General features: G+C 41.7%; 2 protein-coding genes across 2 annotated transcripts in view; both read right to left on the bottom strand.

Moving 5' to 3' along the window:
- Positions 1 to 20,718: 20,718 nt before the first annotated feature.
- Positions 20,719 to 44,936, bottom strand: LOC115124898 (adhesion G protein-coupled receptor E2-like). Its single transcript, XM_065001031.1, has 6 exons — positions 44,643 to 44,936; positions 28,241 to 28,489; positions 27,828 to 27,953; positions 27,475 to 27,606; positions 25,584 to 25,705; positions 20,719 to 21,032 (listed from the first exon to the last, which is right to left on the bottom strand). The coding sequence occupies exons 1-6, from the start codon at positions 44,671 to 44,673 to the stop codon at positions 21,027 to 21,029; spliced, it is 666 nt and encodes a 221-aa protein (XP_064857103.1). The 5' UTR covers positions 44,674 to 44,936; the 3' UTR covers positions 20,719 to 21,026.
- Positions 44,937 to 54,185: 9,249 nt separating this feature from the next.
- Positions 54,186 to 60,000, bottom strand: part of LOC135560329 (adhesion G protein-coupled receptor E5-like) — a 114,477-nt gene continuing 108,662 nt past the window's right edge. The window contains exons 10-14 of the mRNA XM_065002197.1: positions 57,771 to 57,965; positions 57,054 to 57,175; positions 56,216 to 56,311; positions 55,609 to 55,767; positions 54,186 to 54,246 (exon numbers count right to left, since the gene is read on the bottom strand). Of these exons, the coding sequence (XP_064858269.1) occupies positions 54,186 to 54,246; positions 55,609 to 55,767; positions 56,216 to 56,311; positions 57,054 to 57,175; positions 57,771 to 57,965 (633 nt within the window). The remainder of the gene's footprint in view (positions 54,247 to 55,608; positions 55,768 to 56,215; positions 56,312 to 57,053; positions 57,176 to 57,770; positions 57,966 to 60,000) is intronic.

Below are 60,000 nucleotides of genomic sequence, written 5' to 3'. Positions count from 1 at the left end.
CTAGGTAATTGAGGTAGGTAGAGTTATTAAAGTGACTATGCATAGATAATAAAAGAGAGTAGCAGCAGTGTAAAGGAGGAGGGGGGCAATGCAAATAGTCTGGGCAGCCATTGGATTAGATGTTCAGGAGTCTTACGGCTTGGGGGTAGAAGCTGTTTAGAAGCCTCTTGGACCTAGACTTGGTGCTCTGGTACCGTAGCAGAGAGAACATGAACTATAACCACGCTGCGTTTTGGTCCAACCTCTCCTTCCCAGGAAGAAAGCCGTTACAACACTCTGTAGTGCCTTGTGGTCGGAGGCCGAGCAGTTGACATACTTTTGAGTGAAGCCAGTGGGTCTATGCATGAGGATGACACAACACTATATATGTCAACTACTATATGATCTGATGTTACCTAGCTTACGTCATTTCCGGTCACAACTTGCAGGCTTGTTTTCGAGTTGCTGTGCGTTTTGTTGCCAACCTATTTTGCTACCTGACAACTTTACGGTTTTCACTTTTTAATTACCGTTCATATATTTATTTATTTTTTCCTCAACTTTTTCACTCCGGACGCTTTATCTGGACACGATTCGTCAGGACCTCCAACAGCCGAAGCTAAGTAGTAACATTAACACGATGCCTTCTAATTGCAGCCGCTGTACTCGCCTTACGGCGAGGATAGCTGTACTGCAAGCCCAGCTTCAGACGCAATCGTTAGGCAAGGGTAATTTCAGTGTAGGAAAGGATGAAACAGCGTCTGTGCCACCAGTAAGTACAGATAGTAGTATAAATCCCCTGGCACAGTCCCCGCAGCCGGACAACTTTCTCACGGTTTCTGGAAGGAAATGCTGTAGGAATGCTCAACCGGTGTCGCTCATTCAGCCGACAGAAACTTTCAACCGGTTTTCCCCATTAAGCAGCGGGTCGGTGTCAGAGGCCGAGTCTTCTCTGGTCTCTACTCCTCCCGTTACGGGGTCTGAGACGCCGAAGCTTCCCACCATTAGCTCTGACAAATTGAAAACTCTAGTCATTGGCGACTCCATTACCCGCAGTATTAGACTTAAAGCGAATCATCCAGCGATCATACACTGTTTACCGGGGCAGGGCTACCGACGTTAAGGCTAATCTGAAGATGGTGCTGGCTAAAGCTAAAACTGGCGAGTGTAGAGAGTATAGAGATATTGTTATCCACGTTGGCACCAACGATGTTAGGATGAAACAGTCAGAGATCACTAAGCGCAACATAGCTTCTGCGTGCATATCAGCTAGAAAGATGTGTCGGCATCGAGTAATTGTCTCTGGCCCCCTCCCAGTTAGGGAGTGATGAGCTCTACAGCAGAGTCTCACAACTCAATCGCTGGTTGAAAACTGTTTTCTGCCCCTCCCAAAAGATAGAATTTGTAGATAATTGGCCCTCTTTCTGGGACTCACCCACAAACAGGACCAAGCCTGACCTGCTGAGGAGTGACGGACTCCATCCTAGCTGGAGGGGGTGCTCTCATCTTATCTACCAACATAGACAGGGCTCTAACTCCTCTAGCTCCACAATGAAATAGGGTGCAGGCCAGGCAGCAGGCTGTTAGCCAGCCTGCCAGCATAGTGGAGTCTGCCACTAGCACAGTCAGTGTAGTCAGCTCAGCTATCACCATTGAGACCGTGTCTGTGCCTCGACCTAGGTTGGGCAAAACTAAACATGGCGGTGTTCGCCTTAGCAATCTCATTAGGATAAAGACCACCTCCATTCCTGTCATTACTGAAAGAGATCATGATACCTCACATCTCAAAATAGGGCTACTTAATGTTAGATCCCTTACTTCAAAGGCAATTATAGTCAATGAACTAATCACTGATCATAATCTTGATGTGATTGGCCTGACTGAAACATGGCTTAAGCCTGATGAATTTACTGTTTTAAATGAGGCCTCACCTCCTGGCTACACTAGTGACCATATCCCCCGTGCATCCCGCAAAGGCGGAGGTGTTGCTAACATTTACGATAGCAAACTTCAATTTACAGAAAAAAAAATGACGTTTTCGTCTTTTGAGCTTCTAGTCATGAAATCTATGCAGCCTACTCAATCACTTTTTATAGCTACTGTTTACAGGCCTCCTGGGCCATATACAACGTTTCTCACTGAGTTCCCTGAATTCCTATCGGACCTTGTAGTCATAGCAGATAATATTCTAATCTTTGGTGACTTTAATATTCACATGGAAAAGTCCACAGACCCACTCCAAAAGGCTTTCGGAGCCATCATCGACTCAGTGGGTTTTGTCCAACATGTCTCTGGACCCACTCACTGTCACAGTCATACGCTGGACCTAGTTTTGTCCCATGGAATGAATGTTGTGGATCTTCTTTTTCCTCATAATCCTGGACTATCGGACCACCATTTTATTACGTTTGCAATTGCAACAAATAATCTGCTCAGACCCCAACCAAGGAACATCAAAAGTCGTGCTATAAATTCACAGACAACACAAAGATTCCTTGATGCCCTTCCAGACTCCCTCTGCCCACCCAAGGACGCCAGAGGACAAAAATCAGTTAACCACCTAACTGAGGATCTCAATTTAACCTTGCGCAATACCCTAGATGCAGTTGCACCCCTAAAAACTAAAAAAAAAAAATCTCATAAGAAACTAGCTCCCTGGTACACAGAAAATACCCGAGCTCTGAAGCAAGCTTCCAGAAAATTGGAACGGAAATGGCGCCACACCAAACTGGAAGTCTTCCGACTAGCTTGGAAGGACGGTACCGTGCAGTACCGAAGAGCCCTTACTGCTGCTCGATCATCCTATTTTTCTAACTTAAGTGAGGAAAATAAGAACAATCCGAAATTCCTTTTTGATACTGCCGCAAAGCTAACTAAAAAGCAGCATTCCCCAAGAGAGGATGACTTTCACTTTAGCAGTGATAAATTCATGAACTTCTTTGAGGAAAAGATTATGATTATTAGAAAGCAAATTACGGACTCCTCTTTAACCTCTTACCTCTACCTGGGACGCTTGCGTCCCAACTAGAGCTCTGGAAATGCAAATGCGCTACGCTAAATGCTAATAGTATTAGTTAAAACTCAAAAGTTCATTAAAATACACATGCAGGGTATCAAATTAAAGCTACACTCGTTGTGAATCCAGGCAACAAGTCAGATTTTTAAAATGCTTTTCGGCGACAGCATGAGAAGCTATTATCTGATAGCATGCACCAATACACTACAACAGAAAAGCACAGCAGGGGACGTAAACAAAATAATTAGCATTTCGGCGTTACACAAACCGCACAATAAAATAGAAAACAGTCATTACCTTTCACCATCTTCTTTGTTGGCACTCCTAGATGTCCCATAAACACTATTGGGTCTTTATTTAGATTAAATCGGGCCATATAAAGCCAAGATATCGTTATATGTAGACTGTGTGATAAACGAAAAAAACAGCGATTTCACAACGTAACGTCATTTTTAAAATTCAAAAAGTAGACGATAAACTTTCACAAAACACTTGAAATACGTTTGTAATGCTACTTTAGGTATTAGTAAACGTTAATAAGCGATAAAAATCATCCTTAGGCGATGTACATATCATTAGCTGTCGTCTTGGAAAAAATTTCAGGAGAGAGCTCTTCCGGAATGATCTGGGCGGAGACCGGAGGTACGTCGTGCCCCTCTTTCGGTTCAACCAAGAATCAAAGAGGATTAAATTCACAAGATACTCGACTGCATGGGGATGCTGTGGGAGTTGAATGCTCGGTCTTATCTAATTCGGCTCACTGTTAACAATTGCTGGAAGTGGCGCAAGGATATTTATTTCCATTTTCTGTGATCAGGTTTTCCTGCGCTTTCCGATGTAACGCACGTTATGTAATAGCCACAGTCGTGATTTAACCAGTTTTAAAAACGTCCGAGGGTTTCCTATACACACATTCTAACCATATGAACGTACTATATTCCTGGCATGAGTAGCAGGGCGCTGAAATGTTGCGCGATTTTTAACAAAATGTTCAAAAAAGTAGAGGGTAGGAGCAACTAGTTAAACATGTGTATTCCTCCAAACCTCAGTTGTCCTGAGTCTGCACAACTCTGCCAGGACCTAGGATCAAGAGAGACGCTCAAGTGTTTTAGTACTATATCTCTTGACACAATGATGAAAATAATCATGGCCTCTAAACCTTCAAGCTGCATACTGGACCCTATTCCAACTAAACTACTGAAAGAGCTGCTTCCTGTGCTTGGCCCTCCTATGTTGAACATAATAAACGGCTCTCTATCCACTGGATGTGTACCAAACTCACTAAAAGTGGCAGTAATAAAGCCTCTCTTGAAAAAGCCAAACCTTGACCCAGAAAATATAAAAAACTATCGGCCTATATCGAATCTTCCATTCCTCTCAAAAATTTTAGAGAGGGCTGTTGCGCAGCAACTCACTGCCTTCCTGAAGACAAACAATGTATACGAAATGCTTCAGTCTGGTTTTAGACCCCATCATAGCACTGAGACGGCACTTGTGAAGGTGGTAAATGACATTTAATGGCATCGGACCGAGCTCTGCATCTGTCCTCGTGCTCCTAGACCTTAGTGCTGCTTTTGATACCATCGATCACCACATTCTTTTGGAGAGATTGGAAACCCAAATTGGTCTACACGGACATGTTCTGGCCTGGTTTAGATCTTATCTGTCGGAAAGATATCAGTTTGTCTCTGTGAATGGTTTGCCCTCTGACAAATCAACTGTAAATTTCAGTGTTCCTCAAGGTTCCGTTTTAGGACCACTATTGTTTTCACTATATATTTTACCTCTTGGGGATGTTATTCGAAAACATAATGTAAATTTTCACTGCTATGCGGATGACACACAGCTGTACATTTCAATGAAACATGGTGAAGCCCCAAAATTGCCCTCGCTAGAAGCATGTGTTTCAGACATAAAGAAGTGGATGGCTGCAAACTTTCTACTATTAAACTCGGACAAAACAGAGATGCTTGTTCTAGGTCCCAAGAAACAAAGAGATCTTCTGTTGAATCTGACAATTAATCTTAATGGTTGTACAGTCGTCTCAAATAAAACTGTGAAGGACCTCGGCGATACTCTGGACCCTGATCTCTCTTTTGAAGAAGATATCAAGACCATTTCGAGGACAGCTTTTTTCCATCTACGTAACATTGCAAAAATCAGAAACTTTCTGTCCAAAAATGATGCAGAAAAATTCATCCATGCTTTTGTCACTTCTAGGTTAGACTACTGCAATGCTCTATTTTCCGGCTACCCGGATAAAGCACTAAATAAACTTCAGTTAGTGCTAAATACGGCTGCTAGAATCCTGACTAGAACCAAAAAATGTGATCATATTACTCCAGTGCTAGCCTCTCTACACTGGCTTCCTTTCAAAGCAAGGGCTGATTTCAAGGTTTTACTGCTAACCTACAAAGCATTACATGGGCTTGCTCCTACCTATCTCTCTGATTTGGTCCTGCCGTACATACCTACACGTACGCTACGGTCACAAGACGCAGGCCTCCTAATTGTCCCTAGAATTTCTAAGCAAACAGCTGGAGGCAGGGCTTTCTCCTATAGAGCTCCATTTTTATGGAACGGTCTGCCTACCCATGTCAGAGACGCAAACTCGGTCTCAACCTTTAAGTCTTTACTGAAGACTCATCTCTTCAGTGGGTCATATGATTGAGTGTAGTCTGGCCCAGGAGTGGGAAGGTGAACGGAAAGGCTCTGGAGCAACGAACCGCCCTTGCTGTCTCTGCCTGGCCGGTTCCCCTCTTTCCACTGCGATTCTCTGCCTCTAACCCTATTACAGGGGCTGAGTCACTGGCTTACTGGGGCTCTCTCATGCCGTCCCTGGAGGGTGCGTCACCTGAGTGGGTTGATTCACTGTTGTGGCCATCCTGTCGGGGTTGGCCCCCCCTTGGGTTGTGCCGTGGCGGAGATCTTTGTGGGCTATACTCAGCCTTGTCTCAGGATGGTAAGTTGGTGGTTGAAGATATCCCTCTAGTGGTGTGGGGGCTGTGCTTTGGCAAAGTGGGTGGGGTTATATCCTTCCTGTTTGGCCCTGTCCGGGGTGTCCTCGGATGGGGCCACAGTGTCTCTTGACCCCTCCTGTCTCAGCCTCCAGTATTTATGCTGCAGTAGTTTATGTGTCGGGGGGCTGGGGTCAGTTTGTTATATCTGGAACTTCTCCTGTCCTATTCGGTGTCCTGTGTGAATCTAAGTGTGCGTTCTCTAATTCTCTCCTTCTCTCTTTCTTTCTCTCTCTCGGAGGACCTGAGCCCTAGGACCATGCCCCAGGACTACCTGACATGATGACTCCTTGCTGTCCCCAGTCCACCTGGCCATGCTGCTGTTCCAGTTTCAACTGACCTGAGCCCTAGGACCATGCCCCAGGACTACCTGACATGATGACTCCTTGCTGTCCCCAGTCCACCTGGCCATGCTGCTGCTCCAGTTTCAACTTCCACCTGACTGTGCTGCTGCTCCAGTTTCAACTGTTCTGCCTTATTATTATTCGACCATGCTGGTCATTTATGAACATTTGAACATCTTGGCCATGTTCTGTTATAATCTCCACCCGGCATAGCCAGAAGAGGACTGGCCACCCCACATAGCCTGGTTCCTCTCTAGGTTTCTTCCTAGGTTTTGGCCTTTCTAGGGAGTTTTTCCTAGCCACCGTGCTTCTACACCTGCATTGCTTGCTGTTTGGGGTTTTAGGCTGGGTTTCTGTACAGCACTTTGAGATATCAGCTGATGTACGAAGGGCTATATAAATAAATTTGATTTGATTTGATTTGAACTACTACAGAGCCTGAAATGACTGCAACACTTAACAAAGAGCTGCAGTTACTTTCAAAATGGGGGGCAAGGAACCATTTAGTCCTAAATATTTCAAACACTAAAAGCATTATATTTGGGACAAATCATTCACCCAACCCTAAACTTCAAATAAATCTTCAAATGCATAATGTAGAAATAAAGCAAGTGAAGGTGACTAACCTGCATGGAGTAACCCTGGATCGTAAACTGTCCTGGTCAAAACATATTGATACAACAGTAGCTACGATGGGGAGAAGTCTGTCCATAATAAAGTGTTGCTCTGCCTTCTTAACAGCACTGTCAACAAGGCAGGTCCTACAGGACCTAGTTTCTACCTTCTTAACAGCTCTGTCAACAAGGCAGGTCCTACAGGACCTAGTTTCTACCTTCTTAACAACAGTGTCAACAAGGCAGGTTTTACAGGCCCTAGTTTCTACCTTCTTAACAGCACTGTCAACAAGGCAGGTTTTACAGGCCCTAGTTTCTACCTTCTTAACAACACTGTCAACAAGGCAGGTTTTACAGGCCCTAATTTTGACGCAGCTTAACTACTGTTCAGTCGTGTGGTCAGGTGCCATAAAGAGGGACTTACTGGAGCAAAAGTGCAATTGGGTGAGAACAGGGCAGCACGGCTGGCCTTCTGTTGTACACAGAGAGCTAACACTAATAATATGTGCGTCAAACTTTCCTGGCTCTAAGTGAAGGAGAGATCAACTTCCTCATTACTTGTATTTATGAGATGACTGGCCATTTTGAAAGCACCAAGCTGTCTGTTTGAACTACTGGCACAATGCTCAGACAGCCATACATACCCCCCAAGACATGCCACCAGAGGTCTCTTCGCAGTCCCCAAGTCCAGAACAGACTATGGGAGGCGCACAGTACTACATAGAGCCATGACTACATGGAACTCTATTCCACAGTACTACATAGAGCCATGACTACATGGAACTCTATTCCACAGTACTACATAGAGCCATGACTACATGGAACTCTATTCCACAGTACCACATAGAGCCATGACTACATGGAACTCTATTCCACAGTACTACATAGAGCCATGACTACATGGAACTCTATTCCACAGTACTACATAGAGCCATGACTACATGGAACTCTATTCCACAGTACTACATAGAGCCATGACTACATGGAACTCTATTCCACAGTACTACATTCTGTTGTGAATGTTTTGTAATGTTTTTAAACTGCTTCAATGTTGCTGGACCCCAGGAAGAGTAGCTGCTGCCTTGACTGGAACTAATGGGGATCCTTAATAAATACAAATACAACACACACCACACCACAATACAACAACACTACACACCACAACACACACCACAACACACCACAACAACACAACACACAAATGAAAACTGTCACATCCTTATCATGCTCATAGTAGATCCAAGTTGTTGCCATGGGCAACCAAGTTTACCATCAGATTCCAACTAACTAAGATATAAATGAAGACATGAGACAGAGAGGAAGTCGAGGTGGAGATTAAAAGACCCAGAAACCCACAGCACACCAGTGATGAAAATGTTACCATGGTAACCATCCTAGCATGCATCCCAAATGACAACCTATTATATAGTGCTCTATGGGCCCTGGTCTAATGTAATGCACTATATAGGGAATAGGGCCCTGGTCTAATGTAGTGCACTATACAGGGAATAGAGCGTCATTTGGGTCTCAACACTACAAAGAGGAAGCTGCCAGTGGAATAACGGTATCTACAGCAACAGAGGAAAGTCCCTACTGTAATATAAGCACCACACTCAGATCAGTTTACATGGTCCCTTACTGATCATCATTATCCAGGCTTACACAGTAACTGAACCTAGACCTGTCCTTATGGGGCGGTTTGCAGTGGCACAACAGTAACCTCTGTTTGAGGAAGTAGCATTGAGATCAGTGAGGGTAGTGACCTCTCTAACAGTCTAGTTCAGGGGGGTCAAACTCATTTTGCCAAGTGGGCCGCATTTGATCTTCAACCTGGTCCGGAGGACTGCACTTAAAATGTCATATTATTTCCTCTGCATCGTTTTCTCTGAGATATCCATCGCTGTTTGACTGTCTAAATATAAGACACAATATTACACTTTATATACATAACATTACCATGAACCATGTCAGTTTCATTCCAATATTACACTTTATATCACATTAGAGTATATATATATAATATAACACATATAACATATATATCACATTAGAGTGTATTATAACAACAACGTTTAAAATAGAAACACTGGATTTTCAGCATTAAAAAATTATAAAAAGTTGCTTAATTATGAAATTATTACAAATATTAAGAAACATTCCACTCGAGGACACTTCTCCCTCCTTTCCTCTGAAGTGTACACTTGTTCACTACTTCAAAACTAAAAGCATTGGATTGGTGGAGGCATGCTAGTGTGAGTTCAGTGAAGGAAAGTGAACAAGTGTACACTTCACGAGACAGGAGGGATTATTGGGACGCACCCCGAGTCTTAGTTCTGCCGCATGCAAGACGATGTGTTGGGGTCATAGTTCAAACTGGTTTAGGGTACGGGGTCACGTTCCAGTCCAACTACAATGCAGTCGTTGCATTGCTTCAACCAATGGCTGTGTGCTACGTAGTTGTAGTTGTATTTATTCTGGATCCCCATTAGTTCCTGTCAAGGCAGCAGCTACTCTTCCTCTTCCAGCAAAATTAAGGTTGTTTGAAAAACATTACAGTACATTCATAACAGATTTCACAACATATTAAGTGTGTGCCCTCAGGCCTCTACTCTTCTACCACTTATCTACAACACATTATCCTTGTGTACATGAGTGTATACTGTGTATTTTATCTTGTGTTTATATGCACTTGTCTATGTTTGTGTTGCTTCACAGTCCCCGCTGTTCCATAAGGTGTATTTCTTGTTTAATCAAACTTTACTGTTGGCGTGAGTTACTTAATGTGGAATAGAGTTCCATGTAGTCATGGCTCTATGTAGTACTGTGCTCCTCCCACAGTCTGTGCTGGACTTACAGCTCAGTCAGGCATCAGATTGCTGCTATATCACGTGATGGGTACAGCTGTGAGTTCAGGCAGACGTCTGGATTGGAATGTGGCCAAAGGATAGGGGTCATGGGGTTAGAGGTCAGGGCAGGTTCAGGGGTCAAGGCTACCATGGCCTCATCTGTGCCGGGCGCAGTGTTGTTACTGTTGTTACTAAGCCCTGACAGACAGGTGTATCGACCAGGTGTGTTTGCGCACCGAGGGAACCCACACACACTCATCCTCATCTGTAGTGGACACACACACACACAAGCTAAGCTGAGATACTCGCATCAACACACACACACACACACACACACACACACACACACACACACACACACACACACACACACACACACACACACGGATGCACAAATACACAAATACACACACACATCCTGATCTTTATTGGACACACACAAAGCATTTTGAGCCCTTGCCACACACACAGCCACACAAACACACACACACGGACACACAAACATGCTGTTCTCACCTATCAATCACACTTGCTCAAACCAAACAGGGTATCCATTACAACCATTGCCGTGCTGATGTGACAACATAATATTATTTGCGTTGTCGTGGAAATTACTTAAATTACTTACAAACTTAAATTAATCATTCTTTATCATCAGCAAGCTGGAGAGGTTCCAACACACTTCATGCATAGTACACATCGGTCAGGAGCTCTGCCGGGACAGTCCCGTTAGTTCTCTAATATACGGCTATCCAAACAATTCATATAAGCATGATTTACATTATTCAATATTCATCATCAACGTTGGTTCCTGCAAGTGACTGACTGACTGATAACTAACAAGGTTTCTTCTCTCAAATCTGGGACCTTAAAACTGAGATACTCCTTTTGGTTCCCAGAACAATGTTCTGGGCGTACTGTCAATTGGTCTGCGGAGGAGGTCACAGTCACCTGCACGAACCAAGATAGAGTGAGAGGAGATGCTGTGTACAATTCAATGCTACCTCTTCAGACAGCAACATTTTCCCTCACTTTCCCTCCTTGTATTACACTGTGATAACTATTGTTAAAATATTTAAAATTGTTAAAATGGCTTTTAACACGTCGTTTTTCAAAATAAAAGCCTGAAACCAGACAAACAATTTACTGTATGACAAATTATTACCACCAATATTCTTAATAGAAATGTCTAAGACAAATGTCAAATAGAATAACAACACACTGTTAAAACCATTTTTTCAAATGGGCTTATACTCCCTGTAACATTGACGACCTCACTGCAGAGTTACAGGGTCAGGTTTGGTAGAGGGCTAAACCTTAGGGAGAAATCCCGACAGCAGAACCAATCTGGAGAGATTTTTTTTTTAAGCAAGACAAAAATAAAACAAACAAAACAACATACAACAAACAAAACAAAAACGCACAATACAAACAACAACCAAGAACAACAACCACAATACACCTCTTCCCTTTTGACAAATGACTCACATCGTGTTTTATGCGTCCAAAACAACAACAACACTGCCGGTTAAGTAAAAAATAAAAACAGAGCCCCAGGACCAGCTTGCTTAGGGGACTCTTCTCCAGGTTCATCTCTCTGTAGGTGATGGCTTTGTTATGGAAGGTTTGTGAATCGCTTCCTTTTAGGTGGTTGTAGAATTTAACGGCTCTTTTCTGGATTTTGATAATTAGTGGGTATCGGCCTAATTCTGCTCTGCATGCATTATTTGGTGTTCTACGTTGTACATGGAGGATATTTTTGCAGAATTCTGCGTGCAGAGTCTCAATTTGGTGTTTGTCCCATTTTGTGAAGTCTAGGTTGGTGAGCGGACCCCAGACCTCACAACCATAAAGGGCAATGGGCTCTATGACTGATTCAAGTATTTTTTGCCAAATCCTAATTGGTATGTTGAAATTTATGTTTCTTTTGATGGCATAGAATGCCCTTCTTGCCTTGTCTCTCAGATCGTTCACAGCTTTGTGGAAGTTACCTGTGGCGCTGATGTTTAGGCCAAGGTATGTATAGTTTTTTGTGTGCTCTAGGGCAACAGTGTCTAGATGGAATTTGTATTTGTGGTCCTGGTGACTGGACCTTTTTTGGAACACCATTATTTTGGTCTTACTGAGATTTACTGTCAGGGCCCAGGTCTGACAGAATCTGTGCATACGATCTAGGTGCTGCTGTAGGCCCTCCTTGGATGGTGACAGAAGCACCAGATCATCAGCAAACAGCAGACATTTGACTTCGGATTATAGCAGGGGGAGGCCGGGTGCTGCGGACTTTTCTAGTGCCCGTGCCAATTCGTTGATATATATGTTGAAGAGGGTGGGGCTTAAGCTGCATCCCTGTCTAACCCCACGACCCTGTGTGAAGAAATGTGTGTGTTTTTTGCCAATTTTAACCACACACTTGTTGTTTGTGTACATGGATTTTATAATGTCGTATGTTTTACCCCCAACACCACTTTCAATCAGTTTGTATAGCAGACCCTCATGCCAGATTGAGTCAAAGGCTTTTTTGAAATCAACAAAGCATGAGAAGACTTTGCCTTTGTTTTGGTTTGTTTGGTTGTCAATTAGGGTGTGCAGGGTGAATACATGGTCTGTTGTACGGTAATTTGGTAAAAAGCCAATTTGACATTTGCTCAGTACATTGTTTTCATTGAGGAAATGTACGAGTCTGCTGTTAATAATAATGCAGAGGATTTTCCCAAGGTTACTGTTGACACATATTCCACGGTAGTTATTGGGGTCAAATTTGTCTCCACTTTTGTGGATTGGGGTGATCAGTCCTTGGTTCCAAATATTGGGGAAGATACCAGAGCTAAGTATGATGTTAAAGAGTTTTAGTATAGCCAATTGGAATTTGTTGTCTGTATATTTGATCATTTCATTGAGGATACCATCAACACCACAGGCCTTTTTGGGTTGGAGGTTTTTTATTTTGTCCTGTAACTCATTCAATGTAATTGGAGAATCCAGTGGGTTCTGGTAGTCTTTAATAGTTTATTCTAAGATCTGTGTTTGATCATGTATATGTTTTTGCTCTTTATTCTTTGTTATAGAGCCAAAAAGATTGGAGAAGTGGTTTACCCATACATCTCCATTTTGGATAGATAATTCTTCGTGTTGTTGTTTGTTTAGTGTTTTCCAATTTTCCCAGAAGTGGTTAGAGTCTATGGATTCTTCAATTGCATTGAGCTGATTTCTGACATGCTGTTCCTTCTTTTTCCGTAGTGTATTTCTGTATTGTTTTAGTGATTCACCATAGTGAAGGCGTAGACTCAGGTTTTCCGGGTCTCTATGTTTTTGGTTGGACAGGTTTCTCAATTTATTTCTTAGATTTTTGCATTCTTCATCAAACCATTTGTCATTATTGTTAATTTTCTTCGGTTTTCTATTTGAGATTTTTAGATTTGATAGGGAAGCTGAGAGGTCAAATATACTGTTAAGATGTTCTACTGCCAAGTTTACACCTTCACTATTACAGTGGAATGTTTTACCCAGGAAATTGTCTAAAAGGTATTGAATTTGTTGTTGCCTAATTGTTTTTTGGTAGGTTTCCAAACTGCATTCTTTCCATCTATAGCATTTCTTAATGTTACTCAGTTCCTTTGGCTTTGATGCCTCATGATTAAGTATTGCTCTGTTTAAGTAGACTGTGATTTTGCTGTGGTCTGATAGGGGTGTCAGTGGGCTGACTGTGAACGCTCTGAGAGACTCTGGGTTGAGGTCAGTGATAAAGTAGTCTACAGTACTACTGCCAAGAGATGAGCTATAGGTGTACCTACCATAGGAGTCCCCTCGAAGCCTACCGTTGACTATGTACATACCCAGCGTGCGACAGAGCTGCAGGAGTTGTGACCCGTTTTTGTTGGTTATGTTGTCATAGTTGTGCCTAGGCGGGCATATGTGGGAGGGAATGCTGTCACCTCCAGGCAGGTGTTTGTCCCCCTGTGTGCTGAGGGTGTCAGGTTCTTGTCCGGTTCTGGCATTTAGGTCGCCACAGACTAGTACATGTCCCTTGGCCTGGAAATGATTGATTTCCCCCTCCAGGATGGAGAAGCTGTCTTCATTAAAATATGGGGATTCTAGTGGGGGGATATAGGTAGCACACAGGAGGACATTTTTCTCTGTTAGGATCATTTCCTTTTGAATTTCTAGCCAAATGTAGAATGTTCCTGTTTTGATTAATTTAATGGAGTGAGTTAGCTCTGCTCTATACCAAATTAGCATACCCCCTGAGTCCATTCCCTGTTTCACACCTGGTAGTTTGGTGGATGGGACTAACTGTTCGCTGCTCTGGCCCCCCAATGGTGGAACAAACTCCCTCACGACGCCAGGACAGCGGAGTCAATCACCACCTTCCGGAGACACCTGAAACCCCACCTCTTTAAGGAATACCTAGGATAAGATAAAGTAATCCCTCTCACCCCCCCCCCCCCCTTAAAATATTTAGATGCACTACTGTTCCACTGGATGTCATAAGGTGAATGCACCAATTTGTAAGTCGCTCTGGATAAGAGCGTCTGCTAAATGACTTAAATGTAAATGTAAATGTACCAGCTCTCTGTAACCTAGAGGGCAACCAGTGGGTCCGTCTCCTCTATACCAGGTTTCTTGCAGGATGACAATGTCTGTATTACCGATTTCTTTGGTGAAGTCCGGGTTTCTGCTCTTTAGGCCAAAGGCAGATGACCTCAGGCCTTGGATATTCCAGGATAATATAGTGAAGGCTTTTGTTCCATAGAGTGTCCAATGTTGTTGGTCGTGGTTTGGCCTCAGGCCAGTAAGTGTGAGCAGAGCCTGCTGAGCATCTGGTACATGCCATTGGCTTGGGCGAGTGTGAGAGTGGGGGTTGGGACTGTTTGCCCGCTCACTACCTGGGCGTATGTGTGGCTTCCATGTTGAGGCCCTCTTTGCGGGGGTGGGGTGCATCGGGTGGGCAGGAGTGGCATAGGTCTGATCTGAGGGGGCCTAAATGGGGTGTGGGCATGGTTGACGTGGGGGGTGTTGATTGGTTGGGGTGGGGGTGTGGATGTGTCTGGGTGTACTGTGGTCTGGATGTAATTCCTCTTGGCGTGGGTCCTCTATGTGTAGGTCCAGGGGGGGGTCCTGCAGATCTGGGAGGGTGTCTCGCTGGTCTGGGTGGGGTGTCTATTGATCTGTTGCTCCTGTGTGAAGTGTTGGGGATACGTTTGAGAGCGATGTCCTTTAGAGTTCGGGCAAAGGTGGGCACTGCTGCCTTGTAGAGGTGGACCTGGTCATAGAGGCTGTTCAAGTCCGGGGTGGAGTGGTGGGCCAGGAAAACATTTGGTTTTGAGGCACAGTCACGGGAAATACTTGCATTTACCCGCTGTATTGTGGCAAGGTGGAAGTCTTTTCGTGGTAGCAGGGTGGAGATAACCACTTGTGCGTTGGGGAAAGTAGAAGAAGCCTTTTCAATCACTCCCTTCAGTGCTGTGGCCACTCTTTCCTGCTGTGCTCTCAGGTCGTTTGTGCCTGTGTGTATTATTATGTGGCTGGGTGAGCCTAGTTTGGCCTCAGACAGAAGGTCTAGGGCGCGCTGGGTGTTTGGACACCAGAGTTTAGACACACTGTGTTTGGGAAAAAGTTTTTTTTCTTCTATATATTTCCCATTTGAGTCCATAAGTAGTACAATTTGTGTCTTGTGTTTGTCCTCAGTGGGTGTGGGGGGGTTGTCAGAAGGGCTATCAGGGTGGCTGACAGGGGGGGTGCTCAGAGGGGGTGAGAGCCTCTGGGCTTGGGGTTCTTCATTTGTCTGTTCTGCTGTGATGTCGACTCTATGGTCAGGGTCTGGTGTGGACTGTTCTGCTGTGGTGTCGAGATTTTTGTTGGGTGCTGAGGTGGGCTGTTCTGCTGGCTTCTCTGTGGGGGTGGCCACCTCTCTAGTGGGTTGTTCTCTGTCACACGCCATCCCCCTCAACTTCTCCTCCATCCCCCTCACCCTCTCCTCCATCCCCCTCAACCTTTCCTCCACCAGCAGTCTGATACTCTCCTCTAGTGCTCTGTTCTGCTCCCCTTTCTCCTGTTGTATTTGTCTCACCACTGTCCAAGTGCAGATATGTCTCTGTCCACCTCCAGCTCTCCGGGTCTGGTTAAGGGGGTGTTGTTGTGCTGGACTGTTGTCTGGGTCTGTGCTGACTGAAGTGTAATCACCTGCTGTTCCAGCTCCACCTGCCTTATCTCCAGCTGGGTGAATTTGTCCTTCATTTCAATGAGGGAGTGGTAATCTGTGCTGGGAGGTTGACTCTCCACTGGGGTTGCTCGTCTGTGGGGTTACATAATGAAGAGGTCTGGTCTGACCCGCTCGGTGTGGGGGTATCTTTATCAAGGGAGAGCTTCTCCTGCTGGGCTAATTCTTTGATTAGGTGAAAGTCCAGCTGAAACTGTTTGGGGTTACTCTGTACCATTACTGTTCCGGATTTATAGATATTTATATTACTTGACTCAGAGTCCTCGTTGTCAAGTATTCTGAGTTTCCACCCGTCGTTAACCCCCGATCTCTTAACAGAGGGGTAGTGTGCTAATATAGCACTGTGCCATGCCAGGGGATGGTTTGTGTGGAAGATAAGGTTGCTGATGTTCCCATTTTTGTAATAGTCAGCAAAAAGTGTCTCTTGATTTTCCATAAGGAGCTTCATTTTGTAATCTTTTCTTGCCTTATTATTCTTTACATGCAAAGGGTACTGTATTTTAATTACCTCTGAACAGCGGGAGGCAGCTTCTAAGGCCTCTCCATTTGGTTGGGGTACACTGTGTGACTCTCCTGCCATTGTTGGGCTAATGGGCTTTGACACCTCTCACTTGACACGTCAGTGCTTAGTTGAAGCTGTATCAAGCTTGGCAGAATTATGTTAGAATTCAGTCCTTATAAAGTAATGTTGTGTATTTTTCTTCTTGGCTTTTGGAGATTAAGTAGGGTTTCAGACTAAGCATTACTCACTCAGTTCCAGGTTGGATGGTGTTTTCAGGTTTCTGTTGTTTTCCAGAGAATTTGCTGTATAGAGAAATAAATCTTTGTAGTTGTGAACCTTCCAGGTGATTCCGTAATTCCGTCCAAAATTAGGTTGTAGGTTTTAAGTTTAGATTTGAAGTGGGGGTTATGTTGTAGAGGGTAGAATCCAGTATGTGTTCCTGACAAAAGATCCAAGTTTATCTAACTCCTAATCTATCTTTTTTAAAGAAAATGCTGAAAAATGCAAGAGCTCATCTGATTGTGACCTCTCTCTCTCTCTCTCTCTCTCTCTCTCTCTCTCTCTCTCTCTCTTTTTCTCAGCACTCTCTCTCAGCACTCTCTCTCTCTCTCTCAGCACTCTCTCTCTCCTCTCTCTCTCTCTCTCAGCACTCTCTCTCTCTCTCTCTCTCAGCACTCTCTCTCTCTCTCTCTCTCTTCTCTCTCTCTCTCTCTCTCTCTCTCAGCACTCTCTCTCTTCTCTCTCTCTCTCTCAGCACTCTCTCTCTCTCTCTCTCCTCCTCATGGTCTGAATCACACATAGGACTATTGATAAAACATGTGAATGTGACCAATCTCATTTAATTTATAATCTTCTTACTAATTATCAGTGTTTACATCTTACATTTAAATCTCACCCAATGTCTCTAGCCTTTCTAGTGAGGGTGATTAGGCCTCACCAGAAAGTCAGAATAGAGGTCGGAGGTCATTCAACCTTATTAAGTGAGTGTTTATTTCACCATTCTTTCCCTGTACTTCCGAATCTTAAAAGACGTTTCAAACATTTCAAACATTTTGTGTACAAGGTTTGCACTCTTCGAGATAGGGGGCGCTCTTTTAATTTTTGGATAAAAAACGTTCCCGTTTTAAACAAGATATTTTGTCACGAAAAGATGCTTGACTATGCATGTAATTGACAGCTTTGGAAATAAAAAATGCAGACTTTTCCAAAACTGCAAAGATATTATCTGTGAGTGCCCCAGAACTAATGCTACAGACGAAACCAAGATGAAGTTTCATACAGGAAATGCCCCAGATTCTGAAGGCGCTGTGTTCCAATGTCTCCTTATATGGCTGTGAATGCGCCAGGAATGAGCCTGCCCTTTCTGTCGTTTCTCCAAGGTGTCTGCAGCATTGTGACGTATTTGTAGGCATATCATTGGAAGATTGACCATAAGAGACTACATTTACCAAGTGTCTGCCCGGTGTCCTGTGTCGAAATTATTGCGTAATCTCTAGGTCCATGCGCGTTCCATTTCTTCAGAAGAGAAAGTCAAATGCCACGAAGGATTTATCATCGATAGATATGTGAAAAACACCTTAAGGATTGATTCTAAACATCGTTTGCCATGTTTCTTTCGATATTATGGAGTTAATTTGGAAAAAGTTTGCGTTTTAATGACTTAATTTTCGTTTTTTTTCTTACCCAAACGTGATGAAGAAAACGGAGCGATTTGTCAACACAAATAATCTTTTTGTAAAAACTGAACATTTGCTATCTAACTGAGAGTCTCCTCATTGAAAACATCTGAAGTTCTTCACAGGTAAATGATTTTATTTGAATGCTTTTCTGGTTTTTGTGAAAATGTTGCATGCTGAATGCCAGGCATAATCCTATGCTAGGCTATCAATACTGTTACAAAAATGCTTGTTTTGCTATGGTTGAGAAGCATATTTTGAAAATCTGAGATGACAGTGTTGTTAACAAAAGGCTAAGCTTGAGAGCTAGCATATTGATTTCATTTCATTTGCGATTTTCATGAATAGTTAACGTTGCGTTATGGTAATGGGCTTGAGGCTGTAGTCACGATCCCGGATGGCTCGACGCAAGAAGTTAACCTCTCTAGGTTGGCAGCATTCAGAATATTGGATGAAAAGCATGCCCATAATTAAACAGCCTGCTACTCGGGCCCAGAAGATATGATATGCATATAACTGGTAGATTTGGTAGATTTGGATAGAAAACACTCCAAAGTTTCCAAAACTGTTAAAATGGTGTCTGTGAGTAAAACAGAACTGATTTAACAGGCGAAAACCTGAGAAAAATCCATTCAGGAAGTATTTGGGGTGGGGGATTTTGTAGTTTTCTATTCAATGCCATTACAGTATCCATTGATTTAGGACTCAATTTGCAGATCCTCTGCCTTCCACCAAATGTCAACAGTCTTTAGAAATTGTTTCAGGCTTGTATTCTTATAAATGAGGGAGTAACACCAGTCTGAATGAGTGGACCCTACCGTGTCGCAGAGCTTTTTCATGCGCAATCCCGAGAGAGTGCATTTCTTGTTTACCTTTTATATTGATGATGTTATTGTCCGGTTGAAATATTATAGATCATTTAGGCCAAAAACAACCTGAGGATGGAATATTAACATCGTTTGACATGTTTCTATGTACTTTACGGATATAATTTGGATTTTTTTGTCTGCCTGTTTTGAGTGCGTTTGAGCCTGTGGATTACTGAAGAAAACGTGCTAACAAAACTGAGGTTTTTGGATATAAAGAGACTTTATTGAACAAAATGAACATTTATTGAGTAAATGAATGTCTTCTGATTGCCACCATATGAAGATCATCAAAGGTAAGGGATTAATTTTATCTCTATTTCTGAGTTTTGTAACGCTTCTGCTTGGCTGGTTACTGTTTGGAATAATTTGTCAACTGGGCTATGATCTGGGCTAGGTATGTTCTGGGCTAGGTATGCTTTCGCCGAAAAGCATTTTATAAATCTGACACCGTGGTTGGATTAACAGGACAATTTCCCTTTGTGCAACATTTGTACAAACAAATAATGAGGGATCTCCCTTAAAGATTAACTTCTTGTTAATCCAGCCGCTGTGTCAAATTTCAAAAATGCTTTACAGCGAAAGCATACCATGAGATTATCTGAGGACAGCGCCCCGTGTAAAAAAAAGCATACAATCATTTACCAGCCTAGTCGAGGAGTCACTAAAGTCAGAAATAGCGATACAATTAATCACTTACCTTTGATGATCTTCATATGGTTGCACTCACAGACTCCCAGTTACACTTATAATTAATCCTCAGGATGTTAATTGTATTTATAATCAATAATATTTAAACAGGACAATACCGTTTTCAATAGAAATGAAAAATAACAAAGAGTGCGCCAAATCAGGTCTGCAAACTTCCTCTGTCCTCTGATCACAATGGCTTTTTACACATTGTTTTTCAAAATAAAAGCCTGAAAATATGTCTAAAGACTGTTGACATCTAGTGGAAGCCATTGGAACTGCAATCTGATTCCTAACCCATTGGATTCTCTATTGGTATTGAGTTGAAAAACAGCCACATGAAAACAATTCCACTTCCTGGATGGATTTTTCTCAGGTTTTCGCCTGCCATATCAGTTTAGTTATACTCATAGGCATATTATTTGAACAGTTTTGGAAACTTTAGAGTGTTTTCTATCCAAATATACTAATTATATGCATATCCTAAATTCTGGGCCTGAGTAACAGGCAATTTACTTTGGGCATGCTTTTCACCCAGAGGAGAAAATACTGCCCCCTACCCAAGAGAGGTTAACAGCAGGGAGATAGGTATCCTAAGGGGCGGCAGTAGCCTAGTGGTTAGAGCATTGGGCCAAAAACCGAATGGTTGCTAGATCGAATCCCCGGAGCTGGAAGAAAAATATATATGTTGTTCTGCCTCTGAACAAGGCAGTTAACCCACTGTTCCTTGGGCATCATGGTAAATAACATTTTGTTTTTAATTAACTGACTTGTCCAGTTAAATAAAGGTTCTATAAAAATCTATTAAAAAACAGCCTGATCCAGGTATCTTTAACCTGTATATTACTACAGTGTCACTAACTGTTAAATGCCTCAGCAAGTCTTTAAAAAGGAAATGTACACAATCTGTAATGGCCCTGTGATGCCAGACGCTGTGTGACGAGAAGTAAGTACAGGGAATGAATATTTAATGGATTAACAGACATGAAAAACAGGAACAGCGTCTGAACAGGAGAAACAAAACAACATCAATGCAGACGCGTAAAATGAACTGGAGGGGGTGACAGATATAGGGTAGATAATCAATGACGTGATGGAGTCCAGGTGAGTCCGATGAAACGCTGGGGCGCGTAACGATGGTGAGAGGTGTGAGTAATGATGAGCCGCCTGGCAACCTCGAGCGTCAGAGAGGGGGAGCAGGAGCAGACGTGACAAAACCATTGCTAAACTCATCAGAAAACTTGATATTGGAATTTCCATCAGTTCTGGAAGAAAGAAAATTAACATATACTTAGTTTTCACTATGCTACATCTTAATCAGTCCTAAAAGTCTTCATCTTAATCTAATAATTAGTGCTAAAAAAGTCTTCATCTTATTCAAGCTTATTGCATCTTGGGCAAGAAGTCTTGATAAAACCATGTGTAAACAGAATCATACTTCAGACACTTCAGATGATACAGTGTCCCATTAAGCAGAATAGGCACCTTCTAAAGTAAACAATCCCAAAGTCCCTTTCTTGTAGTCTAATCATTTTGAACCTGTTGCATTGACATGCAGAACCAGTCCACAGATTGGACACACCTACTCATTCAAGGGTTTTTCTTTATTTTGACTATTTTCTACATTGTAAAATAATAGTGAAGACATCAAAACTATGAAATAACACATATGGAAGGAATCATGTCGTAACTAAAAAAGTTTTAAACAAATCAAAATATAATCTATGTTTTAGATTCTTCAAAGTAGCCCCCTTTGCCTTGATGGCAGCTTTGCACACTCTTGGCATTCTCTAAACCAGCTTCACCTCGAATGCTTTTCCAAAAGTCTTGAAGGAGTTCCCACATATGCTGAGCATATGTTGGCTGCTTTTCGTTCACTATGCGGCCCAACTCATCCAAAACCATCTCAATTTGGTTGAGGTTGGGTGATTGTGGAGGCCAGGTCATCGGATGCAGCACTCAGTCACTTTCCTTCTTGGTCAAATAGCCCTTACACAGCCTGGAGGTGTGTTGGGGTCATTGTCCTGTTGAAAAACGAATGATAGTCCCACTAAGTGCAAACCAGATGGGATGGCGGCTCATTGCAGAATGCTGTGGTAGCCATGCTGGTTAAGTGTGCCTTGAATTCTATGTAAATCACAGACCGTGTCACCAGCAAAGCACCCCACAACATTACACCTCCTCCTCCATGCTTCACGGTGGGAACCACAGATGTGGAGATCATCCGTTCACCTACTCTGTGTCTCACGACACGGCGGTTGGAACCAAAAAAAATCAAATTTGGACTCATCAGACCAAAGGACACATTTTCATCGGTTTAATGTCTATTGCTTGTGTTTCTTGGTGCAAGCAAATCTCTTCTTATTATTGGAGTCATTTAGTAGTGGTTTCTTTGCAGTAATTTGACCATGAAGGCCTGATTCATGCAGTCTCCTCTGAACAGTTGATGTTGAGATGTGTCTGTTACTTGAACTCTGTGAAGCATTTCTTTGGGCTGAAATCGCTGAGGCTGGTAAGTATAATACTGATCCTCTGCAGCAGAGGTAACTGGGTTTTCCTTTCCTGTGGCTGTCCTCATGAGAGACAGTTTCATCATAGTGCTTGATGTTTGTTGCGACTGCACTTGATGAAACTTTCAAAGTTCTTGAAATGTTCCACATTGACTGACCTTCACGGCTTAAAGTAATGATGGACAGTCGTTTCTCTTTGCTTATTTGAGCTGTTCTTGCCATAATGTGGACTTGGTCTTTTACCAAATAGGGATATATTCTGTATACCACACCTGCCTCCTCAAATGAACTTTTAACAAAACAAACCTGTTAATTGAAATGCATTCCAGGTGACTATCTCATGAAGCTGTTTGAGAGAATGCCAAGAGTGTGCAAAGCTGTCATCAACGCAAGCGTGGCTAATTATATTATTTCAAATTTGTTTTACACTTTTTTGGTTACTACATGATTCCATATGTGTTATTTGATAGTAGAAAATAGTTAAAATAAAGAAAACCCTTGAATGAGTAGGCATGTCCTAACTATTACTGTCTACTCTTTCTGTCCCAAATGTCCCTTACAGCCTGTTTGAGTTCAGTGAGTTCTGTTCATTTTCACTGGCAGCGTATCTATTTGTCCACAGGAAGCTTATCTATAATATATAATATTCATACATTGTTACATCATCACATCTCTAGTAACTCAGTATAATATTCATACATTGTTACATCATCACATCTCTAGTAACTTAGTATAATATTCATACATTGTTACTTCATCACATATCTAGTAACACATTATACTCTACATACATTGTTCCATCATCACATCTCTAGTAACCCATTATACTCTACATACATTGTTAAATCATCACATCTCTAGTAACACATTATACTCTACATCCATTGTTACATCATCAAATCTCTAGTAACCCATTATACTCTACATACATTGTTACATCATCACATCTCTAGTAACCCATTATACTCTACATACATTGTTACATCATCACATATCTAGTAACTCAGTATAATATTCATACATTGTTACATCATCACGTCTCTAGTAACCCATTATACTCTACATACATTGTTACATCATCACATATCTAGTAACCCATTATACTCTACATACATTGTTACATCATCACATCTCTAGTAACACATTATACTCTACATACATTGTTACATCATCACGTCTCTAGTAACCCATTATACTCTACCTACATTGTTACATCTTCACATCTCTAGTAACACATTATACTCTACATACATTGTTACATCATCACGTCTCTAGTAACCCATTATACTCTACCTACATTGTTACATCATCACATCTCTAGTAACTCAGTATAATATTCATACATTGTTACATCATCACATCTCTAGTAACCCATTATACTCTACATACATTGTTACATCTTCACATCTCTAGTAACATTATACATTTGTTACATCATCACATCTCTAGTAACACATTATACTCTACATACATTGTTACATCATCACATCTCTAGTAACACATTATACTCTACATACATTGTTACATCATCACATCTCTAGTAACACATTATACTCTACATACATTGTTACATCATCACATCTCTAGTAACACATTATACTCTACATACATTGTTACATCATCACGTCTCTAGTAACCCATTATACTCTACCTACATTGTTACATCTTCACATCTCTAGTAACACATTATACTCTACATACATTGTTACATCATCACATCTCTAGTAACACATTATACTCTACATACATTGTTACATCATCACATCTCTAGTAACTCAGTATAATATTCATACATTGTTACATCATCACGTCTCTAGTAACCCATTATACTCTACATACATTGTTACATCATCACATATCTAGTAACCCATTATACTCTACATACATTGTTACATCATCACATCTCTAGTAACTCAGTATAATATTCATACAGTATATTTGGTAATAGTACTCTCTCCTTTCATATCTTCGCATCACGCAGAATCCCTATATAATGTTAAAAACTCAGCTCACAGAACTGGTTGGGACATTAATTCATACACACACCTTTCACACTGAGGCTAGTTCCCTGAAAGCTCTCATTCACTCAGTACAAATAATATCTCTTATTATTCCAAATATGTTAATGTTAATATCCACATTTCAATCTCTTAATATCCAAATGTCAATCATCTTAACCTGTCATTTCAACACTCATATCCACATTCACTTAGTACTATTCCCCAACACACCCAGTAATCACCATGGTTACTCCTTATGCATCTTCAACCATTCTCTTGTCGTTACCTTCTTCTGCGGTTCCTCTACAGTCTCTATAGTCTCTTTAGTATCTTTAGTCCCTCAGTATCGATAGTCTCAATAGTCTATATAGACATAAATGCTTTAGTCTCTGTGGTTGTCATAGTAGCTATTGTCCCTATAGTCTCTGTAGTATCTATTGTCCCTATAGTCTCTGTAGTATCTATTGTCCCTATAGTCTCTGCAGTATATATTGTCCCTATAGTCTCTGCAGTATATATTGTCCCTATAGTCTCTGTAGTATCTATTGTCCCTATAGTCTCTGCAGTATCTATTGTCCCTATAGTCTCTGTAGTCTCTATTGTCCCTATAGTCTCTGCAGTCTCTATTCTCCCTATAGTCTCTGTAGTATCTATTGTCCCTATAGTCTCTGTAGTATCTATTGTCCCTATAGTCTCTGCAGTATCTATTGTCCCTATAGTCTCTGTAGTATCCATTGTCCCTATAGTCTCTGTAGTATCTATTGTCCCTATAGTCTCTGTAGTATCTATTGTCCCTATAGTCTCTGTAGTATCTATTGTCCCTATAGTCTCTGTAGTATCTATTGTCCCTATAGTCTCTGTAGTATATATTGTCCCTATAGTCTCTGTAGTATCTATTGTCACTATAGTCTCTGTAGTATCTATTGTCCCTATAGTCTCTGTAGTAGCTATTGTCCCTATAGTCTCTGCAGTATCTATTGTCCCTATAGTCTCTGTAGTATCTATTGTCCCTATAGTCTCTGTAGTATCTATTGTCCCTATAGTCTCTGTAGTATCTATTGTCCCTATAGTCTCTGTAGTGTCTATTGTCACTAAGGCATCTTCAGTCCCTTTGAATCGATAGTCTCAATAGTCTATATAAACATAAATGCTATAGTCTCCATGGACTCTATAAAATCTCCCCATACATACATATGTACAGTATGTAGTGATGTCTCAAGCTAAAGCAGTCAATCAATCAATCAATTAATCAAGAGAAGTCACACACACACACACACACACAATTATTCCCTCTTGTGGGACTCACCTTCACAGTGTGATTAGAGAATCTGAACCCAGGTTGACACTGGCAGTGGTAGCTCCCAATTGTGTTGAGGCAACTGGCGTTGCTGCCACAAAACTGTGGTTTCTCCAGGCACTCATCGATGTCTGAAGAGAGAAGGAAACATGTTGACATGGCAGTGACTCCACAACCTCTCCTCCAGTGATCCTTTAACCTCTCCTCCAGTGATTCCCTAACCTCTCCTCCAGTGACTCCATAACCTCTCCTCCAGTGATCCTTTAACCTCTCCTCCAGTGATTCCCTAACCTCTCCTCCAGTGACTCCATAACCTCTCCTCCAGTGATCCTTTAACCTCTCCTCCAGTGACTCCATAACCTCTCCTCCAGTGATCCTTTAACCTCTCCTCCAGTGACTCCATAACCTCTCCTCCAGTGATCCTTTAACCTCTCCTCCAGTGACTCCATAACCTCTCCTCCAGTGATCCTTTAACCTCTCCTCCAGTGATCCTTTAACCTCTCCTCCAGTGACCCCATAACCTCTCCTCCAGTGACTCCCTAACCTCTCCTCCAGTGACTCCCTAACCTCTTCTCCAGTGATTCCCTAACCTCTCCTCCAGTGACTCCCTAACCTCTCCTCCAGTGACTCTCCTAACCTCTCCTCCAGTGATTCCCTAACCTCTCCTCCAGTGATTCCCTAACCTCTCCTCCAGTGACTCTCCCTCCAACCCCTCCTCCTCCAGTGATTCCCTAACCTCTCCTCCAGTGATTCCCAACCTCTCCACCCCTAACCTCTCCTCCAGTGATTCCCTAACCTCTCCTCCAGTGATTCCCTAACCTCTCCTCCAGTGATTCCCTAACCTCTCCTCCAGTGATTCCCTAACCTCTCCTCCAGTGATTCCCCAACCTCTCTTCCAGTGATTCCCTAACCTCTCCTCCAGTGATTCCTTAACCTCTCTTCCAGTGATTCCCTAACCCTTCCTCCGGTGATTCCCTAACCTCTCTTCCAGTGATTCCCTAACCTCTCCTCCAGTGATTCCCTAACCTCTCTTCCAGTGATTCCCTAACCTTTCCCCCAGTGACTCCCTAACCTCTCCTCCAGTGATTCCCTAACCTCTCCCCCAGTGACTCCCTAACCTCTCCTCCAGTGATTCCCTAACCTCTCCTCCAGTGATTCCCTAACCTCTCCTCCAGTGATTCCCTAACCTCTGTCTGTGGTTCTAGAGGAGAAGTTGGGGAATCACTGCTCTGCAAATATGGCACAGAACAGAGAAGATAATTCAAAGTAATGTTTTGTTTCCTTGACATGTAAGATTCACACATACAGACACGCACACAAACACGCACACTCACACACACACACACATTATTATATTGCACCAATGGCTGTGTACCGTGTCATCAACTGTGCAGTCAGTGGTTCTCAAACCTCTCCTCTGGGACACCCAAACATTTCACCACTTTGTTTTATTCCTGAACTAACTCACCTGATTCACCTAGTGAAGGGCTTTAAGATTAGTTGACAAGTTGAATCAGGTGAACTAGCTGTGGAATAGCTACAATACATGGAAGGCTTTGTGTCCCGGAGGAGAGTTTTGGAATCCCCTGATTTACGTGGTCACATTCCAGGCTGACTCAATTGTAATTATTACATTGCACCAATGGCTGCGTGCCACGTCATCAACTGTGCAGTCGTATATCAAATTGCTGCTATATCCTGTGACGGGTTACTGATGGGTTAAACATCCATCCAGACATCAAATTGCTGCTATACCTTGTTAACTGATGTGTTATACATGTTTTCCAGGCGTTGTGAGATCTGACAGATGTATTCAAAGGGTGAGGGTCACGGGGTCGAAGGTCAGAGGTTAGAGTTCATGGGTAAGAGGTCAGAGCTAGCGTGGCCTTGGCCAACTCACCTGTACAGGGGGCAGTGTTGTTGCCGTGGTTACTGAGCCCTGACGGACAGGTGCAGGTGTATCGGCCAGGTGTGTTTGTGCACATGCCCAGAGCGCCGCACACCGGGGGAACCCACACACACTCATCCTCATCTGTAGTGGACACACACACACAAGCTAAGCTGAGATCCTCACATCACACACACGCACACACACACACACACACACACACACACACACACACACACACACACACACACACACACACACACACACACACACACAGACATGGATGCACAAATACACACACACTCATCCTTATCTGTAGTGGACACACACACACACACAGAATGATTCTCCCTTGCTGGACTCACCTGTACAGCGTCCAGTGTAAGTAACTCTGAACCCAGGTTGACACTGGCAGTTGTAGCTCCCGATGATGTTGAGGCAAATGGTGTTGTTGCCACAAACATGTGGTTTCTCCAGGCACTCATCGAAGTCTGAAGAGAGAAGGAAATATGGGGTGTGTTCAAAGCGTTTTGCAACAAAAACACTTTTCTATTGGACAACATCCTGAACAGAGGAAATCAGGAGATAGGAGCCAAAGCAATGTTTAATACCCTTGACATGTAGCATTCACACACACACACACACACACACACACACACACACACACACACACACACACACACACACACACACACACACACACACACACACACACACACACACACACACACACACACACACACACACACACACACACACAGAGACATTGAATACTCACCCTTACATTCCCCAGTGAGAGGAGTAAAGTAGACATTCATTGTGGATATGAACCCAGGTAGACAGTGACAGTAGAAGCTCCCCGGTGTGTTGGAACATTCAGCTTTACTTCCACAGGGTGGGGTACTGTCCCACTCTTTACACTCATCTATATCATCACATTCACAATCATCACACAGTCTCCCTTTGGCTGTGAAGCCCGGGTCGCAATCTATGGCCTCTAGGTTCCCCAGAAGAGTGAAATGAAGACCTGTGAGGAGACAGAGAGAGACAGAGAGAGACAGAGAGAGACAGAGAGACAGAGAGACAGAGAGAGACAGAGAGACAGAGAGACAGAGAGAGACAGATAGAGACAGAGAGAGACAGAGAGAGAGACAGAGAGAGACAGAGAGAGTTATTCAACCAGTTTCCTGAAAAGTGCTGTGTCACCACAGCAGTCTGGACCTCGTTGGGATGCAATTGTTATTATTATTTTTTTTTTACAATTTGTTCATCCCAAATGACACTCTGTTCCAGAGGCTAGTGCATTATAGGCACATGGGTATAATCACTACGAAAATACTTATTCTCCACATTGAAACTTTAGCTAGGTTACTAAAATGAAGTATAGTAGAGAAGACACAGAGATATTATAGCTAGGTTACTAAACTGATGTATAGTAGAGAAGACAGAGATATTATAGCTAGGTTACTAAACTGAAGTATAGTAGAGAAGACAGAGATATTATAGCTAGGTTACTAAACTGAAGTATAGTAGAGAAGACAGAGATATTATAACTAGGTTACTAAACTGAAGTATAGTAGAGAAGACAGAGATATTATAACTAGGTTACTAAACTGAAGTATAGTAGAGAAGACAGAGATATTATAACTAGGTTACTAAACTGAAGTATAGTAGAGAAGACAGAGATATTATAGGTTACTAAACTGGTTACTAAACTGAAAACTGTATAGTAGAGAAGACAGAGATATTATAACTAAACTGGTTACTAAAAACTGAAGTATAGTAGAGAAGACAGAGATATTATAACTAGGTTACTAAACTGAAGTATAGTAGAGAAGACAGAGATATTATAACTAGGTTACTAAACTGAAGTATAGTAGAGAAGACAGAGATATTATAACTAGGTTACTAAACTGAAGTATAGTAGAGAAGACAGAGATATTATAGCTAGGTTACTAAACTGAAGTATAGTAGAGAAGACAGAGATATTATAACTAGGTTACTAAACTGAAGTATAGTAGAGAAGACAGAGATATTATAGCTAGGTTACTAAACTGAAGTATAGTAGAGAAGACAGAGATATTATAACTAGGTTACTAAACTGAAGTATAGTAGAGAAGACAGAGATATTATAACTAGGTTACTAAACTGAAGTATAGTAGAGAAGACAGAGATTTTATAGCTAGGGTACTAAACTGAAGTATAGTAGAGAAGACAGAGATATTTTAACTAGGTTAGTAATCTATCCAAGCAAGGAATAAGGCCTTTAAGAAATGTAAGAACTCTCAAGAGCAGCATGATTTTGTCCTATATAAACGTCACAGAAATGAAGCACAGAGCAGGATGGATGAAGCACAGAGCAGGATGGATGAAGCACAGAGCAGGATGGATGAAGCACAGAGCAGGATGGATGAAGCACAGAGCAGGATGGATGAAGCACAGAGCAGGATGGATGAAGCTAAGAGGGGTTCCTTTGCTGAGAAAATAATTGAAAACAAAAATGACCCTAAAAATCTTTGGAAATCATTTAACCTCTTAGTACTCTCGCTCTATACTGCCCCTGTTGGAGAAAGTGCGTACCCATAGTAAACTGAAAATATTTTTCCCCAAAATTGCTAATATATGCATATAAAAATTATTATTGAATAGAAAACACTCTAACGTTTCTAAAACCGTTTAAATTATGTCTGTATGTAAAGCAGAACTCCCAGGACAGCCTTTCTCCCAAAGTCTCTCTTGTCATGAGAAAAGTTGGGTCAACTTTGACGTCATGGCCCCCACCCTTTCCAGGCAGCCACCGCTCCAAGGAGAGTCTCTATCTGTTCAGCGCAATGCCTGCTTTCAAATGGCGCGTTCACTGTGAGGCGCGAAATTGCTCGTGTCCCTCTGAAAATCATGCACTCTATTGCGCGCGGCCGATTTGGAGAACATCTTTTTCCAAGATCCAGCATTTGAAGCCGGTTTGTCTGTTAGCGCTGTCCTTTGTTCTACATGCTAAAAACATCATAAAGCTCGATTTTGCACATCGTTTGACCAGTTTAATCGACATATAATATGTAAATTGGAAGTTTTAATGCGCAAGAGTGCTGGACCAGAAGTCATTTTTGATGCATTTCAGCTGAAGCAGTTAGCATATGCTAATACAGGGACACGCAACGTGAAACCAAACGATTTATTGGGTAAGTATGACTCCTTCTACGTCTTCTGATGGAAGAACATCAAAGGTAAGGGAATATTTATGTGGTTATTTTGGGTTTCTGTGGACTCCAAACGTACTGCTAATATCTGAGCGCCGACTCCTAGTATAGCCAAGTGAACGATGTCTTTAACGTTAAAAATAAATGTAATACAGCGGTTGCATTAAGAAGAAGTGTATCTTTGTAAATATATGTAGAACATGTATATTTAGTCATGTTTATTGCTTGTTATCTGACGTTATCTGTCGGAGCTATCATCATTTCTCCTGACATTTGAGTAGCATGTTTTTTTTTTAAATGTCGTCAACCGAGATTTATGGATAAAATAGCATATTATTGAAAAAAAATTAAATGTACTGTGTAACATGTAATATTACTGTCATCTGATGAAGATTTTCAAAAGGTTAGTGAATTATTTATTTTTTAATCCTACTTTTAAATTTTATTTTTTTCTGGGACAAAATGGCCGCCGCTTGCCTTTTGTTTCGGTGGGGATCTAATATAAATATGTGCTATGTTTTCGCCGTAAAACATTTTAGAAATCTGACTTGCTGGGTAGATTAACAAGATGTTTATCTTTCATTTTAGCTATTGGACTTGTTAATGTGTGAAGGTTAAATATTTGTAGGAATATTTTTTCGCATTGTGCGTTATGCTAATGAGCTTGAGCCGTAGTCACGATCCCGGATCCAGGAGAGGGGGCTCTATTAAGGAACTAGGCTGTAGTAGTACTACCAAAACAAACTAAACAGTGTTGGACTGAACATCAAGTGGGAGATGGTATATGAAAAAGCAGAGGTTGCCAAAGAATTCAAATATTTTTTGACTTCTGTTGCCAGCAAGCTGGTTAGCAAGCTGCCCACCAGTTCTGGTTTGAATGGATGCAACCAAGTCAAGAAGTATTATGTAGAGTTAGTGGTTCAGCCAAACTATTTTTCTTTTGCAAAGGCAGCAACAGCCAACATAGTCAGTATGCTGGCAGAGCTTAAATGCCACAGAGCCACAGGCCTGGATATTATTCCTGCAAGGTTTCTAAAAGATTCTGCTGAGCAAATTGGCCCTTGTATTACGAATATTGTTAACTTCTTCGATATAGGGGGCGCTCTTTAAATTTTTGGATGAAAAACGTTCCCGTTTTAATCAAGATATTTTGTCACGAAAAGATGCTCGACTATGCATATAATTGACAGCTTTGGAAAGAAAACACTATGACGTTTCCAAAACTGCAAAGATATTGTCTGTGAGTGCCACAGGACTGATGTTACAGAATAAAAACAGATAAAAATACAATCAGGAAGTGTCGCATTTTTTTAAACCGCCTCATGGCAATGACTCCTTATATGGCTGTGGAGGAGCTAGGAGTCAGCTTACCTTTTCCACGTTTTTCCCAAGGTGTCTGCAGCATTGTGACGTATTTGTAGGCATATCATTGGAAGATTGACCATAAGAGACTACATATACCAGGTGGTCGTTTGGTGTCCTCCGTCGCAATTATTGCGTAATCTCCAGCTGCAGTATTTTTCAGTTTTCTTCTGATGAGAAGCCAGCTGCCACCACTGATAGATTATCGAATAGATATGTGAAAACACCTTGAAGATTGATTCTAAACAACGTTTGCCATGTTTCTGTCGATATTGTGGAGCTAATTTGGAAAAACGTTCGGCGTTGTAAGTCACTGCATTTTCGTTTTTTTTTCTTAGCCAAACGTGATGAACAAAACAGAGCTATTTCTCTTACACAAATAATATTTTTGGAAAAAATGAACATTTGCTATCTAACTGAGAGTCTCGTCATTGAAAACATCCGAAGTTCTTCAAAGGTAAATGCTTTTATTTGAATGCTTTTCTTGTTTTTGTGAAAATGTTGCCTGCTGAATGCTAGGCTTAATGCTATGCTAGGCTATCAATACTCTTACACAAATGCTTGTGTAGCTTTGGTTAACCTGTTAGTACTCTAGGGGCAGTATTTCATTTTTGGATAAAAAGACGTGCCCGTTTTAAGCGCAATATTTTTTCACGAAAAGATGCTCGAATATGCTTGGAATTGATAGCTTTGGAAAGAAGACAGTCTTACGTTTCCAGAAATGCAAAGATTTTCACTGTGAGTCCCTTAGAACAAATGCTTCGGGCAAAACCAAGATGTATGACCGACCAGGAAATGCACAGGATTTCTGAGGCTACGTTTTCCATGATCGCCTTATATGGCTGTGAATGCGACAGGAATGAACGGACTCTTTCTCTTGTTTCCCCAAGGTCTCTGCAGCATTGTGACGTATTTGTAGGCATATCATTGGAAGATTGACCATAAGAGACTACAATTGCCAGGTGTCCCTCTTGGTGTCTGCGTGGCAATCAGTGCGCAAAAATCAACTCCCAGTATTTTTCCAGTCACTTCTCAGAACAAACCAGGCTACAAGGACGGTGCTTTCAATGGAGAGAAATATGACAAACCACCTTCAGGATTGATTCAAACAACGTTTTCCATGTTTCAGTCAATATTATGGAGTTAATTCGGAAAAAAGTTCGACATGTAGGTGACTGAATTTTCTGTTAGTTTCGGTAGCCAAATGCATAGTAACAAAAGGGAACGATGTGTCCTACACAAGAATCTTTCAGGAAAAACTGGACATCTGCTATGTAACTGAGAGTCTCCTCATTGAAACATCTGAAGTTCTTCAAAGGTAAATTATTTCATTTGATTCCTTGGCTGGTTTTTGTGAATATGTTGCGTGCTAAATGCTAACGCTAATGCTAAGCTAGCTATCACCACTCTTACACAAATTAGTGATTTTCTCTGGTTCTAAAGCATATTTTGAAAATCTGAGACGACAGGATTGTTAAGAAAAGGATAAGCTTGAGAACAGGCATAATTATTTCGTTTCATTTGCGATTTTTAAAAATCGCTAACGTTGCGTTATGGTAATGAGCTTGAGGCTGTAGTAACGATACCGCATGCGGGATGGGGCGTACTATCAGGTTAAAGCATATTTTGAAAATCTGAGATGACAGTGTTGTTAACAAAAGGCTAAGCTTGTGTTTCAATATATTTATTTAATTTCATTTGCGATTTTCATGAATAGAAAACGCTGCGTTATGGTAATGAGCCAGATACAGGATTGCTCGATGCTAGAGGTTAATCTATCTCTTGAACAAGGCACCTTTCCCGGTGACATGAAACAAGCTAAAGTTTTACCATACCTTAAGGGAACATTTTGACATTTGCTGTATGGTTAGTGAGAAAGTCCATATTGCAAATGTACGGTCCCTTACTAGACGTCCGAAAACGTTTGTAAAATTCGCGGACTGCGTCGGGCCAAGCAGCAGGGCCGGACCTACCGGGAAGTCATCAAATGAACTTTGTCGGACATTCGGTTTCCGTTTGATAAAATAATCAAATTTTGGTCATTTTTCCACTGTCCCGGAAAATCCCACAAGAGGGCATAAGCAATCATATTGCAATTGGACAAAACATCACGAATCACGACGGGGCCTTATCTCGAAAACGGAAAATATTTTGAAGCCGAAACTCGGTGAGCGTAGGTTTGGCATAATGGGCAGTTGGCCCCGAACAAGATGGCGTCTAGGCCTCAACGGTTTTTGAGTTATGGCCATTTCTCTGGGATTAAAGGTCCAAAATGAAAATAGAGAAATTATTTTTCCACTTCACGTCAAAGTCAAGGAGCCTCCGGTGTCAATAAAAAAAGAACCAGCCATTTATCTATCGTCATTTAAGAGAAATCGTACAATGACAGATTGGTGATGTTCAAAGATAGGTGTTTTTTTCAACAGTTACAGATCCAGTTGCAGGGTGTTCATACGAATCTTTTTAAAGTGTGCTGCGGAGCTCTGTGAGATTTCTGTGATTTTCTATGATTTTCTGAAATGACACACACTCACTAAACCCTCCGTAAATAACTCAGTTCTTAACGTAAAGACTTAAACTCAGGATTCTGTAAAGGCATACCCCAATCAGGATATGAGTTTATTTATAGCTTCCTGTGCCAACCGGAAGAGCCTTAAATGGTGTCACAGTGGCAGTTTCCAAGGGTTAAAAAGGTCAGATCTTTTCAAAACTTCATATGTGTGATTAGGCAACCCCCATAAACTGTAAGTCAGTCATTTCTCCCAACAGATGTCAAAGAAAAGCTCTCACACACACACACAGCAAGGATGGAGTGACAAAGTGCGGTGCTTAAAAACACAGAGAGCAGGCAATGGCATTACCATAATCCCTAGGCCGTGCCGAATTCAGCGAGATATCCCGCTTGACCGTAGCTCGCTCGGTCTAAGCGCAGCGACCATTAGAAAAGTAGGCCCAAAATGAAGCCTGCCCTACAACGTCATTTGCTTTTGGGTGACAGCGGTTCGTTAGGTTTAGAAGGACAATTCAACCACAGGAATGTTCCTAAGGTCCTCCCGATCTGTGCAAGCCTAACCTTGACCATGTGGCATTAACCCTTAATAGGTAAAAGAAGGTGTTTACTTCAAAGAGTTTGCATTGACTTCTCTCCCCATAGGAATACATTGCCTGCACCCCTAAATTCAACCTGAAGTCTATATGGGTTATGGATGCCGTATGAACCTGTCTTCGGTAACAGTCCATCAGGCTACTATGAGGTCTACCTGTGTTGATTCTAAGCTTCCTGGCCCAACCGGAAGTGGTTAAAATCGCCCTAAAAGTGTATATCCATACCCTGCCTGCAGTTTGATAGACATAGTGCATTCAACCCTGTGTAAATCAGTCAGTTCTTAACGTAAGGACTTAAAACTCAGGATTCTGTAAAAGCATACCCCAATGAGGATATGTGTTGACTTATAGCTTCCTGTGCCAACCGGAAATGCCATAATTGGTGTCTCAGGGGCTGTTCCGAGGGGTTAAAAAAGTCAGATCTTTCCAAAACTTCATATATGTGATTAGGCAACCCCCATGAACTGTAAATCAGTAATTTTCCCATGAAATTTCAAAGGAAAACTAAATCACACACACACACAGCTTGGAAGGAGGGACGTATTGGGGTGCGTAGAGACATACACTGCCTGCATTAGTTAACCTTGTTGGAACTTTTAAAGAACCGTCAGACCTAGAGTTCCGAAACTTTAGAATCCTGTTCTAGACCTCAGGTCGATAGGGCGTGGTGAGTTACGTGGCTCTAGAAGGTTCTCGGACCGAGAAACAGCCTCGTACATTTGCAATGACTTCAATTCATTTTTGCATCACGAAAATGACGACATTTAGAAATGTCCCAGAGTCACAAGACTAGGTGCATTGTGACCGTCTCGGCCCATATAGACGGACCCCAACGTTTCTGTCCGATAGCTCATTCAAGGACCCCGTAGCAAGTCATGGAAAAAAGTGGATTTTCAGCACCAATTAGGGTTTGCTCGGACTCCAAATGACCTATCGAGCCGAAACTTGGGATTCGGGGTCGCCTCAGCTAGGCCTACACATAACATCAGAATTGGACCCGCAGCTAGAACGTAACTACGTGTTTTATGTTTTTTTTAATGGTTTGAACCGAAGGTGAATTTTGGACCAGCTCTGAAGTATGTGATAGTTAGCTACTAAACGAGTTGGAAAAAGTGGGTTTGGTGTCAGTTTGTATCAGTTTGGTGTCAGAATGATATCTAATTGACTAATGGATGGTGACTTGCTGGTGACTCTTGTCCATTTGCAATATGTTTAAATAGTGAGGGACCATCACCAAAGTGACATTCTGAAATCAACCCTAACGAGCGATTGAGATGAACCAGAATCACTGCCCAGCCATCCCGAGTTCATCGGGCCAGTCAATTTCGCATTCCTGCAGGATTTTTATAGCATGACAAATTCGTGATGGTAAATGCCCATTGAACCATATTGCAAATGCACAGTGACTTAGCAAAAGTGAGAAAAAGGAACAACTATCACTGCCCGGCCATCCTGTGTTCCCATAGCAGGCATTAATATCAGAATGACCGCTAAATGCATTTTACAACCATATTTTTATTTTTGGGTTACCAGGTGCCTATTTTAAACAGTCCATAAAGCACTCAGGACGGCCCCCATGGATAGAGGGCCGTAGTAGGGTACTCCCATAGCGGGCATGGACAATAGGAGTCCCGGTAAATGCATTTACAACCATAGTTTTATTTTTGGGTTACCAGTTGCACAACAATGCACGTGCATTTGCAATATGATTCTATAGTGAAAAAACATCACCAAATGGACATGATGAAATCAACACAACGAGTGATGGAAAGGAACAACTATCACTGCCCGGCCATCCTGTGTTCCCATAGCGGGCATTAATATCAGAATGACCGGTAAATGCATTTTACAACCACATTTTTATTTTTGGGTTACCAGGTGCCTATTTTAAACAGTCCATAAAGCACTCAGGACAGCCCCCATGGATAGAGGACTGTAGTAGGGTACTCCCATAGCGGGCATGGACAATAGGAGTCCCGGTAAATGCATTTACAACCATATTTTTATTTTTGGGTTACCAGGTGCCTTTTTTCAATCACCAGTTGCACAACAATGCGTATCCATCAGAATATTTTAAACTGTCCATAAAGCACTCAGGACAGCCTCCATGGATAGAGGGCCGTAGTAGGGCGCTCACATAGCGGGCATGGACAATAGGAGTACCGGTAAATGCATTTACAACCATATTTTTATTTTTGGGTTACCAGGTGCCTATTTTCAATCACCAGTTGCACAACAATGCACGTGCATTTGCAATATGATTCTATAGTGAAAAAACATCACCAAATGGACATGATGAAATCAACACAATGAGTGATGGAAAGGAACAACTATCACTGCCCGGCCATCCTGTGTTCATCAGGCCAGTCAATTTTGCATTTCTGCAGGATTTTTGAGCATGTCAAATTTCTTATGGCATTTGGCCCCAAAAAAAGTGACTTTTGACCTCCTATGAAATCATATTGCAAATGGACAAATCATGTTCCTTATGCACAAGTAAAAAGAAAATTATGATAATAACATTTTACAAAAGTATATTCATACAGTTCTTACACATGATGAATTGACATAACATCGAAACAATTTCGAAAAACGGTCCAGAAAGCACTTTTTTACGGGGTGATAAGTTTTTGACAAAAAAATAATTTTTTCAAAATGTTGGATGTTGACTTGGGTTACATTTCCACTATGAAAAACCAAGGTGGAGCGCACTCGCCACCTGTTGGATTTTTGAAGTGTTACAACTGGCATTTGCCATATGGCATTTGCAATAAATTTTGCATGAATCAACGCCGAATTGGGTGGTATTGGAAACCGTGTATATGGTTTGTCCAATGCCAATGACTTCCCATTCATTGTTGTCTATTTCAGGGGGGTATTCCCTTACTCTGTATAAGAAAGGGATAAAGTCTGACCCTGGGCCTGTATCTATCCTCTGTATAAGAAGGGGATAAAGTCTGACCCTGGGCCTGTATCTATCCTCTGTATATGAAGGGGATAAAGTCTGACCCTGGGCCTGTATCTATCCTTTGTATAAGAAGGGGATAAAGTTTGACCCTGGGCCTGTATGTATCCTCTGTGTAACATCAAAGATCCTGGAGAGAATTGTACATGAGCAAATGCATCAATATGTTAACAAACAGGGTCTAATGTATGATTTTCAGTCGGCTTTTAGAAAAACATACTCCACTGATTCATGTCTATTATACTTGACTGACTTCATCAGGAAAGAGATTGATGAGGGAAATCTGTGTGGAATGGTACTGCTTGACCTACAGAAGGCCTTTGATACAGTTAACCACTGTCTCCTAATCTCCAAACTGGAGGTACTGTGGTTGAGCAGTATCCCTCTAGGCTGGGTAAAGTTCTATTCATCAGGAAGGGAGCAAGTAGAAGTGGTTAATGGTTCACTGTCTCAGGCAAAACCAATGAGTTGTGGCGATCCGCAGGGGAGTGTGCTTGGGCCTCTGCTGTTTTTATTGTATATTAATGATATGAAAGATGCTTGTTCTTGACGTATTTTCTTTATGCGGATGACTACACTTCTGGTGTCTCACAAAAGTAAAACTATGTTAGAGAGCATACTTAGCACAGAGCTTAATAACATTAGCAAATGGCTTGGAGATAACAAGCTATCTCTGCACTTAGGGAAAACTGAAGCAATACTTTTTGGATCCAGACCTAAATTGTGTAGGTTGTCTGAAATCAGAGTGGAGTTATGGGGTGAGGTGCTGACTACTAAAACCTCTGTTAGCTACTTGGGATGTATCTTTGATGGAAGCTTGGGAGGTGTGAGCATGGCCAATAAGGTGCTAGGGAAGGTTAATGCCAGGACTAAGTTTTTGGCTAGAAAGTCCAAGCTGCTTGATAAGGACTCCATGAAAGTGCTAGCTACTGCCCTCATTCAATGCCATTTTGAATATGCTTGTACTTCCTGGTTTGGGGTCTTATCTAAACGTATGAAGGGGAAGCTCCAGATGGCCCAGGATAAGCTGATCAGGGTAGTATTGAAGGTGAGTCCATGTACTCACATAGGTAGGAGCTGCTTTCAGGAACTAAACTGGCTGCCTGTTGAGGCTAGGGTGTCCCAGATTAGACTAGGTTTGGTTTACAGGCGTATTTATGGTTCTGCTCCCAGATATCTAAGTGATTACTTTCCTCGTGTTAGGGATGCACACAATCACAGCACATCAACACATCAGGTGTTGCTGATGTGTGCTTATACAGGTTCAGGAGTAACGCTGGAGCCTCAGAATGGAATGAGTTGCCTCTGCCTATAAAAACAATGTCCTCTCTGGGCAGCTTTAAACATAAAGTAAAAATGTGTTTGATGTCCTCTGTGCCCATATGAATAACCCCTATGATGTAACTGGAATGATGAGAGAGATGTTCTTCTTCTCTGTTTTTGAAGAGATAGATGTTCTTCTTCTATGTTTTAGTTGTATTATTTCACTGCCATACTGTGTTCGATCTTGTCCAGCCATCTTGTCTCAAGAGGACCACAATGGAAATAAGTCCCAGACTTTTTTGTGTGTTATCCTCGACGATTTTATTCATGTGCATGTATGGCTTTTAAGTTTTATGTGTGTTTGTTTTTTAAAATGGTCAAATTAATAAACTAAACTAAAAACTGAAGTATAGGAGAGACGACAGAGATATTATAGCTAGGGTACTAAACGTAAAGGGGAATAACACTCAAAAACTGATGATATATGTTTCATTATGTTTTGCATGTCAGCAGTAAAGTTGTCAATATAATGGACTTTTATGAAGAAAATTGTCTCCATCCACATAATCATGATAATGTACAGTTGAAGTCGGAAGTTTACATACACCTTAACCAAGTACAATTAAACTCAGTTTTTCACAATTCCTAACATTTAATCCTAGTAAAAATTCCTTGTTTTAGGTCAGTTAGGATCACCACTTTATTTTAAGAATGTGAAAATGTCAGAATAATAGTAGAGAGAATGATATATTTCAGCTTTTATTTCTTTCATCACATTCCCAGTGGGTCAGAAGTTTACATACACTAAATTAGTATTTGGTAGCATTGCCTTTAAATTGTTTAATTTGGGTCAAATGTTTTGGGTAGCCTTCCACAAGCTTCCCACCATAAGGTGGGTGAATTTTGGCCCATTCTTCCTGACAGAGCTGGTGTAACTGAGTCAGGTTTGTAGGCCTCCTTGCTCGCACACACTTTTTCAGTTCTGCCCACACATTTTCTATAGGATTGAGGTCAGGGCTTTGTGATGGCCACTCCAATACCTTGACTTTGTTGTCCGTAGACCATTTTGCCACAACTTTGGAAGCATGCTTGGGATCATTGTCCATTTGGAAGATACATTTGCAACCAAGCTTTAACTTCCTGACTGACGTCTTGAGATGTTGCTTCAATATATCTACATAATATTCCTACCTCATGATGCCATCTATTTTGTGAAGTGCACCAGTCCCTCTTGCAGCAAAGCACCCCCAAAACATGATGCTGCCACCCGTGCTTCACGGTTGGGATGGTGTTCTTCAGGTTTACAAGCTCCCCCTTTTTCCTCCAAACATAACTATGGTCGTTATGGCCAAACAGTTATATTTCTGTTTCATCAGACCAGAGGACATTTCTCCAAAAAGTACAATCTTTGTCCCCATGTGCAGTTGCAAACCGTAGTCTGGCTTTTTTACAGCGGTTTTGGAGCAGTGGCTTCTTCCTTGCTGAGCAGCCTTTCAGGTTATGTCGATACAGGACTAATTTTACTGTGGATATGGATACTTTTGTACCCGTTTCCTCCAGCATCTTCACAAGGTCCTTTGCTGTTGTTAAGGGATTGATTTGCACTTTTTGCACCAAAGTACGTTTATCTCTAGGAGACAGAACGCGTCTCCTTCCTGAGCGGTATGACGGCTGTGTGGTCCCATGGTGTTTATACTTGCGTACTATTGTTTGCACAGATGAACGTGTTACCTTCAGACATTTGGAAATTGCTCCCAAGGATGAACCAGACTTGTGGAGGTCTACAATTTGTTTTCTGAGGTCTTGGCTGATTTATTTTCATTTTCTCATGATGTCAAGCAATGAGGCACTGAGTTTGAAGGTAAGCCTTGAATTACATCCACAGGTACACCTCCAATTGACTCAAAGTACGTCAATTAGCCTATCAGAAGTTTCTAAAGCCATGACATCATTTTCTGGAATTTTCCAAGCTGTTTAAAGGCCCAGTTAACTTAGTGTATGTAAATATCTGACCCACTGGAATTGTGATACGGTGAATTAAAAGTGAAATAATCTGTCGGTAAACAATTGTTGGAAAAATAACTTGTGTCATAAAGTAGATGTTCTAACCAACTTGCCAAAACTATAGCTTGTTAACAATACATTTATGGAGTGGTTGAAAAATGAGTTTAAATGACTCCAACATAACTGTATGTAAACTTCTGACTTCAACTGTATACATATCACTGAACACAGATTGAGTCCATGATACTTATTATGTGACTTGTTAAACCTCTTTGGTATCAGTGGGACAGTAGCGTCCCACCTCGACAGCAGCAAGTGAAATTGCAGGGCGCCAAATTCAAAACAACAGAAATCCCATTGTCACGTTCGTCGTATTGATGAGACCAGGGCACATGATATGAATACATACTTCCTTTAATAAAGAAAGAACACTAGACAACTAACAAAATAACAAAAACGACCGTGAAGCTATATAAACCGAGTGCTGACAGGCAACTACACCTAGACAATAACCCACAAAACCAAAATGGAAGATGGCAACCTAAATAGGATCCCCAATCAGAGACAATGATAAACAGCTGCCTCTGACTGGCAACCAATTCAGACCACCAAAGACCTACATTTACCTAGATATACCAAAATCCCATAGATATACAAAAACACACATACCACCCTCGTCACAACCTGACCTAACCAAAATAATAAAGAAAACAAAGATAACTAAGGTCAGGGAGTGACAGTACCTCCCCCCCCAAAGGTGCGGACTCCCGGCCGCAAACCTAAACCTATATGGGAGGGTCTCGGTGGGAATCTAACTTTGGTGGCGGCTCTGGTTCTGGACGCTGCCCCACTTCTTTACACTGAGTAGCACTGACCCGTGGATCATCGTCGGAGGCTCTGGACTGCGGATCTTCGCCGTAGGCCCTGGGCTGGGGACCCTCCTGGCGTGACCCCGGGCTAGGGACCGTCGCTGGAGACCCTGGGCTGGGGCCCTTCGTTGGAGGCCCCGGACTGTGGCCCATCGGCCGGTCGTTGGAGGTTCCGGACTGTGGCCCGTCGTTGGAGGTTCCGGTCTGTGAACTGTCGCCGGACGCTCTGGACTGGGTACTGTCGCCGGACGCTCTGGACTGGGTACTGTCGCCGGAAGCTCTGGACTGGGTACTATCGCCAGACGATCTGGACTGCCAAGGCGCACTGAAGGCCTGGTGCGTGGTGCCGGCACTGGTGGTACCGGGCTGGGGACACGCACCTCAGGGCAAGTGCGAGGAGCAGGAACAGGGCGTACTAGACTGCCGAGACGCACTCTAGGCCTGGTGCGTGGTGTCGGTACTGGTGGTACCGGGCTGGTGACACACACCTCAGGGTGAGTGTGGGGAGCAGGCACAGGACATACTGGACTGTGGAGGCGCACTGGAGGTCTGTAGTGTAGAGCTGACACAACCCATCCTGGCTGGATTTTATTTTTGCCCTGCAAATGCAGGGTGCTGGCACAGGACGCACTGGGCTGTGCAGACTCACCAGAGACACAGTATGCAGAGCCGGCGCAGGATATCCTGGTCCAAGGAGGTATGCTGGAGACCCGGAGTGCTGAGAAGGCACCCTCCTTCCTGGCTGGATGCCCATTCTGGATGCCCAGACACTGTGTGTTTCACCTCATAACACGGTGCCTGAACAGTAACACGCTCCCCACAGTAAGCACGAGGAGTAGGCTCAGGTCTCCAACCTGACTCATGCAATCTCTTCGTGTGCCCCCCAAAAAATGTCTCATCATAAACATGGATGAAAAATACAAGTGTTATACATAGGATTAAAGATAAACTTCTCCTTAATGCAACAGCTGTGTCAGATTTCAAAAAGGCTTTACGGCGAAAGCACACCACACGATTGTGTTAGGTCAGCGCCTAGCCACAGAAAACCATACAGCCATTTTCCAACCAAGGAGCGGTGTCACAAAAGTCAGAAATAGCGTTAGAATTAATCATTTACCTTTGATGATCTTCATTTTTTGGCACTCCCATGTCTCCATGTTGGACAATAAATGTTTGTTTTGTTCGATAATGTCCCTCTTTATGTCCAAAAACCTCTGTTTTGTTGGTGCGTTTAGTTCAGTATTCCAAAGGCACAATGCGCGATCTCAACATCCAGATAAAAAGTCAAAAAAGTACACTAAAAGTTCATAGAAACATGTCAAACGATGTTTAAAATCAATCCTCAATTTGTTTTTGTCATTCTGTCCACTCATTGAAAGTGCTGTATCTTCCTCATTTTTCAGAGTAAAATTCTGAAACTAAAGACTGGCCTCATGAAGAGGAAGCCACAGAAATCGCGAACTGGGTCCTAAGTCTTTGTATGGTGGATAGGCTTTCAATGGAAAAAACAGGCTTTCAAAATAATAGTACTTCCTGGTTGGATTTTCCTCAGGTTTTTGCCTGCCATATCAGTTCTGTTATACTCACAGACATTATTTTAACAGTTTCGAGAACTTCAGAGTGTTTTCTATCCAAATCCACTAATAATATGCATATCCTGGCTTCTGGGCCTGAGTAGCAGGCAGTTTAATTTGGGCATGCTTTTCATCCAAAATTCCGAATGCTGCCCACTACTTTGGTGATGTTAAGCACATTCATAGTCCTGGACTTATATAGGCTTGACATAACAAAAGGGTTGAGTACTTATTGACTCAAGACATTTCAGCTTTTCATTTTTATTCATTTAGAAAATGTTCTACAAACTAAATTTCACTTTGACATGATGGGGTATTGTTTGTAGATAAGTAACACAAAATCTATATGAATCTTAATTTCAGGCTGAAACACAACAAAATGTGGAAAAAGTCAAGGGTTGTGACTACGTTGTGAAGCCTCTGTATGTCTTTACAAAAAGCAAAAAGCTATATTTATCGTCCAACTACGTTTCCTGTGAAGTGTGTGAGTGTCTGTGTTCTTGCGTGCGTGCGTGTGTGTGTGTGTGTGTGTGTGTGTGTGTGTGTGTGTGTGTGTGTGTGTGTGTGTGTGTGTTTATCATATATACCATCAGTGTGTGTGAGGCCTGATGTCTAACTGAAAGACGCAATAACACACACACGCACAAACTCCACAGGAAATGAAGTTTGTAGATGACAAATTCAGTTTTTTGTAAAGACACACAGAGCCTTCAGTATTCACAACCCTTTACTTTTTCCACATCTTGTTGTGTTACAGCCTGAATTTAAAATGGATTCAAACTAAAACTGTCAACATAAACACACGTATTCAAGTTACAAAGATATAGAACGTTAGACTCACCCAGAACAAGTAGAAGAGTTCTGGACCCCATCTTAAAGACAGACTGGTATTATATCCACACCAGACAACTAGTAGGATCCTAATAAAACTAGTCCCACAAGAAGAATCAGTCTGAGATTAAATCTCAGATTGAAGAAATTCCCAGTTTAATAACAAGTATTTTATTCAATATGTTCCACGATGATAAAATTAACAATGGAAAAATAAATAAATAACCCCCTCTCTTTTGGTGAGACAACTTTCCGTGAGAGCCACAGACAACCACTATTTTTCTCTCCACTCCCTCTTTCTGTCAGAGCCTCCTACCTCTCTTTTTCAACTTATCTCTCTCCTCCCTCTCTCTCTTACTCTCACACGGAGAGAGAGAGAGAGAGAGAGAGAGAGAGAGAGAGAGAGGAATTAACAAAAAAACAGAGCAAACTAGAATGCTATTTGGCCCTACACAGAGAGTAACACAGAGAGTACACAGCGGCAGAATACCTGACCACTGTGACTGACCCAAAATTAAGGAAAGCTTTGACTATGTACAGACTCAGTGACCATAGCCTTGCTATTGAGAAAGGCGCCGTAGGCAGACATGGCTCTCAAGAGAAGACAGGCTATGTGCTCACTGCCCACAAAATGAGGTGGAAACTGAGCTGCACTTCCTAACCTCTTGCCCAATGTATGACCATATTAGAGACACATATTTCCCTCAGATTACACAGATCCACAAAGAATTTGAAAACAAATCCAATTTTGATAAACTCCCATATCTACTGGGTGAAATTCCACAGTGTGCCATCACAGCAGCAAGATTTATGACCTGTTGCCACGAGAAAAGGGCAACCAGTGAAGAACAAACACCATTGTAAATACAAACCATATTTATGCTTATTCATTTTATCTTGTGTCCTTTAACCATTTGTACATTGTTAAAACACTGTATATATATATAATATGACATTTGTAATGTCTTTATTGTTTTGAAACTTCTGTATGTGTAATGTTTACTGTTAATTTTTATTGTTTATTTCACTTTATAAATTCACTTTATATATTATCTACCTCACTTGCTTTGGCAATGTTAACACATGTTTCTCATGCCAATAAAGCCCTTGAATTTAATTGAATTGAATTGAGAGAGATAGAGAGAGACAGAAAGAGAGACAGAGACAGAGATGGAGAGATCTACAAAGACATGAGGATGAAATAAACAGAGAATGAGGGGAAGGGAAAGGTAGTACCTACACTCTTAGAAAAAAATGCATGCAAAAGGGTTATCTGACTCATAGAATTTATTTTTCATTTAATGTAGAACTCTTTGTCTCCGACGATGATCCACGGGTCAGTGCTACAAGAGCGGACTCAGTGTAAAGAAGTGGGGCGACGTCCAGAACCAGAGCCGCCACCCTCTGTGGAAAGGGTTCTACATGGAACCCAAAATATTTCTACCTGGAAATAAAAAGGTTTCTTCAAACTGTTCTCTTATGGGGACAGTTAAGGGACCCTTTTTGGTTCTAGATTGCACCTTTGTTTCTAAGTGTCAGTTGTACAACGGAATGTATTCAACAGAAATGTGTCTTCCGTGTTTAACTCAACCCCTATGAGTCAGAGAGGAGCGGGGAGCTGCTTTAATCTACATCCACGTCTCGGGGAGGGACTGAGAGGGTAAGAGAGTAAGAGAGGGAGAGAGTGTGTGTGTGTATTTGTGTGTGTGTGTGTGTGTGTGTGTGTGTGTGTGTGTGTGTGTGTGTGTGTGTGTGTGTGTGTGTGTGTGTGTGTGTTAAGAAGACATCTACAGTAGGTTATTGTCGCAACAATTTATTGTGTCAAAAAATGTTGAAACACATCCTTTCTCTCTCTCTCTCTCTCTCTGACACCCAAACACACCCACACACACTACAGAGTACACAGTCAAGTACAACACTAAGTGCTTACATTCAGAATGCTTGATAGAATGTCTTGGAAATGGTACATTCTTTAAAAGTATAAAATACACAACTTGTAAAAGTGCAACAGAATAGAATATAAAACACACAACAATGAATGTAGACGTTGTTTAGATTGTTTTAAGACTCTAGTGAATCTCCATGGTTACTCTGAGACCAAGTTCTAGGATGGAACCTTAAAGGGGCAGTCTGCGATTTAAACAGCAACTAACAGGTCATCTTGTTGTGGTTAACAGCTGAGGGATGGGCCTGGATAGATTGAACCACTCTCAACATCACAGATGGATCTCTGGATGCAAGGACTGACCATCCATGGGATCAACATGATACGTTTAACCATGTTTTAAACTTTTACATCGTGTACAAACAATGGAGTGAAAAGTTGGGGTACGGATGGGGAACGACTGTTGACCTGGTCACAAGGCAGTTTTAAGTTATATTCTACAATGTTCTGATGGGGAACGACTGTTGACCTGGTCACAAGGCAGTTTTAAGTTATATTCTACAATGTTCTGATGGGGAACGACTGTTGACCTGGTCACAAGGCAGTTTTAAGTTATATTCTACAATGTTCTGATGGGGAACGACTGCTGACCTGGTCACAAGGCAGTTTTAAGTTATATTCTACAATGTTCTGATGGGGAACGACAGCTGACCTGGTCACAAGGCAGTTTTAAGTTATATTCTACAATGTTCTGATGGGGAACGACTGTTGACCTGGTCACAAGGCAGTTTTAAGTTATATTCTACAATGTTCTGATGGGGAACGACAGCTGACCTGGTCACAAGGCAGTTTTAAGTTATATTCTACAATGTTCTGATAGGGAACGACTGTTGACCTGGTCACAAGGCAGTTTTAAGTTATATTCTACAATGTTCTGATGGGGAACGACAGCTGACCTGGTCACAAGGCAGTTTTAAGTTATATTCTACAATGTTCTGATGGGGAACGACTGCTGACCTGGTCACAAGGCAGTTTTAAGTTATATTCTACAATGTTCTGATGGGGAACGACTGCTGACCTGGTCACAAGGCAGTTTTAAGTTATATTCTACAATGTTCTGATGGGGAACGACTGCTGACCTGGTCACAAGGCAGTTTTAACTTCTTTTGGCTGCAGGGGCTGTATTGAGTAGCTTGGATGAAAGGTGCACAGAGGTGCCCATATTCAATGGCCTGCTCCTCAGTCATAGTTGCTAATATTTACATATTATTAGTAGTATTGGATAGAAAACACTCTGACGTTTCTGAAACTGTTTGAATTATGTCTGTGAGTATAACAGAACTCATACAGCAGGCAAAAACCTGAGAAATTCCACTTCCTGGTTTTTTTTCTGGGGGGAGGCAGATTTTCAACCAAGCTCTCATTGAAATTACAGCGAGATATGGATGAGTTTTCACTTCCTACGCCTTCCACTAGATGTCAACAGTCAATAGAACTTTGTCTGATGACTCTAATGTGAAGGGGGGGTCGATTGAGAAAGGAAATAGTCACCACTGCCATGAGTTGACCATGCTTTCACTATGCGCATTCACAGGGGACGGACCAGTGTTCCACCGGTCATCTGAAGTCATTCTAATTCTCCGGTTGGAATGTTATTCAAGATATATGTAAACAACATTCTAAAGATTGATTCAGTACATCGTTTGACATGTTTCTACTGACTGTTACGGAACTTTTGGACATTTCGTCACGCTATAGTGGACACGCTTTGTGACTTTGGAATTGTTTACCAAATGCGCTAACCAAAGTAGCTAATTGGACATAAATAACGGACATTTTCGAACAAATCAAGCATTTATTGTGGACCTGGGATTCATAGGACTGCATTCTGATGAAGCGCATCAAAGGTAAGGAAACATTTATCATGTATTTTCTGGTTTCTGTTGACTAATACATGGCGGCTAATTTGGCTTCTGTTTTGAGCTCCGTCTCAGATTATTGCATGTGTTGCTTTTTCCGTAAACTTTTTTTGAAATCTGACACAGCGGTTGCATTAAGGAGAGGTATATCTATAATTCCATGTGTATAACTTGTATTATCATCTCCATTTATGATGAGAATTTCTGTTGAAACGATGGGGCTATGCAAAATCACTTGATGTTTTTGGAACTATTGAATCTAATACGCCAATGTAAACTCCGATTTTTTTTATATAAATATGAACTTTATCAAACAAAACGTGCATGTATTGTGTAACATGAAGTCCTATGAGTGTCATGTGATGAAGATAATTCAAGGTTAGTGATTAATTTTATCTTTATTTCTGCTTTTTGTGAATGCTATATTTCACTGGAAAATGGCTGTGCTTTTTGTGGTTTGGTGGAGACCTAACATAATTGTTTGTAGTGCTTTTGCTGACAAGCATATTAGAAATCAGACACTTTGGTGGGATTAACAACGAGAGTAGCTTTAAAATGGTATGAGACACATGTATGTTTTAGGAATTGTAATTATGAGATTTCTGTGGTTTGAATTTGGCGCCCTCTATTTTCACTGGTAGTTGTCATATCGATCCCACAAGGCAGTTTTAAGTTATATTCTACAATGGGATTGCAGCCATAACACGTTTTTGAAGTAATATTCTTCAATGTTCTGATGGGGAACGACTGTTGACCTGGTCACAAGGCAGTTTTAAGTTAAATTCTACAAGAACCATGGGCAATAAATGACTAATTTAAACGTTTTTTTTTAAATGGATGTACCAAGCTCTTTAAATTAGGTTTTGGTTTGGGTAAGCTGATCCTAGATCTGTGACAACCTCTACAATGTCTGAACTGTACAGTAATGTACTGTATTCTGATCCTAGATGTTTGCCTAAGGACCTCTATATTTCGTTGGCCAGTAATAAACTAACCAAGAGTTTGAAGATGGAGCCATGAGTGACAATCTTGTTGGAGAATCCAGATTCCCTGTTGATTCCCTCCTCATTCTAAGAATCTTTCCACAAGGATTTCTAAAAAACCTGGTGATAAAGGCTATATTTGGACAAAAGCACTGCAAGTGTTCACAACAAATCTTTAACATTCTTATGATATAAAGTCCTGGCAAAAAAAATGAGAATGACACAAAAATAAATGTTCACAAAGTTTGCTGCTTCGGTGTCTTTAGATATTTTTGTCAGATGTTACTATGGAACACTGAAGTATAATTACAAGCATTTCATATGTGTCAAAGGCTTTTATTGACAATTACATGAAGTTGATGCAAGAGTCAATATTTGCAGTGTTGACCCTTCTTTTTCAAGACCTTTGCAATCCGCCCTGGCATGCTGTCAATTAACTTCCGGGCCACATCCTGACTGATGGCAGCCCATTCTTGCATAATCAATGCTTGGATTTTGTCAGAATGTGTGGGTTTTTGTTTGTCCACCCACCTCTTGAGGATTGACCACAAGTTCTCAGTGGGATTAAGGTCTGGGGAGTTTCCTGGTCATGGACTCGAGCCACTTAGTTATCACTTTTGCCTCATGGCAAGGTGCTCCATCGTGCTGGAAAAGGCATTGTTCGTCATGAAACTGTTCCTGGATAGTTGGGAGAAGTTGCTCCCGGAGGATGTGTTGTTACCATTCTTTATTCATGGCTGTGTTCTTTGGCATAATTGTGAGTGAGCCCACTCCCTTGGCTGAGAAGCAACCCCACACATGAATGGTCTCAGGGTGCTTTACTGTTGGCATGACACAGAACTGATGGTAGCGCTCACCTTGTCTTCTCCGGACAAGCTTTTTTCCGGATGCCCCAAACAATCGGAAAGGAGATTCATCAGAGAAAATGACTTTACCCCAGTCCTCAGCAGTCCAATCCCTATACCTTTTGCAGAATATCAGTCTGTCCCTGATGTTTTTCCTGGAGAGAAGTGGCTTCTTTGCTGCCCTTCTTGACACCAGGTCATCCTCCAAAACACTTGACCTCACTGTACGTGCAGATGCACTCACACCTGCCTGCTGCCATTCCTGAGCAAGTTCTGTACTGGTGGTGCCCCGATCCTGCAGCTAAATCAACTTGAGGAGACGGTCCTGGCGCTTGCTGGACATTATTGGGCACCCTGAAGCCTTCTTCACAACAATTTAACAGCTCTCCTTGAAGTTCTTGATGATCTGATAAATGGTTGATTTAGGTGCAATCTTACTGGCAGCAATATCCTTTTTTTTACCTTTATTTAACTAGACAGGTCAGTTAAGAAAAAGTTATTATTTTCAATGACAGCCTAGGAACAGTGTGTTAACTACCTTGTTCAGGGTCAGAAAAGCAGATGAGGGATTTGAACTTGCAACCTTTCGGTTACTAGTCCAACGGTCTAAGCACTAGGCTACCCTTCCACAGTGGGGTAGCAGTGGAAATGTTTTGGGGGGATTCTGTTCATTTGCATGGCAAAGAGGGACTTTGCAATTAATTGCAATTCATCTGATCACACTTCATAACATTCCGGAGTATATGCAAATTGCCATTATACAAACTGAGGCAGCAGACTTTGTGAAAATGTATATTTGTGTCATTCTCAAAACTTTTGGCCACGAAAGTACACTACTGTTCAAAAGTTTGGGGTTACTTAGAAATGTCCTTGTTTTTGAAAGAAAAGCACATTTTTGGTCCATTAAAGTAACATCAAATTGATCAGAAAGTTCCTTTACAAGTAATTGTTTACTTTTGTCTATCTTTAATAGATTTTATTGGCCAGTCTGAGATATAGGTTTTTCTCAGCAACTCTTCCTAGAAGGCATACATCCGCCGTCACCTCTTCTCTGTTGACGTTGAGACTAGTGTTTTGCGGGTACTATTTAACTAAATCGGAGGTTTGTAGTTTTTGAACTCAGCCCCTATCGAATACACAGTGGGATGTGGGTCATTTTGCACTTCCTAAGGCTTCCACTAGATGTCAACCATCTTTAGAACGTTGTTTCAGGCTTCTACTATAAAGGAGAGAGGAATGGGAGCTCTTTGAGTCAGTGGTCTGGCACAGTGTCACAGGCTTGTGGAGCGCCGTCACGAGAGAGTTAGCTCTCATTCCATTGCTTTTCTACAGACAATGGAAATCCCCGGTTGGAACATTATTGAACATTTCTGATAAAAACATCCTAAAGATTGATTCTATACTTAGTTTGACAAGATTCTACGACCTGTAATATAACTTTTTTAACTTTCCGTCCGACGTTCAGCTGGACCTGAACGCACGTTTGGAATTGTTTACCAAACGCCCTAACAAAAGAAGCTATTTGGACATAAATTATGAACTTTTTCGAACAAATCCAACATTTATTGTGGAACTGGGATTCCTGGGAGTGCATTTTGATGAAGATCATCAAAGGTAAGTGAATATTTATAATGATATTTCTGACTAATGTTGACTGCGCAACATGGCAGATATTTATTTTGGCTGTTTTGGGCTCTGAGCGCCGTACTCAGATTACGCTTTTTCTGTCAAGTTTTTTTGAAATCTGACGCAGCGGTTGCATTAAGGAGAAGTCTATATTTCCATATATAACACAAGTATTTGCATCAACATTTACGTAAATTGATGTGGCTCTCTGCAAAATCACTGCATGTTTTGGAACTACTGAACATAACACGCAATGTAAAATTAGATTTTTGGATATAAATATGAACTTTACCGAACAAAACTTACATGTATTGTGTAACACGAAGGCCTATGAGTGTCATCTGATGAAGATCATCAAAGGTTAGTGATTAATTGTATCTCTATGTGTGCTTTTTGTGACTCCTCTCTTTGGCTGGAAAAATGGCTGGGTTTTTCTGTGACTAGGTGGTGACCTAACATAATCGTTTGGGGAGCTTTCGCTGTAAAGCATTTTTGAAATTAGACACTGTGGCTGGATTAACGAGAATTGTATCTTTAAAATGGTGCCTAACACTTGTATGTTTGAGAAATTTGATTTATGAGATTTCTGTTGATTTGTATTTGGCGCCCTGCAATTTCATTGGCTTTTGGCAAGGGGTTCCGCTAGCGGAACGGGGTTCCACAGGTTAATGAAGCTGCAAGTTGAGAACTTGTGAGGCGCCTTTTTCTCAAACTAGACACTCTAATGTACTTGTCCGCTTGCTCAGTTGTTCACCGGGGCCTCCCACTCCTCTTTCTATTCTGGTTAGAGCCAGTTTGCGTTGTTCTGTGAAGCGACTAGTACACAGCGTTGTACGAGATCTTCAGTTTCTTGGCAATTTTGCGCATGGAATAGCCTTCATTTATCAGAACAAGAATAGACTGATGAGTTTCAGAAGAAAGTTATTTGTTTCTAGCCTGTAATCGAACCCACAAATGCTGAATCCTCAACTAGTCTAAAGAAGGCCAGTTTTATTGCTCCTTTTATCATCACAACAGTTTTCAGCTGTGCTAACATAATTGAAAAAGGTTTTACTAATGATCAATTAGCATTTTAAAATGATACACTTGGATTAGCTAATGAAATGAGCCATTGGAAAACAGGAGTGATGGTTTCTGGGCCTCTGTACGCCTATGTAGATATTCTATAACAGAATCAGTAGTTTCCAGCTACAATAGTAATGTACAACATTAACAATGTCTACACTGTATTTCTGATCAATTTGATGTTATTTTAATGGACAAATTCTGTGCTTTTCTTTCATAAACAAGGACATTTCTAAGTGACCCCAAGCTTTTTAACGGTAGTAGAGGTACATAGAGGTGTCCATGGTAACACTTGATAATAACTATCATGAATAAACCTTTTAACGATTTATAAACTATTTACAATTATATTTGTAAACATTTATAAGAATGTGTAAACATTACTAGCCTGAATGTATAAACATGCATATTATTCTTAAATGTTATTAATAAAGTGTTATAGATCAATAACACATTTACAGTATGACAGTATAACAGTCCATTAGGTCACAACTAACACAAATCTTCACTTAATGTTTTTCTAAATCCCTTTGGATTTATTAGTGTAGAACAGTCACCCTATATTGTGCTATCTTGTGCTCTTGGTAATAAATATTACTATAAATCTATCACATTCATGTAAAGAAAGAAAGCTTCTGTTTATAAGTATGGTTTCATCTATTTGACAAAGTTGTGTAAAATTGAACCGATCTTTTGGATGACATGAAGATCATGTAACTTCTGATTGGATGACATAAAGACCATATGGATTCCTATTGGATGACATGAAGATCATGTAACTTCTGATTGGATGACATAAAGACCATATGGATTCCAATTGGATGACATGAAGATCACATACCTTCTGATTGGATAACCTAATGCTTGATAAGACAGTGGTTAATATCAAGTTTGATATGAAGTGTCTAATCAGGGATGGAACTGAAGGATTTTGGGCTCTGGCCAACCTGGCTAGCGGACAACAATTTTTACTATCGGGCGGGATAGTTGGACACATTTTCTACTAACCTGGTCTGAACAGTACTATCCTCGGGCTGAGTGTTTCTGGTGTGTCACTATCTGGCCAAGATACTAAATCAGAAACACTTCCCATTTCTACAATATATCTTAACTACACTGCTAAGCGCAAATATTTGTTTTCATAAATGTTTACGATATTGACCATTTTGACTTTACAGTTTGAACATCTAGTGGGAACCTTTGTCATGGGAGGAGGGGTAAAGAGGTGCATTATGGGGGTTTGGTGACGTCAGATCTGCGACTCCCCCGTGGTCTCTGCGCTCCTTGACCCCTAGGACAGACAAATGTCAAAGGACAGAGGTTAACTTAGTGAAAATGGTGTGTGTGTGTGTGTGTCTGTTTGTGTGTGTGTGTGTGTGTGTCTGTTTGTGTGTGCCTGAGGGGAGGAGGGGGAGTGGGAGGAGGAGAGGGAGGGAGGGAGGGTAGGGGGATGGGAGGGGGAGGGAGGGAGGGATGGTAGAGGGGATGGGAGGAGATAAGAGGGAGAGGGGAGATGGGAAGAAGGGGGAGGGAGGGAGGGAGGAAAGACAAGGAAGGATGAGGGGAGTGGAGGGGAGCGAGGTGGAGGTAGGATAAGGGGAGAGAGGGAGGGGAGGAGAAGTGGGAGATGAGGGGCGAGGGGGTGAGGGGGAGGGGAGGAGGAGGGAGGGGGAGATGAGAGGCAGGGGGGATGAGGGGGAGGGGAGGTGGAGGGAGGAGAGGGGGAGGGGGAGATGAGGGTGAGGGGGTGAGGGGAGGGGAGGAGGAGGGAGGAGAGGGGGAGGGGGAGATGAGGGGCCAGGGGGAGGGGAGGAGGAGGGAGGAAGGGGGGTAGGGGGGCGAGGGGGAGGGGAGGAGGAGGGAGGAGGGGGGTGAGGGGGTGAGAGGGAGGGGGGAGGAGGGACGGAGAGGTGGAAGGAGGGAAGAGGGAAATGTTTTAGTACAGATTTATTTAATGTAAACTGAATTGCATAAATACATTTTTTCACACCAAGGATTTGTCACTGTCCATACATTCACTACATTTCTACATTCACCTATCTCTCCGCTTCTCTTTTTGTCTCTCTACATCACTGTCTCTGTCTCTTCCCCTCTCTTCCCCTGTCACACCTGTGTTCCATTCACTGTCTCTGTCTCTTCCCCTGTCACACCTGTTACACCTGTTACACCTGAGTTCCATTCACTGTCTCCAGCGCTCGACGTCGCCGGTCTACTAACCTCCGGTCCTGGCAACCATAATTATGCACACCTGGCAACCCACATTATGCACACCTGCTCCTTCTCGGTACTTGGACTCCATCATTACCTTGATTACTTCCCCTTTATTTAGCCCTGAGTAGCCTGTCTTCGGGCAGTATTGGTTCCGTTCACGTTCAGTACGCTGCTCCTGTTGAGTTTATCTACTTGTTCTCATTAATAAACTCTCCTTCTGCACCTGCTTCCTGACTCCTAGTGTATAGGTTACGCTCTCGCTCTCTCTCTCTCCCTCCATCCCTCTTTCTGTCTCTCAGTTTCACACTCTCTCTCTCTCTCTCTCTTTTTCTCTCCCCATCTCTCTCTCTCCATCTCTCTCTCTCTTTTTCTCTCCCCATCTCTCTCTCTCTCCATCTCTCTCTCTCTCTCCCCCCATCTCTCTCTCTCTCTCTCTCCTTACTTGATCTTGCGTAGGTTGGAGAGGTCAGGGTTGAGACTAGAGAACTTCTGGGCAAGCCTCCAGACAGTGATGATGAAGAAGAAAGCGTTGAGGATGATGATGGTGCACACTGGGCCAAAGAATCTCCAGATGAATCCTCTCTCCAGAGACAACCAACAGCTGACACACAGAGAGGATAACGTTAGAATTAGGTTATCTGGTATTATTTACATGTTATATTTATGTTATATTTACGTTTTATAAAACCTCTCTCCAGAGACAACCAACAGCTGGATAATATTAAAATTAGGTTATCTGGTATTATTTACATGTTATATTTATGTTTAATAACACCTCTCTCCAGAGAATTAACCAACAGCTGACAGAGACAGGATAACGTTATAATAATGTTATATATTGTTATTTATATGGGACAGATTTGCTACACAGTCTCTCACACACCCACAACAACACACACACACCCACAACAACACACACCCACACACCCACACACCCACACACCCACACACACACCCACAACAACACACACCCACACACACACACCCACACACCCACCCACACACCCACACACCCACACACACACACCCACACACAGACTCAGACTCACTGTTGTGTGGTACCATATCCATCTGGGTAGGTGATAGCAGAGATGATGACTATAGTCAGTGGCAGTCCATATCCCACAGCATACAGGTACAGAGGTCTACAGTAAGACGAAGAATCAAAGAGCTTCATAAAATACAGGTACAGAGGTCTACAGTAAGACGAATAATCACAGAGCTTCATAAAATACAGGTACAGAGGTCTACAGTAAGACGAAGAATCACAGGGCTTCATAAAATACAGGTACAGAGGTTTACAATAAGACGAAGAATCAAAGAGCTTCATTAAATACAGGTACAGAGGTTTACAGTAAGACGAAGAATCAAAGAGATTCATAAAATACAGGTACAGAGGTTTACAGTAAGATGGAAAATCAAAGAGCTTCATAAAATACAGGTACAGAGGTTTACAATAAGAAGTAGAATCCCAGAGATTCATAAAATACAGGTACAGAGGTTTACAATAAGAAGAAGAATCCCAGAGATTCATTAAATACAGGTACAGAGGTTTACAGTAAGAAGAAGAATCCCAGAGCTTCATAAAATACAGGTACAGAGGATTACAGTAAGAAGAAGAATCAACGAGCTTCATAAAATAGCAGTTAAAAGAAAAGTTAACACACCAAGGTAGATAATAGAGAGATAATATAACGTTGTAAGAAATAAAATAAAGTTGTAAGAAATAAATAAAATGAAAATATATAATAGATTAGGAAATAATATAAATACAGACATTCTAAATGAATTAAACATAAATGTATAATACAAATAAATACAAATATATACTCTAAATATATACTAACGCATAATCATTTATAACCATAGAGTAAATATATCCAATACCTTATGGTAGTGTTGAAGACCAGGACCACCATGAGGTAGAGCTGAACCCCCTCTAACAACATCCAACTGAAGGATCCTAGGAAGAACAGGTGGAGGAGACCTGCTACAAACCCACATCCTCCCTGAGAGGAGAGGAGAGGAGAGGAGAGGAGAGGAGAGGAGAGGAGAGGAGAGGAGAGGAGAGGAGAGGAGATGAGGGACAGGGAGGAGGGGAGAAGAGAGGAGAGGAGAGGAGAGGAGAGGAGGGAGAGGAGAGGAGAGGGGGGAGAGGAGGGGAGAGGAGAGGAGAGGAGAGGAGAGGAGGGGAGAGGAGAGGAGAGGAGAGGAGAGGAGAGGGAGAGGAGAGGAGAGGAGAGGAGGGGAGAGGAGAGGAGAGGAGAGGAGAGGAGAGGAGAGGAGAGGAGAGGAGAGGAGAGGAGAGGAGAGGAGAGGAGAGGAGAGGAGAGGAGAGGAGAGGAGAGGAGAGGAGAGGAGGATAAATGAATAGGATAAAAGTCAAATTTAGCTTAAATTCAGATCTGACTGTATGTAAAAATGTTACGTTATTTTTTTGTCATCCTGGGCACAGAAGGGGGTACAAGATCCTAGGGGGGAGCAACACCAAATTTCAAAGTGACAAGGAAAATATTAAAAAGAGATATTGCTATATATACCTTGATCACTCACACACACAAACTCACACACACACACACACACTCCCCAAATCCCTAAACCCACCTTGTTCTGTGTGTGAGAGATTCCGGTGAGGAAGACGAGGTCAGCGATGAAGAGGCAGACACAGAGGTGGAGGTGGATGGTGGTGCGTGTCTCCTGGATGGACCGACACAGCCAGAATGTCAGGATGCACAGCAACAGACACACCACAGACACCGACAGACCCAGCCACGTCAACAGACGCAGCTCAAAGGTGTTCTAGAGAGAGAGAGTGAGGAAGAGAGAGAGAGAGAGAGAGAGAGAGAGAGAGAGAGAGAGAGCAAGAGAGAGAGAGAGGAGCAAGAGAGAGAGAGAGAGAGCAAGAGAGAGAGAGAGTGAGCAAGAGAGAGCTGAAGATGCTTAATTAACTGAGCATAGCTGAAGATGCTTAGCATTAACTGAGGATGGCTGAAGATGCTTAACATTAACTGATAGCTGAAGATGCTTAACATTAACTGAAGAAGATGCTTAACATTAACTGAGGATAGCTGAAGATGCTAACTTAACTGAGGATAGCTGATAGCTGAAGATGCTGAAGGTGCTTAACATTAACTGAGGATAGCTGAAGATGCTTAACATTAACTGAGGATAGCTGAAGATGCTTAACATTAACTGAGGATAGCTGAAGATGCTTAATTAACATTAAGATAATTAACATTAACTGAGGATAGCTGAAGATGCTTAACATTAACTGAGGATAGCTGAAGATGCTTAACATTAACTGAGGATAGCTGAAGATGCTTAACATTAACTGAGGATAGCTGAAGATGCTTAACATTAACTGAGGATAGAAGATGCTTAACATTAACTGAGGATAGCTGAAGATGCTTAACATTAACTGAGGATAGCTGAAGATGCTTAACATTAACTGTTGATAGCTGAAGATGCTATTAACTGAGGATAGCTGAAGATGCTGAAGATGCTTAACATTAACTGAGGATAGCTGAAGATGCTTAACATTAACTGAGGATAGCTGAAGATGCTTAACATTAACTGAGGATAGCTGAAGATGCTTAACATTAACTGAGGATAGCTGAAGATGCTTAACATTAACTGAGGATGCTTAAGCTGAAGATGCTTAACATTAACTGAGGATAGCTGAAGATGCTTAGCATTAACTGAGGATGGCTGAACTGAGGATAGCTGAAGATGCTTTAACATTAAGATGCTGAGGATAGCTGAAGATGCTTAACATTAACTGAGGATAGCTGAAGATGCTTAACATTAACTGAGGATAGCTGAAGATGCTTAACATTAACTGAGGATAGCTGAAGATGCTTAACATTAACTGTTGATAGCTGAAGATGCTTAACATTAACTGAGGATAGCTGAAGATGCTTAACATTAACTGAGGATAGCTGAAGATGCTTAACATTAACTGAGGATAGCTGAAGATGCTTAGCTGAAGATGCTTAACATTAACTGAGGATAGCTGAAGATGCTTAACATTAACTGAGGATAGCTGAAGATGCTTAACATTAACTGAGGATAGCTGAAGATGCTTAACATTAACTGAGGATAGCTGAAGATGCTTAACATTAACTGTTGATAGCTGAAGATGCTTAACATTAACTGAGGATAGCTGAAGATGCTTAACATTAACTGAGGATAGCTGAAGATGCTTAACATTAACTGAGGATAGCTGAAGATGCTTAACATTAACTGCTTAACTGAGGATAGCTGAAGATGCTTAACATTAACTGAGGATAGCTGAAGATGCTTAACATTAACTGAGGATAGCTGAAGATGATAGCTTAACATTAACTGAGGATAGCTGAAGGTGCTTAACATTAACTGAGGATAGCTGAAGATGCTTAACATTAACTGAGGATAGCTGAAGATGCTTAACATTAACTGAGGATAGCTGAAGATGCTTACCATTAACTGTTGATAGCTGAAGATGCTTAACATTAACTGAGGATAGCTGAAGATGCTTAACATTAACTGTTGATAGCTGAAGATGCTAACATTACATTAACTGAACATTAACTGGATAGCTGAAGATGCTTAACATTAACTGAGGATAGCTGAAGATGCTTAACATTAACTGTTGATAGCTGAAGATAGAGGATAGCTGAAGATGCTTAACATTAACTGAGGAACTGAAGATGCTTAACATTAACTGAGGATAGCTGAAGATGCTTAACATTAACTGAGGATAGCTGAAGGTGCTTAACATTAACTGAGGATAGCTGAAGATGCTTAACATTAACTGAGGATAGCTGAAGATGCTTAACATTAACTGAGGATAGCT

The sequence above is a fragment of the Oncorhynchus nerka genome, linkage group LG15 (assembly GCF_034236695.1).
Source record: "Oncorhynchus nerka isolate Pitt River linkage group LG15, Oner_Uvic_2.0, whole genome shotgun sequence".
NCBI lineage: Eukaryota > Metazoa > Chordata > Actinopteri > Salmoniformes > Salmonidae > Oncorhynchus > Oncorhynchus nerka.
The sequence above is the reverse complement of the archived record's forward strand: the minus strand, read 5'-3'. Positions and strand labels throughout refer to the sequence as shown.

What these genes read in the sequence shown, in the direction of transcription:
- LOC115124898 (XM_065001031.1), bottom strand. Translation starts at nt 44,673, where the DNA reads ATGGGGTCCAGAACTCTTCTACTTGTTCTGG. An exon ending in TCTCACTGGGGAATGTAAGG is followed by an intron (nt 27,954 to 28,240) that starts GTGAGTATTCAA and finishes TTCTCTCTTCAG; the next exon opens with ACTTCGATGAGTGCCTGGAG. An exon ending in TTACACTGGACGCTGTACAG is followed by an intron (nt 27,607 to 27,827) that starts GTGAGTCCAGCA and finishes TGTCCACTACAG; the next exon opens with ATGAGGATGAGTGTGTGTGG.